The sequence below is a fragment of the Fulmarus glacialis genome, unplaced genomic scaffold (assembly GCF_000690835.1).
Source record: "Fulmarus glacialis isolate BGI_N327 unplaced genomic scaffold, ASM69083v1 scaffold15521, whole genome shotgun sequence".
NCBI classification, from domain to species: domain Eukaryota; kingdom Metazoa; phylum Chordata; class Aves; order Procellariiformes; family Procellariidae; genus Fulmarus; species Fulmarus glacialis.
This window is the reverse complement of record NW_009191009.1, coordinates 1744-73832: the sequence shown is the minus strand read 5'-3', so window position 1 is coordinate 73832 and position 72089 is coordinate 1744. Positions and strand designations below refer to the sequence as shown.

At 40.0% G+C, this 72089-nt stretch overlaps 1 protein-coding gene across 1 annotated transcript; it reads right to left on the bottom strand.

Annotated features, from left to right (window-relative positions):
* Nucleotides 1–25351: 25351 nt before the first annotated feature.
* Nucleotides 25352–58094, bottom strand: FNIP2 (folliculin interacting protein 2). The gene is made up of 18 exons (XM_009586531.1): nucleotides 57910–58094; nucleotides 51069–51195; nucleotides 47451–47585; nucleotides 46242–46342; nucleotides 46085–46156; nucleotides 45304–45404; nucleotides 45079–45168; nucleotides 43901–43972; nucleotides 43154–43283; nucleotides 39534–39735; nucleotides 38863–38951; nucleotides 37872–38018; nucleotides 37576–37745; nucleotides 32832–34152; nucleotides 31869–32025; nucleotides 30492–30692; nucleotides 26677–26792; nucleotides 25352–25430 (listed from the first exon to the last, which is right to left on the bottom strand). Exons 1-18 carry the CDS (start codon nucleotides 58092–58094, stop codon nucleotides 25352–25354), a joined length of 3495 nt encoding a protein of 1164 aa, XP_009584826.1.
* Between the last annotated feature and the right edge of the window lie 13995 nt (nucleotides 58095–72089).

Here is a 72089-nt window from a genome sequence, read left to right as displayed (position 1 = left end):
TGCTCCCAGGGCCGCAGAAACACGTCCTGCCCCTGCTCAGCAGACGTAACTGCATCTCTGCATTGCCTCAGATGCGGCGAGCAGCACGGTGCTGCGGGAGGGCAAGGTCACACAGACAGACCCACGGACACGGCTCTGCTCAGCCTCTTCCTCCCTCCCCTTTGTTCCCACCTGCGTGGGCTGCAAACAGGAGCTGCTGCCCTCAGGACGCTGCTTCCCTGCACAGTGCCCCAGAGTACAAGGAGCTCTCGTGGCATGTTAGGCGGTTTCTTTTTTTCCCTTGCCTGTTGGTACGACCTGGAGCAGCAGCGGTGCTGCCACAGCTGCCAGGGGCTCAGCTGGGTGCCATAGATACACCCAGGAAACGCCTGAGCAGCTCCTCCAAGCTGAACTCCACGTTGCTGGTAGTAGCAACAGTACTGGGAACAGATGGGCCAGCTGGTCTTCAAAAGCTGTAATCACTCTCTAAACTACGGCACGGGTACGCTTCCTAGTGTGCCGGGAGTAGGAAGTCATTATCAACTCACTGCTTATTTTGGTTATTACAGCAGCGTGTTGTTGAGACTCTTGTAGCCTGGTGACAAGCTACAACATAAAAATTGCTTCCACAAAATCTGTGATCCCATGGTGTCTTCAGTCCATTGCTGGGAGGCAGCCAGCGCCGTCAGGCAGCATGGCAGCTTTGTCAATTTTGTAAAGCATTCATAAAACACACACCTCACTAAGCACTTGGAAAGTAATCTTAGTTTAAATTGATTGTTGAACAAAGAAGCAGCAATTTGCTGTTGGGGAATGTTTTATTTGCTTTTCACCATAGGAAGGTGGATAGGAAAACAAAGTCACCCAAGTTGGAATTAAATAAATTAAATGCATTCAATTAGCTAATGGAGTGTCTCACAAAAGGTTGCACTATTAGAAAATTAAATTAGTTCTTCCTAATATGCTGAGATTCTTTAAGTCATTAACACCTTTTTTTTTTTTAGAAACTGCCTGAAATATTCAGGGGATTATTTTTCGCCATAGGCTTTTTGCTTTCCCTGTCATACCTTTCAGTCCTGATTCGCTTCAGTCTTATAATCAGTGCTAATTTGCGAAAAGCATTTCTAAGCTAAATAACTTCGGTGCAATTCATGAGTACAAGGAACATATTTCAGATTTTTCTAACAGAACATGGTGTTCTCATAGATCAGTTTCACAAGCTATTATATGATTTAGTATCACTGGTTACAAAAAGACTCAACTCAGGCATGTTCACGGTGGCTTCTTATGCCTTTTTACAGCAAAACAACTGAAAATGGAAGATGGAAGTATTTTGAATTTGCGGTCCTGCCCTCGCAATGTTATTCTGGATCAGCTCCATCCAACTTACATTAGGTTAATTAACAGCAGCATGGCGTTTGCTGGGAACAGCTACAGAGTGGCCAGACGTACCTCCCTGGTGCACTCCCACAGTGGTGTGCTCTGCGTGGTGTGGTGGCAGAGACCTCCCGTTCCCCTCACGCCGTCCCGGTTGGGATGCTGCAGGGTCTGTGGGAGGAAATGCAGTGCACAATCAGTCACATCTTTATAGCTCCATCTAGTCCTTGCTGAAGAGACGGGGGGAGAAAGGACAAGGACATTTCCTGCGAGTACATACCTATTCAGTATGCGCATTTTCAGAGCTTGCTCCTTCCTCTTTGCAAGCCTATCTGATCTCACCCAAATCACGAGGTGGTGGGTCCGAGCTGCCCCCCAGCTAAGCTAGAGAGGAGGCTGGAGGAAGGACCGGTGCTCAGCGCTGCCTCTCGTTCTTGGTGGAGAGGAACCGATCTGTCCCATGGAAAAACCCAAAGATCTGCATTAAAGATAACTTGACAGCAGGAAACACAGGCAAAGGTCCTGGGGCAGGGGGGTCAGGGCTGAAAAAGAGCTAGCTAGGGACATAAAGGCACTTTTCACCAAGAGCGTTTCTTTCCTAGGCAAGCAAAACAGTCAGGTATATATGGAGATCCATTATCTTAGTACTCATGTGCTTAAAACCAAGCACTTTGCTGGATGAGATCTGGCATGCCCTTATGTAAGCAAATTATTTTTATCTGCTTCTAGCCTAATAGAGACTTGAATATTTTGAGAACTCATAGGTCTCATTGCTATGGAAACTAACTCTGTATCTTTAGGTCAGCCTTCCTACCTCTGATTTGCAGAGTCCGCATCTAGTCTTAAAAAAAAGAAAAAAAAAAAAAGAAAAAAAGCACCTAGCTGTATTTGCTGTTTCAGTCCCACTCCCCACTACCCTCTGTCTCACTTCTGTAGCCAAAAGCAGAGTCCAACAGCTTTTACACAGAAAAGAGGTTGTGACAAAAGCAGTCCAACACCAGGTTACTGGTTTCAATGCCAACGAGAAGTGAGGGGATTTACGCTAATAGTATGGACAATTGACATAAGAGCATCAGCAGGCAAACCGAACACATCCAGAGGTAGACATCCCCGAAGGGAAACCCGGCCTCATACAACTGTGCTCTCCTTGTTTCTCTCTTGCTTGGGTGAGCAAGCCAAAACGCTCACCCATGCTCTGAAATGCTAAACAACTTTTTCCAATCCATAGCTTGCTAGTGGGAGGATTTACCACGGCGTGAACAAAGAGGACTGCTGCCACAGGAGTGATTGAGCTGGGACCACCTCAGTAAAACAGATTGGCCCCATCTTGTGCCGGGATATCTGCCTTATTGTGAAATTTGGGGTTTTCCCTCTCCCTCCCGACCTTTCTTCTTCTGCACAACTTCAGCCAGCCTCATCTTACAGTTTACCCAAACTTGGACCAGCGACATTCCCGGGATGATAGAAGAGAGGTAAACATCCCTGTGGGGAAACTGGTACTTGATACACCTCGGTTTCTTTATAGCACTTGGACCAGCGACATTCCCGGGATGATACAAGAGAGGTAAACATCCCTATGGGGAAACTGGTACTTGACACACCTCGGTTTCTTTATAGTACTGATGGAGCTATAAGGTGCTTGCATTTCTTTAGTTTGCTTTTTCTCAGTCACTTTGTATATTGGAAGAGAAAAATGTGACTTTTTCAGGGGCAGTTCAAGGACAAATGTATGTCTGTATTTCATGACCTCCAAAGACTTTTCTCCATAATTCAAAGTCACGGAGAATTCACATCCAGAACTTTTTAAAGTTGCTGGGATTTTACTGTTCTAGTAACAGGAAAAGTTTTTCTTTGGTAGGAAAAGTTTTTCTTTGGTTTTCTTATTCTAACAAAAAAGTTGACTCTTCACCAATAGAAAGGAAGGTTGTTTCCACAGGAAAAAAGGATTATTTCAGTTGTGATATGCCCCCACTTTTGCTCAGAAGTGGGATGTATTGTAAATTCTGCTGTAAAAAAAATTCCTTTTTTGGCAAAAATGGTAAATCTACCAAGAAGGCAGTGCTTGTCAGTAAAAATGAAGTATTTTTCTCCAAACTGCAAACACATATACCTGCTTAATACACTACTTTCTATTTTAGCGCATATAATCTCTATACCTTAGTACAGGACAAATATACCTTAGTGCCTTGTCTGGGTGGCCTCAGCATCCATGGCTATAGGGGGAGTTCTGTCCACATTCTTCTTCGCTATTGTTTGCTGTTTTCAGTTTTAAGTCATTTATTGATTTTCTTTCCCCTTTGGAGAACAAGGCTAATCTCTTCTATTGGCCTAAAGATGTTTTGTTTGTTTGTTTGTTTGTTTTCCAGAAAATTAAGCTTGTATTCCTATTAAACCGGTGCAGCTCCTTTTTCTGATTTTTTTCCCCAGTATGAGTGAAATCACTATCTCACCATGCTCCCTTTTTATCCAAGCCAAATATTAAATATATAAGATCATAGGCAAGCACTCAGACTTTTGGAGAATCAGGGTTATGCAATGGTGGAAAATGAGAAGAAAGCGTTTTTTAAAGGTTGAAGGGAATTCAGCTTCAACAGACAGGGAAAATCCCACAAGTTTAATTCTTGTAACGGATGGCAGTGACACACGCTCTGCTTTCTGGGATGAGTATTATTCCATGAAGGAATGCAACATGAACCAGTAGTTAAACTAGGACAGATGTTGCTGGAAATATTTAAAAGATGTTTACTTTATATTATTAGTGATCAAATATGCAATGTTCTTGGGTATGTCATCCTCACGACTTCCCACAAGACATAATATTTTCCTTGTTGGAGAAAGCAAATAACTAAGTTGTAGGCAGCTTTTAGTAACAAAGATATTTTGGACTGGTGATGTAGCTGCTTAAATATCCACCAGCACCACCATCCCCCAGCCCAACTGCTTCCCTGGGCTTGCTCCCCTTATTCCCTCCATACATTAAATATTCTTCCCCCATCTCCCAGCCACCCTCTCCCAGCCCAGCACTGGTACTTTCCCCGGTAGGTTTCCAGGGAGGAACTTCCACCCTCAACTCCCTGGAGCAAGCTGTCCCTTCCCCCCGCAACCACCCCTGAGAATAACCTGATTCTTCCTGTCATTCACTGCGTGAATCTCTCTGGGCTTGACTTAAGAAGTGAGAAGGGATTTTTCTGACTGGGATGTGAAACCAGCAAATGTGGGGTTTTCCTTCACAAAGCTCGCAAAGGTTTCGGCTATTGCAGTAAAACTGCTGCAATCTGCTCTGAGGACATGCTTGTAGTGACTTCAAAAAAAAAAAAAAAATCACTGCAGTTATTATGCGCTTGAGAAGTTAAAGCTGATTTAAGACTGCCTACACTCAAAGTTGCCTTAATATAATCCCCTCTAACTAATCAGGTGCGCGTTGTGTGTGGAATGTACCCAAACCCTCTGTTATAGATGAAAAAAGATTGATCAGCTGCAAAGAAAGGGAGGTGTGAACTCTGCCTTCTTTTTTTCTCTCTCTCGAGCCTCCCACTCCTTCAGAACCAAAGCAGACCCTATCGCACTAAAGCAGGGACAGCACAGAAGAGAAAACATTTCTTCATGATCTCCTCACTGCTTCCCCCCGCTGCCCGCCCTGTCCTTCATCACCTGCCTGACAGAAGCATCGTCCTGGTTGCCCCCAGCAGCCTGGGGCTTCCGCGCCCTCCCTCCCCTCTTCCCCTGAATAACTGCAGCCACGTCACCCCGGGGAGGCCAGATCAAATCCCTTTTTTCAGGAATAATGACCCATATCACATTCTTGAAGCCAAAAAAGCAACACTGTTCTCTTTCCCGTTTCATCCTTATTATGCACCCCCATGTTGTTGAACTCCTCTTTGGCTTCTTAGCTTCCATCCACCCTCCTTTTTCGGTTCCCTGCCCATTGCTCAACCACCCCCAGCCGCCGGGGCCGGCATGGGGGAGTGGAGGGGGTGTGCGGGGGAGGTCACCGCGCAGGGCTGCGGCTGCAGGGAGGGGAAGGTCACGGGCCGTGGCTGTGCCTCCTGCTCCGAGCTTGCCGTACCAGGGGCTTACCCTCCGCTACAGCAACAGGTTTTGTCCCCTCAGTTCCTCAGCCTCCTTCCTCTTTTTCCTCCGGCTTTTGGTCTGCCTTCCCGCACTAAGCGTGAAACTGGAGTAGCCAGAAAGACGACTGCTGCCATTTTCCAACTACCTCTCCTACACATCCATCTTTTATGGGGATCAAACATTTTTGCCTTATTGTGCACTTTTTTGGCCCATCGGAGGTGGCCGGTGAAGGCGGCTTGCTTCTAGAAGAGCTGAAGTTCTGTGCTGATGTGGAAAGGCAAAATATTGGGGAGAGCTCTCTATACCGGCCAAACAGCAAGCCTTCCTCAGGCTCCTACTTTTTAAATGCTCGTCTGCTAAATATGTTGCTTTTATACCATTTACAGAATGTTTCCCTGCCCTGAGGCCTTTTCTATATGTGTTTGCTACCGTATGGTCATATATTATTTTTCTAATCAGCCTGAGGGCACAGAAATTGATACAGCTCTTATACCACTGCAATCCCATTGACTTCAGGGGAATTACTTCCCATTAGAGCAAGCGAAATCAGAATGAATAAATACGCCATTTTTCTGCTATTCACCATGAATGCTGTAAAGCCCACTGGAGTAATCAGAGAAAGCTGGAGACTGACTCTTGCTTTACTCTTGTTCAGTGCTGTTCCTGACTGTACGACAGGATAAACTACTTGTTCAGGTACACCTACAGAGTGAGGTAAGAAGATAAACTCTTACACATATACCACTTTCTGTCTCCGTTCTCACTGGCACGCAGGTCAGCACGTGCCTGTCTCGCCGTGCAGCCCCCCCCCCGCCAGCAGCGGGATGGGTAGCGCAGGGCATCCTCTTTCTCACTGAGAACCAGAACTGCTCTGACAGAACGGAGAAGAGCCAGTGACAGAGTAATTATCTGCTATCTATTTTAACTACCAATCTGGAAATTCTTTTTTTATTTTCTCCAGGTCTTTCTGTTGGGAATCAAAGCACCCAAGCCATTCAGTCACCCACAGAGGGCTTTCATCCTCATCTTATAAATGGGAAAACCCTGAGACCCAGAGATCTTAAATTATTTGTCCTTGGCCATAGATGTGGTGGAGCCAGAAATAGTTCCCAGTTCCAGATTGCCACTTGAATACATTTAACCACAAGACCATCCTTCTTCTTCATTACTCCTTAGCTTTTCATTTAGACGCAAACATAAGAAGGCAACAAAACAAAAGAAAGAAAACCTCAGGCCCAGATCCACCGTGAGTCAGACACACAAAGCTGCCAGACTGCATCCAGCCATCACATGGGTGCTGTAGGAAATGCTGGCTGTTGCCTCCCTATGCAGAGATCAGTTACAATTGCATACCATGGAGATACTCCCCGGATGGGCTGTGAGTTATTCTGGAAGAGGAAGAGAAAGGATCTGTCAAAGCCAGACATGTTCTGAAGACATCCTCATAATAAACAGACACAGGAACCGCCAACCCAAGCTATGTCCTAAGTGGATCTCAAGTCACAAACGCCTTGGGGAGCCCCTACTGGGTCTGTCTGGCCTTCAGGTTCCCTCCACGTGTATTAATGGAATAGTCTATCCCAATTTTTTAATCCAGAAGTTACTAATGACAGTCTTTCTCTTCCCAGTGTTAATGCATTTTTCCTGGTATTTTCCTTTTAAACAAAAAGGAATAATGAATATCTCAATAATTAACATCTCACAGTTCTTTGTAATGAAGAGGTCATGTACTTTCTCAGCAGCTTCTATCTCCATGGATGCAACGAAGGCTAGTGATAAGGCTATGGTGGTGTTCTTCTGAGCTTTGCCTATGTACTTAGCTGTATCTATTGTAGTGAGCAGTAGCAAAATGGTTCAAAACATGGACATGTTCAGAGATGAAGGCGGTAGTTCCAGCTCATAGCTGTCACGTCTTGCTGTACACAGCGTTGCTTCCAACGGAGAAGTTAGTTTTCCTACCTTCACACTGCCAGCTGCACACTGATTCAAATCCTGAAGGCTTTCTTTATGTACGAGAGCTAGAATATACTTCTGTTTTAAGCAATGAACTACAAAAATTGTTTTCTTGTCTGTGCCCTCTGCTGATACATTCTCAGCGACGAACTTATCTCCCATTTTTCTCTAAAATAAATAGATTTCCTCTACCCTCCTCACTCCCCTCCTCCAAGTTAGAAATGTCAGGAATTACAATTGCTGACGCTGTGCTTGCTGCAGGACTACTGAGAAGTGGGGCTTTAGTATAAGCAGAAATTTGACCTGCCATTTTTAAAGAGGATGTTGTCTCTTGCATAAAGGGGTTTCACAAAGAACTCATATAACCTGTTCTCAGCCACTGCTGGTTTATAGTTTGAGTCAAAATTGCAAGCAAACGAACAAGGATTTACTTGGCTTGACTAAATGCTTCTACTTCAAAAAAAAAAAAAAAATCATGAAAACATTGCAGCTCAAGTTTCTCTCATTTCTCATGTCACTAACTCATGACTTCAGGCTACACAGTAGCAAAACTGTGGAAGTTGAGATCTAATATTTGCAGCAACTGATTTGCACGGGCTACCACAAATCCTTCTGCAGATTTGCAGGAGAGAATAAAGAGTCAAAACCAGCTCAGTCCCTTTGTTCCTGCTGTAGTTTTCACGGTAGCAAAAGGCAGTTCAATTTCATATAATCACAACAACAAGCAGCTATAACAGAATACATTAAAAACACATTTGTTCAATAAAAGAATGCCATTTCACAAAAGGTCATGCTTTCAGTTTTGTGGAGGCTGCTAGTGACAAGCAAAATGCCAATATATCATATCACAAAGCATTGATTTGTCTATTCCCTAGCCGCCTTAGCTACAAAAATGAGACAAATAGTATTTACCTACCTTCTCAGATGCTGAAATATTTGGTCATAAATTAAAAATACATACTACTGTATATTTAAAATGAGGCACATGTGAAGTAAGACATACAGTTCCATAAAGTGGATAACATGGGAAATGCACTGTTAAGAGCAAAACCAATAATCTTGGAAAAAACAGTAACTGTTTTAGCAGTTTACCTAATTGTGCACAACATTCCACAGCATTTATTTAGAAGACAGCTACTTGATACTAAACTTCAAATATTTAAGACAAACTGCCATTTCAGGGAGTTCCTCCTCTCCACAGCCATAGCAGTCTGTTTCCAGCGACAGTGTAAAGGACACTGCCATAGATACACACCACTCCCGCATTATCTCATCCATAGCTCTAAGGTGCTATTTCCTATCATTTTAGCCTGCATCCTGTAAAGTTTCCAACATCTTTGAAAGGTGATTTTTATGCTAGAAGAAAATTCACTTTTAACCCAGGAGTAAATTTATTGCATCATTTAATCTGCAACCTCCTCTTGAATAGAAGAGCTTAGCTCTTTGTCCATTTGTCTCTTGGGCACTTAGTTAATGAAGGAGGAGAGTTTTGCTGATTGCATTGGCTAAATTTTTGTCTTTTTAAAATGTTGTCAAAGCAAAAAGATGAATACTCATCAGTCCAGATAGATGGGGAGAAATATAGTACTGCTTATGATATTCATTCTTCTCTTTTTTTGTCCTAAGTGATATTTTAAAGTCAGTCAGGTTTCTGTATGTCAAGTATTAGAGGCAGCAGCACCTGTAATTATGATTCCTTTTTAAGAAACTCCTTTTTGGTGACTCATATCTTTTCCAAAGAAACCATTCAATTAAAATGGTTGATGGTGGATGGGCAGTCTCATTTTTTTAAAAGATTCAGCTATAATGGATCACCTTTATCTCAGAATTTGGGGAATGGAAAAGTACATTGCTTTCCCCTCATTATAAAAAACAAGTAAAAGGAATGGGTTTTGTCAGCTCTCACACCTAGCAACTCCAGAAAGCACACTTGAAATTCCTCAAGTTTGCCGTCATGACGAGGTTGTGCTTTTGCAGTTTCCACCTGACCAAGCCCTACAGCTCGGGGCAAGCAGTTCTTCATTCTCAGACGCAGTCTATAAGAATTTGCCACCTAAGTTCAGTGAATATCCCCAGTACCCCATGCGCTCTATGTCCTTTGAACAGGGAAAAGACAGAACAGGTCCAAAGATGAGAAGGTATGAAAACAACGTGAAGTGAGATAAGGTGGCTGTGAAGATGGAAAAAGATGAGAACAGAAGAGCCCAAAACCAACAGCAGGAGCAGACAATGGGGGAAAAGGCTGCAAGCCAGGAGGAGACAAAGGCAGAAGCTGGAGAGGTAGAGGTGGGAAGTGAGGAGGTCTTTAATCAGTCCTTTCTCACGCTTTGTTTCAGAATTTGACAATGAACAGACAGCTCTAGAGCCCCAACATACCTCTGCTGTCTAGCAAACAGCTACAAAACCCCATGGGGAAAAACATGCTTTCTCATTCCCCTCATGTCCTACCTTTAAATGTTGCCTTCTGCAACCTTAATTTTATTTTAATTTCTTTTTTTCAATATAATCAAAAATCCCTACTGTAGCAGCATTAAGATTTGTAGCAGCAGATCAGATTTGACTGTTGGGCAAAGCACAGGAGGAATGCAAATGATCAACAAAGAATTGACAACCGAGAAATTCTGGTACCCTTACAGAATAACTGCTGTGTGGATACAAATTCTTCCTCCGATCAGTTACATACAGGCTTTTTTGCCTACGTACATCTTAAACATCAATTATCCATGCAACTTCGAAAGAAAATAATCATAATTGATGCTCTCTTACTCAAGGCAAGTTTTGAGAGAAAATTAGTGCTCTAAATGGCAAAATATTCAAACAAAAGCACTGATTATAACCCTGTAATTGGTATGAGCTTTTAAATGGTATATGACACATCCAGATTGGTTCAGTGAGAAAACAGGTTTAGGGTTGGATAGTAGCTGAGATTTTTTTGTTGGTTTTATGGCTAAGGATAGCCAGATGGATAAGGATTTTATTATAGATATTGGCAAGTTAATGCTGCTGAAAGCCTGACACATGACGCATTGACTCAAAGTTGGAACATCAGATTTTCATCAAAATTAAATTCAAGCAATTTTTCTGAAACTGTAGCCTGGATGTGCCACCACAGTTTGCGTATTACCTACCTCAAAAGAAGAAAAACCACAAGCATGGGGAATTATTCGGTCTGAAGTGAAAAAGATGAGCGAAGAGCATTCACCGCAAGAGAAGAGCCAGAATTCTTGAGAACTTGTGCGTGCAAACACGTACGCTAAGCTCTGCCCACCCGCACACCCGCTCGCAGGCAGGTCACCGTGCCCGCTGCCCTCTTCACGTCACCCGGCCTGGAAAACTGGAGTTCACCGTCGGTCGTCTTCTGCCTTCCAGTCCAGCCTCCAGACCGGGAGAAGCACTCCAGTAATCCTCGAACCTTGTACTGTGGATGAACCCCTAATACGTATGTGATTTGTTGAAAATACATGCATCATATTCATCAGTTAAATCCCCGATTTCCTAATCCAGGTATGAAAACGGTGTTGGCTTGGAATGCCTGAACCAAAGCAATCTGGCTGGACTTCAGTAGTCTCCAAAGGAGTCACCCATGGGTGACATTTATCTTTGTTTCTTCATTTGTAGCATAGACAAAGGGAGCTATTTACATTCCTGAAAGATCTTGTCTCAGCAGTTTCCCTTTTGAGATTAAAGAGCTAACGAATCTATTTGTGGCCTTCAAATTCTACACCAGAAACTTTACAAGCATGGACAGGTGCCTGCCTGGGAAAGCTGGTCATCTAATTTTAGATATGCCAAGATGAACAGGAGGAAAAAATATGATAGAGAGAGTAGGGTTAGCAAAGAAAGAATTCTAGCCAGTAAAAGAACAGAGTAACTCCATCAGTGCACATCCACGCAGCATGACATTTTGTTATTAACACAAAGGATAAAAAACTTTACCGTTAATATCACTTGATCTGCAGCGATTAAACATCTCCCTGCAGTTTCTCCTCTCATCAGAACAGGAATTCTTCCTAAATTTGGCCCCTATCTCTTAGCCAGCCTCACACCAGACCTTCTCCAATAGTATAGATTTCAATTGCCATAGTGGCCGCCGACTACCGAGTCACCCCAGGAAGGTTACCTGTGGAAGGAACGGAGCCAACTGCAGCAATCAGCAAGGGGGGGCTCAGAAAAATGAACAGAAAGCTGCTGCATTTGAGCTGTAGCAGAGAAGGCCAACGTTTTCCTGACTAACCAGGGATTTGGGTCAGGAGACATTGGAAATAAGGTAGGTTTTGGATGCTGCTTCCAGCGAAACGGGGATCTGCTTGGCTCGCGGTGCCTCCCAGCACTCAGGAGGCCAGCTGGAAGCCATAAGCAGCTATCAGCTCGGGCGCATGACATCAACTGTGGCACCGAGCACATTTTTCACATACTAAGACAGCACAGATACAGGCTGTTAGCCGAGGGAGTTTATTAAAGAGCCAAACTGCCGGCTGCAGACGCTTCATTTCCGCAGGTTAAGCTTTTTGTTTTGTTGGAGTGATCGCATTTTTCAGCTGCAAAGTTTATTAAAAAAAAATCTTCGACGTTAGCATCGGTTAAGCTTGCGTGTCGGAACACCTAAAAACTGATTTTGGAAACGCACACAATGCCTTGCAACTCTTCTTTGGCTTTCTAAAGGGGCCAAGGTTTCTGGTTGTAAATTTTACTCACCAGTAACTCAACCGTCTTGTGAAACGTGCAGAAATCGCAGAAAGCAGTTTGATAAAGGAAGGCACATATTTAACTTCAGCAAGGCCAGCCCCTGGGAATAACAGAGTGTTGTACCGCAGCGCAGGCAGCCTTGTGAAAGAGAAATGAATCAGCCACGTACTCTGCCCTGTAGCCTCATGGAAGCTATGCTGAACCACAGGCTGGGGGGCCAGCTTTTCACCTTATTATACCTTTGGGAAAGAGGAATTACTATTGTTGCGGAATTTTGCAGTGTGCTAAGAGGTTTCACAATCCCAGGGCAGTCGGAGATGGTGAAAGAGCCTAGATCTGTCAAGTTAAAGGACTAAGTCTTTGCTTCGGTTGCGTGCCTCTGGCAGCCACCAGTTGGGTTGCCTTTTTCTGTGCTAAGGGAGCGCAGCGTCGCCAATGGAAGAGAGGAGGATTCATCTGGGGGCTCAGGTGCGGGAAACGAACACGTGCACCCTTACAACAAACCACGCTGCCGGTAGCCCACGGTCTGGTTTTAGACCTGAGGGAGAAAGGCCAAGCCTAAGCCCGGAGCTCTGCTGCAGCCCTGAAGACACGGAGACAACACACGGGAGAAAACTGTACCCTGACGCAGAGGCTGTGGTTGGGCATCCACTCCTCATGAGAGTTGATTTACAAGAGTCCCAACTTTTGATTTCAGAGCCTGTGAAGTCTTGCTCATGACCTCTAGAGTGAGAAATGCATAGAGAAGTAGTCTTAAAGGTCTGCTTAAGTCTACTCTGTTTTGGCCGGGTAGAAGTCAGCTGCTCAGCAAAACAGACTTCTGCCGGGTCCTTTAGGTCCGAGTGATTTCTGAAGACGGCACGGTATCAGAGCTACACTAACAAAATGCTTTTAATTCAAAGTTTTAGTGTTTCAAAGTTCAGATGTGCAGCTGGTCACATTTACATGTAATTTCAAATCGAATTTTTACTGTGCCAGGAAGCGTTGGGTGCCAGCAAGAGTGAAATACAGGAGGCAGCTTTATTTCGGTGGCTGGTTTTAAGGCAAGGTTTTAATAGCTTCCAGTTAGCTTGGGCAAAGGAAGCTAGCTGCAAAGTAAATTACAGAAACTTAAGATTTGCTACACTTAATGTATAGCTGAAATAATACACTGCAAAAGGTACAAATAGCATTATAGTGGTCACAAGACCTGAAGTGGAGGGACACGTGACCAAAATAACTGAGGACAACTTACACTGAAGGACAAGTTTGAAAAACAATTTGAAAGTTCATATTGTTAATACGATTTTTCCTAAACTAACAAGATGACTGAGTCCCAGTTCCAGTGGGACTCCCATGTCCTGAACACAGCACAGCTTGAGTGGTCACTAATACTTTGGGGTTCCCTGCTGATTTTTTTATAGGATGGCTAGCGTGAAGCCTCAATCTCACATCAGCAAAAAGCTTTGAGAGAGGAAGACAACATTTTCTTATTCTCTGTTGGCGGCATACAGCCACTTTTCCACACACTAGACAGGAGTTTAAAAAGAGGTGTGGTCTCTTGTCTTCTATCAAGTCATGACTGTTAGGGTCTGATTTAAGATGTCTGAACTCCAGAGTGTATTCTTAGCTATTAAGGCATGATTTGATCCTGATTTCCAAGCAGCCACTGCTCAAAGCCTTTGCATTCTTCTTCGAATTGTTCCACCTCTTTATGGATTTTTCCAGCTGACCCTTTTGATCCTATTTGAAGAAGCTGAGTGGGGGCAGTTCATTGCATGGAAGAATATTAGGCCTGAAGAACAACAGCTGTAACTCAAGCAGAAGTTAGAAAAACTTTTATATGGCGCTGTCTTCCTTATAATTCCTACAAAGCTGTCTTCTGAGCACAAAATATGCTTAGCAGTTCATCTTAATTCTCTGATGACTTTGCCTTTCCCCAGCCAGCAGGACAGCAATTTTGCAGCTGCTGCTACTGCACCTAATTTATCAGCAGCTCACTTTGCCAATGCTCGGAGCACCGACAATCGTGGTCATAACTCACGCAGAACCGGGACTCCACTCCTGAAGGAAACAAGAGCTGCACGATGCCCTTCTACAGCTTTCACAGCTGTGGGAGATGCTCGGCTGGATTGCTGAGTCCCGCTCCTGCTGACGCCCACCCCCAGCCCCACGTCCCTGTTGATGCTCTGTAACGGTCAGGAAGCAGAGTCACAAACTGGAAACAGAATTAACATATTCTGCACTTTTCCAGGAGTTACTCTTCTTGTTAGAGTGTTATTAAGGTCAGAAATAACGACAGTACCCTCACAGGGGGCTTTAGTGGTGAGGAAGGGAACAATCAGGATATATTTCAAGAGGTTACCTTAGACAGTCTCCGGTGGAATAACAATCAGGTCCGATATGACGTACCGTGAAGGGTAATAGGTCTGCAAAGTTGGGCTATTTGATGCCAATCTAGAGCTAGGCAAGCAATCTGAAACCAGCTTTTACGCTAACTGCAGCTGGGGAAAAGGAGAATTGAATTGGCCCCGGTCCCACAAAACACGCGTTTTGGTATTATAGCTCCTGTAGCTCTGTTACTTCACCAGTCCTTCAGGGTGCAGTTTTCGTGTTATAGCCAAGCTGAAGTAATGGGCAGGCGATGCTGGAAAGGGGAGTCATGCTTCTCCTCTCACCCTCAACACCTGGCTGTGGATTCTCAAGGCATCAGCAGTAGCTCTCATCTGACCCCTACTGCAAGCAGGTAGGTAAGGGTAGATTTCCATCAGTAGTAGTAGATTCGCTTAACTAATGTGAAACCCACTGCTCAGGATTCCCATTTCACCACTGCTTTAACTGAATTATGCTGAAAGGGGCAGACCTGTCTGTTGTCCTCTTCACCTGCTGTAGCCACTTCCCTTGCACGGGCAGTAGCACCCGCACGCTCGGGTGATGAGCTCAGAGACCTAACCCCATCCGATGAGCACAAAGATCAAAATAATGTGCGTATTTGTTGGACGGGGCTCTGAGCAACCTGATCTAGTTGAAGATGTCCCTGCTCATTGCAGGCGGGTTAGACTAGATGACCTTTAAATGTCGCATCCAACCCAAACTATTCTATGATTCTATAAACAGTATTCCTTCCCACAGCAGGCGCCTAGCCTTCTCTTTCTCTTGCTGTCAAACCTTGCATTTCTTCCACTTGGCATGTGGGAAAAACTCAGGCTCCAACTGCGTTCGGCATTTGCTGTCCTTCAGTGGTGCCTCTCAACCACTCGTTTTTACAAGGAGAGACACTACTTAATCTCAAGCAGCAGAAAGAAATCATTTAATATTCTTTGTTTTGAGACACAGTTTGTATGTTTGTCTAATTATCCAAAAGGCACCTTACCCTCAAGAGGAACCACCAGCTCCAGCTACGCAGCAGCTGGCCAAAATCAGCCAGCTCTCCACCAACAACGGCCAGGATTGCCATGGCAATTTATCCCCTCACAGAATGACAGTCACATCTTGTCTGGTCAAGGTTGCTTTTCATCTTCTGATTCCCACCACATGGATTAAAATAAGCAGCTCCAAGACTGAATCAGGAACTCATAACAGACACTGATACTGAGGAACTCATAACATGACACTGAGTCAAGTGGCATTTATGACCCATAATTTCACTTTTTTGCTCATTCTTCTTATATTTCCTCCTGCCCCTATCCTTTCACATAGTTTAAAGCCATAACACTGGTTACAGTATTTCAGCCTGCAAGCGTACTTCTGAGCAAAACCACATTATATCACTATTTTCTATATTAAAATAGACAGATATAAAGATGCTGCATTGCCACAGCAGAACATTCATTACAAATACCTGCACACCAATGTGTAAAAGCTAGCGCATAAGCTGTTTCTGTGAAGCAGTAAGTTAACATCTTGTACACTCCACATGCTTGCCTGTAACACCTTCCCACTGCCTCAAACAAGAAACTCACTCAGAGACAAGTTTGATCTTTCAATTCTGCCTTTATTTTTCTGAAAACTAGCACTTCTCTTGAGTGGTTACTGACTCCTGCTATTTCTCACTAAGTGTTGCTCAGCAGCTTGTCATGAGTTACTTTTCCCCACATCATTCATGCACCCCAAGCAAAAAATAAAGATGCATAAGAGCAAAGAAGCAGGTGTTTGGAAAACCAAAATACATTTCTTCGGCAGCGTCCATGTAGTAGATAATTTCAGCTAAACTATCCCTATAGGCACAATTGCAATTGTACAAAATAAGCTTTTGAGGCAATATATAAGAATGAGATAACTCCTTTTCTCTTCTTTCTTTCCCAAAAGACAGATGTCTGGATGCCAGACACTATGTCTCTGACTCTTGAAAGCAATCGCCAGGAAGGGAAAAGGGAAATGTATGCATCCCCCCACCCAGCTTGGCCGGTAGGACTGTCCAGTGACGAAGGCATTATTTTAGGACTCAGACGATCAGGCACTGACCTTTGCCGCAGCCTCCCTGCATACCTTTGGCCAATCGCCTCATCCTTCTGTAATGAGCGGCGGTAATTACCAGAATGCTGAGAAAACAAACAGGAGCTGCTTTTATGCTGAGCCACAGACACAGGGTGAAAATTCCTGACCTGCCACCAGCCAAGCTTAACCAAGAATTAGGAATGGTTAATCAGTGCGGTTAGCTCAGCGTGGTACTGAGATTAAGATGCATTACAGAGTGACTAGAGACAGGTTTAGTGAATCCAGAGACAATCTCAGCATTGCCGTGTAGTGCTACACTGCCAAGCTGTGCTATCAGGATGCTCTATGCTATACATCATCACAGAGCACGTAAAACTGTGTTTAACTCGAGCAAGTCCTCCACACCGTAAAGTTCATAGTCAGTAAAGTCTCAACCTCAACTACAACGCAACCCAGCTCAGCGTCACAGCTCTGAGAAAAAGGGCAGTGGTGTGCATGTTGGCAGCCAACCATCGTCAAACCATTGGAAGCGTTACAATTCAAAACATAGTCTGATGCTGCCAGAGACTTCACCCCAGACTGCTAACAAGCTCATCTGTGTGCAAAATTGTAGTTACATGCTTTTTAGAGTAGTACCCTTTTGTTGGTGAAAGAGTGACAAAGAGTGACACTTAGCGATACTCAGCAACCAGCAGCGAGATGACCTGCAGGTGCAGTTTGCCTCTTGGGTTCAGGGGGACAGCGATTTGTAGGGACCCCTGCTCCAAGCGCTTTGCCTCCCGGGATGGGACCACCCAGCTCTTAGCTCTCTGACCAGACCAAGGTTTGAAATCTCCTCAGAACAAATCGCAAAGTCCATACCAGCTATCTCCGGGGCTGGCAGAGCAGTTGCTAGCCACAAAAATAGACATGCAGAAAAAGCTTCATATATTTAGAAGAAAAGCAGAGAATACTAATTTAAAAAGAAGCAAGGGGAGGAGGCGGCGGCAAGTCAGCTTTTCTGCAAAGTTTAGTATGATCCCAGGGATGAACTAGTTAGATTAGGTCCTTAGCAACACTGTAGTTTAAACATCACAAGACTCAGGACAGGAGCCTTCTGCAGATGAGAACAGAGTTCTTGAGTTACCAGCTTCCTCATCTATCAAGAGCATATAGGCACTCACATCTGGGAAGCCACCAGGTCTTCTTCAGAGCTTCTTTAATTCAAGCATATAATAATGCTCAACTACTCCTCCAACCGCTCCCACTAGCCAACAAACTACCTACGACACTCAGAATTTATTTAGCAACATTACAAATGGCCTTTGCATCTCTTGCTTTTGGTGTTTACCCACTGCTGAGCAACAGGAGAGGCTACTGCATTCTTGTGGGAAGAAAATGGCACACGGAAAACCAGAGGCGGCTGTCTACCTCCGGGGTGTAGCCACAGCTAGCTCTAACACAAATGATTTAGATACCAGAGGCCTGACAAATTCACTTGAAACATTAGCGTCTTAGTTACATCCCCAGTTGTACTGCGCTGACGTAGGTCAGTTCATCGCTCACGCTGGGCATGCCGAGGGCCCCGCTCAACAAGCCTTCGGATTCAGTCGCCCTTTCACGTTAGGGACATCAAACCCCGCCAGGAGACAGCCAGAAGTGCAATTGTGGTAAAGAGCGGGGCAAAGGAAAAAAAGTTAGCTCTCTCTCAGCACTAACTCCGTTTTGCTTTGTCTTCCCGCCAGGCAGCCCGCTCCCCATATTCTTGAACAACAAGGCCACCATGCAAGGGCCAGGCTGGCCTGGGACTTGGGCAGCTACAAAGGCCACCTTCACCCACGCAGCAAACGGGCTGCAAAGATTCAGGCATCCCAGGCACCTCAGCTTCCCAAATCAAAAGGTAAGGTATATTTTCTCTATTAGAAACAAACCTGAAGAATTAAAGCGCTTGCTTTAATATAGTGCCCTTACACGAGCCAGTCCCTTACGGAGGGCAGGAGGAGCTGACGGTTTGAAAGCGCGATTTTTAATTTCACATTGCTCGTGGTACGGCCATGTTTCAAGGTCAAAAAAGTTGCATGTTCTAGGGATTCACAAATAGTTCAACAAAAAATGCTCAGTTCAAAACCCCTATATTTTTCAAAGCTAAAGTGAACAATTTTAGGAGACTTGACCACCTTAAGGCTAACAGGGCCTGCGCAGATCTTAAAAAGAAAAAAAAAAAAAAAAGGTGACACAATACCGTAGAAAATGAAAAATAAAAACATGACAGTAATATGCTGAAAAGAGGAGAACCCCCCCCCAGGCTCATTTTGCCTACGGAAAAAGAGATGAGGTAGTAAAATAAACCTAAAATGGAAGTTAAACTTAAGGACCTATTTGAAACAATTTTGTTATATACAGGGTTGGAATTCAATGCAATGGAAGGGAAAACATTTTTGTGAGCCAAATATCCCAGCCCTTGACCCCACAGCACTCTTATCAGACAGCACAACCACTCCCTGGGAAGATCGCAAGCAGACCTAACTATCACTTCATATTTCCACATCCGCAAACGTTTCTCCGCCCGTAGGAGCGGGAGCTTTCTTTCTTGGTGGGAAACTCCTTCCTCAGGGGAGTCTGCTCTCTCCCAAACACCGTTTGATCACAGTGCAATCTCCCTTGTAGCTCCAAACGGAAGAAATCCAGTTTATGAGATTATATTTATTTTTAAATGCGTGACTGTCACTCCTAAGCCCTTCGGATTTCGAGACAAGATGCTACTCGTACTACTTAAACTGTTTTAGCTTTGGGCTCGTGCCAGACAGGCAACTGACTGCAAGTACTGTAAGAGTCATTTTCCAGTATGTGGATTACCAGCATGTGGCCACTTAAGCTAATTTTATACGGGATCAGAAGCCGTATAGGTCAGAGTGTCATGGTTTGTCACTCAGCTGCATGTCCTTTAGGTCCAAAATCCTGTTTCATGTGTTCAGTCATGCTCTCTTCAACTGTATATGTACAGCAAACCAAAGAATATGGTGCATGGATGACTAGCAGAAAGCTTTGTTATGTTATCTGACTTTTTCATTTAGAGAAAAAAGAATGGAGAAAGACTAGCAGAATTTTGGCACAAGACTTAGTTACTTTGTGATATAGTTTACTTACGCCTGCTGTGGCCTTGAACTCCTTGTTACATATGAGCAGAATCTCTTAATCAGTTCTGTGATCCTCGCCATTTATATTAGAGGGAAAATGGTTAAATCAGTTGTTTACCATTAATATTTGTGTTATTTCAAGTCACATCTTTTGACCAAATCACGGAATTTGACTGCAGAGTTTGAGAGTTTTTCAAATCTAGGTATTATTTTCTCTTTTGCAGCTGTCAGTTTTAAAAGCTCCTTGGCAGCGCTCTCAGCCGTACCACTTAACTATTTATTAATACAGTTCTCCACCCTTTCCCAGTGCTTGGCCATTTTATACTGGTCAGCCTGTGCATCTGCCTCTTGCTAACCTGCCACATGTCTCTGAAAGAGATTGGCTAAGCGTCCTTTAGAAAAAAGTTAAACCAGTTTATATGACCAACAGCTTAACTACAATTTTTTTAAAAATAGCAAAGTCAGAGTGGAGGAGCTTCATGGAGTCTTACAAAGGCTGGGTGGAAGCCCAGGTCGCTGCCCCGCACAAACCACTGAGCCAATCCGATGGCCCACAGGTATCAAAGCCATCAGGAGCTGGAGCAGTCTCACTCCTTTTCTCCCTTGTTCCTAGCTGAGAGGTTCCATCTCTCCCTTGCCCTTACACTAGCCAAGTATTATTGGAGCCAAATTCAATTTGTTAACCTAGCAGACAACCATCAGCAGCTTTTTCTCTGCAAACATACTGCACCTGGATATGAGTGATTCAATGAGCAACGGAGCAAGCCACAGCATAAGCAACTTGCAGATGCAGCTAGTATGACAGGAGAAAAGACTGGACAGGGTAATGGGGTCTTCCCTTTGTTAGCTATTAAATTGTTTCAAGCCTTCCCATGAAAGCACGGACCTAGAAAGAAGGAGACAGCTACACAATTTGGCAAGAAGAGAGCTAGAACGAGATTACAGCTCACCACAGCACCATCATTTGATGTACTTTTCACACTAAAAAACTTTCATTCTCATAAACATCAGATCTAGTTAACCTCTGTAACAGGTCACCATTTGTGCAGGAGTACTAACAGGAGCACAAATTACACAGGAGTCCTAGTAGACAATGCAACAGACATTTCTGCTTACTTCAAGTGTGTGCATGCAAGCATTTAGCACCTCTGAGCATGAGAAAATAAGTAGATTTATTTCCAAATGCTCCAGAGTTGATAATTACTGCAGCCGGACCAGAAAGCCAGAAGCTGTGTTCAGAGCACTATGAAAAGTCCTTGATGCCAAAGTTCCTGGGCTTTTGTTTTATTTCTAATCTTTGTTAGCAAACCTCAAACATTTCAGTCTACAAATAAGAAGTGCTTACACCCTACAAATCAGACTATACTTCAGACCTGTTCAAAGATGTTCAGCATAATTACAGTTGATCATCTCTTATCCATTTTTATTTCGTAAATAAGGACTTTTCAGTAAGCTGCAGAATACTAAATAGAAATTAAGGTCATGGAGAGTTTGACACAAATGAAGCCCTCTTTATTTTAAACTAATTAATGTCAAGTCCATCAACCAATTTGTAATCTAGTAGACACAAGGTGTCACTCATTCCTGTTAGGTTGAGTAATTTTTAAAATTGGATATATTATGTAATAGCGACATATTTTTCAGATAGCTCTCTTCATATGCACTTTAGCTACGTGCCAGCCACACAGGTGTGTGGAACCTCTGCACGACCTATTCCAACAGTCAGCGTCTTCACTTTCCATTATTTTTGGCAGTTAGTTTTCACACTATAAGAGCTCTTGTTTACATATATAAGTGGGGTAAAGCTTCCAAAGATGCTAACAGTGTTCAATCAGGTTCCAAATTTTGTGAAGCCTTCCTCTTAGACATTTCTTGCAACATTTACTTACTCCACTAATGTCCACGGATGTCAACACATTATTAGATCTCAGCTACAAACAACAAGAACAGCTATTTCAGAAGTAAGTTTTAAAAAGGAAAATACCAAATACCACTTACGTTCATTTCAGAGAGTTTATTGCACCAAATGCCGCAAAGAAATAGACCAAAATGATAGCGTACATAAACAACTATAAGAAAAAAAAAAACCATGTAGTTTGACATTGGTATTCAGTCATTCCTAAAAAAGCCTATGCTCTCCAAACATGCAATAGCAACACACATTTTTTTCTACTATGGAAAACCTGCTATGTATGTCAAATTAGCCCACCTGACCTCAAAAAAAAAAATGTCTAGAGTATATTCAGCAGTTCAGACTCGATTTTGATTTGGGTCCTTTTAACTGAAGCAGGAGTTACACTTGAGGGATAAGGGATCGTTTTGTGTCAACTTTATATACGAGAGTTTGGTGTGTTTGAAAAGGGTTTTTGACTTTAAGAGTAAAGATGCATATAGTAGGCAGTGGGGAAGATCAATCTATAACTGGAGGATGCCATTAGAAATGTGAATTACAGAATCAGTGTTTATTCATTTCTTTTGGGCAGAAGAAAGTTGTATACATTAATTCAGAGAGTACCTACTTAAATTAAATGTTTAGATCTTGGTATCGTTTGGAATTAAAGAATTAATTTAGATTAAATACTACAATTTAGAGTTCATTCCTCCCCTCTGTGTATGAAGGTTTAGTCTTGCCTGAAAAAAAAGCATACATTCTTTAAATTGCACTGTGTAAACTGCATTTATGTGGGATTTTGGAAAGACTGTGCACTCCCACTTAACCAAGAGAGTATGCATTTAAGTTTACAAAAAACTACATAATACTGATAAAAACAGCTTTGGAATATTTGAAAATTAAGCTGCATTATCAACTTTAAACACATCTGTACATTCATATCACTTTTCATCCTATTAAAATAAAAACAGAAACATGCCCTAAAGATGTCTAACAACACATCTGTAAATACTTACTGCCCTGTCATGCCACACTATTTTACATAAACAGCAAGATGTTTAAAAAAAAAACAAGTTAAAGACTTAGAGTCAAAAAAAGCCCTAGAAGGTGGAATCCTGTCAACTGAGGTAGTACATTTGGTGGAGGGGAAAATATGTATTTAACTTTCTTTAGTCTAAAGCCTTTTAAAGATAATAGCTTTCATTTTGGATTTTCTTTCCCTCAAAACTAAAACTGTGAGCACAAGATAGTTCATCATGTAATTTCTGAAGAGCAGCAAAATGTTAGAGAAAGCAGCAAGAACTATAAAGTTTTAGCCTGGGCTGAAGAAAATCCAAGTGCTTTTGACCATCAGCTTACATGCGACCCCTAGGTTAATTTGATGTCTTGCCAAAAGGCAGATTTTTTTTTTTTTTTTTAATAGTTGATGTAGTAAAATCAGGTGTTACTGATCATGGCATTAGTCTTGAAATCACTGAATGTTGGCTGACCTTTGACTTCCTTAGTACACTCTATGATAACAAAAGCACACATTTCTATGTTAGCACATATTTTTTTGAAGAATTGTCAGAGTCTGTTCAGACAAAAACCCAACTAATACTTCAAGAGAACTGGAACTGACTTTTAATGAACTCAGCTACTATTTAAGAGTGACACGAAATAGAGAAAGTACATGAGGATTTCTATATACACTCAGGGAAGCAGTTTCGTAATCTTACACATGCGCACGCACACATTCTCCATCACAGGGGCGGTTTAAGGAATATGTGACTTGCTCTATGGTTCTTACTTTGTCTTAACCTTGTGGAATAGAGTGATATCTGCTAACAGCTGTATGCAGAGGTAAGTTTCCTTTCCAGAAGGTAGAAGGATTCACAGACCAAAGATATTAAAAGTTTGCGTAACTATAAGCAGTAGGAGAAAACCTGAACCATAAGAAGATTTTAGCCTTTTTAGGCAGAACACTAGGGACAAGCATGAAAATGCGATAAAAGAAACATCTGGAATGTCAGGTCGGAAACCCAGCATGTAAGGAACAGCTTTAGAAGCATTGTATCAGAATATTAAGTATTCCTCCACCTGGAAACAACCTCTCTTCACAGTAGGTCAGTCTACCTATTTCCCTCAAAAAGCAACACAAGGTTAATCAAGACCCCCCATCACATTTAAACAACTCACAATATGCACATATCATTATTTCAAATCATTGAAAGTTTACTGTAGAAAAGTCCAAACATCAAGGTAGTAGGAAATAAAAACACTTTTAATAAAAGTGTGCCCCTTCAGTGTTAAAAATCTGTAATCACCAACAAGGAGAACTCACAACCAGTGACCAGGAGTTTCTTGTTAGAATTCACTATTCCCAAGCAATTGTGTTGCTAGCAATTTGCTTGCAAGCTGACAATTTCAGACACCTCATCCTGCTGGCTCACAACAGAACGGTCCAACATCGAGTTTTCCGTTTCTTTAAGAATGTTTGTTTTGATCCTTTGTTCTTTCCTCAGTCTGGTCCACAGTTTCATATCCAGCTTAACAGTGCTTTATGCAATAAAAGTAATTTTTTGTTTACATTCATGTTATCAACCACATGAAAACAGTAAATACAAAATTTTATTTTGCTTTCTAGAAACAGAGAAGGCCAGTATCAACTAGTGGAGAAGTAGTGGTCTCAGAGTAGTTAACCTATCAAGGAAAGGCACCCGGATGATAGTTCAAGATTTCTGTAGAATCAAAAAGGGTAATTGCAAACATTCATAGTAATATCAAATATTGGGGTGTGCGCCCTACATTTCATTTTACTTCAAACAATGCTCCTCTTTTATTCCTACTTAGTGTGACAACCAGTAGCTGGAAAAAAGTAATACTTTTGACTAAAGGTTTGGTGGGGGGTTGTTTGTTGTCTTCAGTTTGTGCCAATTGCTTGGTGCACGTGTGCACAGACACGCACTAACAGCACTGGTATCATACAGAAGTTTGTCAAATTCATACTCCTCAGAGATAGTAATACTTGATGACACCAAGACACAGGTTTAGTTCCCGGGACTACAGTCATACAGAAACTCAAAAGAGTTACTGAAGTTGCATCAGCAACAAATGTAAACTTGTAGCAGAAATTCCATAAGGCTCTCCCACAAAATCCCTATCTCAGAAGTCCATTCCATTCCACTTCTAGCCATGGGCTCATTTGAATGCCTTCTCATTAAAAAGAAGCAGCCACAGCTTTCTTAACCTCTTGTCCTTTAAGGGAAAAGTCACATCATCTCATGCACACATCCATTCCCACATAACATTTGGCTGCTAATCTAGGTTCCTTGTTCCGAGCTGGTCAGTTCTACTATACAAAATCATGCTTATGCTCTGCAAGAAAATGATGTCCCATCTAATACACTTGTGTATAGGAAAGCTATATACATAGTTTACAGCTCCTCCTCCTCCCCAGCAAAGAAACATACACCACACCACACTCACAAGCGTAGTATTATGAAATCCATTCTAACCCACTTGTTTTTTTAACTGTTACTTCATGGTTTTGAGCAGCGTTTTGGATGGCAGCGCCTGGTCTGCCACATAGTGTTAACTTTTGTCCTTTGAATAAAAATAAAATGCAAGGATGCAGTCACTTTCTTGATTTAAGTCAGAAGTGAGATTGTAAGAAAAACCTGAATGCCTTTTACATTATGTAAACTGAAGTCCTCCAATAAAACATCCGGTTGAAATCAGAATCAGAAGGTGGTAGAATGTACAGTCATCACCTGCTTTCCTCAGTGCTCCCCTTTACCAGTGTTTGGCACCTCTGTTCTTCATTCAACATTCCCATTTTCTTTATTTTACTTTAAGGGAATGACTATCCTGAGATTTGAATTTATAAGAGTATTTGAGCAACATACGGGGAATGAGTACTTGCTATAGCAGCCAACAAAGGCAAGTCATTGGATTCAATCCTAGAAATTAAAAAAAGAGAGACAGACTTTAAAACATACAGTCACCTTCATAAAAGAAGAGAAACACAAGAGGATGTTTTTCATTCACTTTAAAGAAATTGGAAGTGTCTTGCTATAACTGAGTTCATTGTTTAATCATTACTTATTGCCATTACTCATAACATAGCAGTAAAGGTAGGTAGTAACATTTAAAACCAAGAAGTATGCTACCATTCAAGTCAAAATTAGTATTACGTTTTGTGGTATATAATCTTTTTTGGTTTAAATAAAAACTTTTATTTATTTGCTAAACTATAAGCCTTAGCTTGTAGTCTTACCAGTCAGTAAGCACCAATAAGCCCAGTTTAAGTAAGTACTAAACATTAGCTTATGGAAGACTGTGCATTTCATGTTTTGAATATAACTCAGTTCACCATACACTTTCTTACGAAAAATGACCAAAAGCTAGAATTACTAATTATTATGCAATAACAGTCCCAGGAATGTCTCTCAAATGCAATGCTCAGTTTCCAACCATTTCCAATGTAAAGCTGCTCAGAGGCCAGGACGTATGTATATATATTATACAAATATACACACACTGAGAAAAGTGCTTATTTCAGATTTCACTATTTACAGCTACATTTCTCAGCATGAAATCTTGAACAGTCTGGATAAAGATAAATTAAGTTTTACCTACAGTGCTAAAAACCACCTTCTTGGGAATGTGTATTCACTTCTTCCCCCTTCCCCCTATTCTGCTGTCAGCAGGTGCATCCCTAAACATTGTGTGCCAATCAAGTACTATTATTAGAAGACAGCTGCCAAACAGGATGCCTGTCTATTTTCCTACATCTGCTTTTTGAGAACCCCCTCTTCCCTCAAGATACAAGTGCACCACCTAACCTTCCAAAAATTCTCAAGTATTTGCTGGGATGGAGTTTTCATTAAGGAGATCGAGACAGAAAGAATGCGTATGAATACGTGGATAACCTCCTAATGACCAAAATCCAAACTTTCTTCACTCTTAAGATTTAAGAATGACAAGTGATTTGTTCTTGCAGTCGAACTGTGTCTCCTCCTGGTTTCCAGATGGCTCAGTAGAACCCATTTTTACACTTTATTAGGCACATGAAAGAGGAGAGTGCTAAATACGAAGTAAGAAGCAAGCGCCCATGGGAACAAGATGTCAACATTCAGAAACTGAAAAGGAAAATAACTGCCTCAAGTTTTGCCATTGGTTAAGATCGATATCTGCAATACTCACCCCAATACAATTCCTAGTTCTTTTACATGCACTCTTGTATGTCCTCGCAGATATTCTGAAAGCATTTTGCTTTTGAGATACATCTCTTGCAGTCTATCCTCAAGATGCATTATGCACTGTAAACACAGACCAAAAACCTCAGAATGGCTTTAGCAACCGCATGCAAATTTTACAGAAATGTAAGCATATCATTTTAGCTTCTATCTTAGCTAGAACATCTTTCAAACTACATCTCCACTCCAAAATCCAGAAGAGGCAATTGGTTTTGTTACAGATCTGCGAGCAACATTAAAAAGTTGGATAACTTTTGGATAGTCTCCTCAAAGGGGAACCCCCTCAATGAATTGGGGAATTCCAGCTTTCTTGGGCAGCGCGTTTGTTGCACAAACTGCACATCCATTTCCCACTCAAGTCAGCCACAGTGTTTCTGCTGACTTAAATAGTTTTAACCAGGTTCGAAGACACTCAAGATGTCTTACTAAGAATCAAACTAGAATACTTGGATCAAGATGTCTTTGTTATAAGTCAGTACTATTTTTTCTGAAAGACTCAGTCTAGATAATAGTTCCTAAAATTAGCACTTTTTAGCTCTAGGGATCTGCCACTCAAGAAACTAAGACTCAAGAAGTGGAAGACACCATTACCTTCTTTGTCATAAAATTGTAGCTCTTTTGCTCAGTACTTTACTGGAGAAGCTAGGTTACGAATCCTTTTTAGGCATTTGTTTTTATTAGTCCTAGGTACTTCTAGTTTTAAATTGCTTAAATATCTGATGTTGTTTCCCAAAAGGTTCAAGTTGAAATACCAATTTAATCACTCCCCTTTTCTTTCAGCAGTGGCATGCTAGAAATGTGTATTATTTTTAAATACAGTCATGTGATGCATGGTTTCTCATACACCAACTGCAAGAGAGCAGATGAACCTTAGCTTCAAAGAGGGAGAGGGGTTTTTTTTAGTACGACAAGGTCAGTAGGTAGGATGTCTTATCAGGTATTTTGTTCTGGGACAAAAGGTATATTCAATTTGTTATATTCCTTCTTTCCACAGGGATGACCACTTCAAAAAAGTTAAATTAGTTCAGCTCTCCAAACTCCCGGAGATGAAAGCAGGAAGTGCATGCAGAACCTCACATTATCAAGTATATAATCATCCAGCAGGCGTAGAGAGCAATTAGAAACAGTAGCAGCAAATAGCTTTAGGCCATCATCCAATGTACTTTTCAAGTTGAATGAAAACCATAAGTACTAGAAATGAGATCCTGTGAAATCAGTTTTGCTAATTAAAAAATAATGAGCAAAGAAAAAGACTCGTGCTTGTAGGTAGCCTACCATGTATTTTTCTGATGGTCTGAAGCAAGATTTTTAATGATTCTCTGAGCTTATATCAGGTCTTAATCATGGAAGATAAAGAGGCATTTTAAAAAAAAAGTGTTACATAGTCATAGAATAAGCTAACTGCCACCAGTGGAGGAAAGGCAAAAGCTTTTTGAGAGTAGTTTGATCTATTTGATTCAAGCAAGTTTCCACTCAAGTCATTATAATCATAACACTTCTGATTCTAGCCAAAAGGGAAACATTCTTATCTTTTCCATTACAGGTAACTCTAATGCAAAAACCCTATGAGCACTTCCTCAGTGGTTCAGGGGAGCATACAGCTGATTCACGAAGTAGCTGTTCAATATATTTCAATTCCAGTACTCATGCGAAAGGATTATGGACTTTTTTTTTTTTTAAGTTGTGAGGGAGCAAGTAAGGAAGAATCCCACATTATTCTAAGAGAGATTCTTTACATAAGATTAGCTGCTCCTCCTGAATACCAGCAAAGAATCCAAAGACATTTTCCTCATAAGCTCAGTACACAGAATCCATTTTGTTCAAAATGACCACATTAAGCGAGGTACTAAAGTCTGTTGTTTTTTTTTTTTTTTCATATTAGCTTCCTCTGCAGCTTTTCTCATTGACTAAACAGAAAAAAAAAAAAGTCAAGTCACTTCTAAAATTAGAAAAGTAGCTTAAAATTAGTTTAAAGATGCAGGTAAAACTTTTGACATATTGTTGACATGCAGCAGCTGCAACCATCACTTCCCTCTCACCCTGGCATACTGCAAAGCTCTCTGCAGTATGGTTACTAGTCTGAAGTGCCACAACAAAGGTACCACCACTTGCCTTTCATCTGTCTCAAGCTGGGTTTTGTTTTTTGTTGTACCACAAAAAACCAAAAAGCTTATTCATCTGAACAGTAACTGCATGTAAAGAAATATACACTCATAAAGGAAACTTCAAACATACTGCATTATGCTCATCTCTGATCCGTATTAGTACATATGTTTTTGTTAAAATTTAAATCAATAGAATCACTACAATAAAAAAGTCACACTTCTCCCCCTAGAGTTTAGTGAAACACTTGACTTCCATGCACCCACGTTTCTGTTTTAGCAAAGAGCTGTAAAATCCACCAACAGAAGAATCAAAGTATCTCTAACATGGATTATAGAGAATTTACAAACTACTAGCACTGTCACTTCACTGTTCCTTTTTGTAAGAAAAAGAAAATAAAAAAAACCCAGAAAAACATTCTACCTCCAAAACCCGCCACACCACTCAAAGAATACAGACATTGCATATACAAACCCCAAGGCAACACTGGAAAGAACACTTCAGTTGCAGAATCAACTATTCAGTTTAGAAATGCCAGAATTCAAGGTGTTACTGTGCAAGTGTTAGGATATAATTTTAATCAAAGTTGCATATTTTTCAATGCCCAGAAGAATCCAGAGACAACATTGACAATGTACCCACATATTTTGCCTAGCACTTGACTTCAAGAACTTAGCGTAATCAATACCACTAATTTTATCCAAAACAGTGTCGACTAATACTATTTACAGCTGTTAGTGTTTAGCTCTATCCTCCTCTTCCATCTGCTAGCATAGTCATTACACAGGCTTCCTACAAAGTTTCTCAAGGCTATCTGCAGAAGAACAAATCAATTCTGTTTATTGAAAAAGGAGTGACTACTGAAAAAAACACCCCATCTTCCCTAATCTACAATTGTGCATTAAAAATTGTATTATAATTATAATTGCCAGACTTGTAGGTAATTTTGTTGTAATCAGCAAAACCAGCATTACTGATTTGCTCTGATGAACTCCACTACTAATGAGGACAGGAGAGGATGCTGTGGGATAGGGAGTATGCAATATGACAAAATAACATCCCCTGCTGCAACCCACCCACCCCCAGGTGTTTTCAGGTTTCAGTTGCCTCCCAGCAATCCTATGGAGACATTGGCAAGGCTACCTGACTCAGCACTTGCTGACAGGGTTGGCTGAAATATGCCTAGAACAGAAGGGTCAAGTAAACACACACAGACACAATTATTTGGGGAGAAGAGAGAAGAGGCATCCACTGCATGGGGTTGGATAGAAAGCCCAAGAATATGAAGTTGTATGCTAGAAACAGGCTTGGGTAGATAGAAGCTTCAACAACATAGAAGTGTGGAAATTATACAAACAAAAAAATAAAAGCCAAATCATAAACACATGAGGACCATACTAAAACTGCCTAAACAACTTGAGTTTTGGCATATGTATTTTGGAGTAGTTAACTTTAATCTGATCTATTGGATGTAAATTACAGATGAAACAGTATCTGTTACTGGACTGTAGCATGCATTCTTTTAAATATGTTGTACCAACTCTGCATTATTTCAGGTATTAGTTCACTGGTATACCAATGCAGTGTACAAAACTCTGCATTTGCTATCTAAGATAAGCAATTTTCATTAGCTTCAGTCTTCAGTAAAGAAATACTTACAAAGTCAGCTGGGACGTTGAGTTTGTAAAGCTGTAAAATAGACTGCAATAAACTGGACACTTGACTCGAAACCAAAACATCCTTGCCTAACTTCATATTGTCCATCATCTTTCTCTGGCTTGTAGCTACTTGCACGTTCCATTTATCTGTGTCTGCAATAATGCAGACAGCTTCTGCTATGGGCTCATCTAGCACTGGATGCTGCAACAGATACAAAATACAAACATTATGTGACACTTCCACATACATTTCCACAACTTAGTTTGAGGTTCTACTTTTATTCACACTGAGGCAGGGAATAAGAAAGTGATACAATGAATGTTTTTGTCCAGTAGGAAACCAAAGGCATCTCAAAAATGATAAGGAATACCAACTTCAGTGACAGAGTTTACATTCAGCAACACCGGGTCAGGTAAGTCTTAAGTGCCAATTTGATCAAGGCATTTAATTTTGTTTAATTGGTGCTTCAAAATCACTACTCCATTATAATTTCCTTCAAGTATTCCACCATCTTCCTTGAAAAGATAATTTTCTTTCAAAATGAAAAGAGAAATAATTATACTGATCCAGTGATGGTGAAAGTATATTTAATGTTTCAGAGATATGTGAGAGATTTCACTGTGCACAATCAAGGCAAGGTATGTATGAAGAGACATTGTCGTATTAGACGAATTTGATGTTGTTTAAAATAGTTACATACACACACATCACTGTTTCGGATAGTACATGAACTCATTCCAGCAGGATGATTCTTAATTGCTATAGAGAGAAGCTGTTGACAATTACTAGATAAACATTTAAAATTGCATTACAAGATCACAGCTACTTTAGTGAAAAGTTAGTTATAAATTAATTATATAATTTAGGAGTACCTAAAGTAGAGTAAGAACACGGCAAAGTTCTTACCTACGGACAACAACGATTTTTTGTAGTCAGTCATTTCTGCTACAGTCTAGTATAACACAGACCTCCACAAGACTTTATCTCCCTTGCAACATATGCCACAAAGTGGAAAAATAATGTTTCAACTTGCATATAATTTTTATGAAATATAGATAATTCTGTCTGCTATTGTGACTGAAAAGAAGTAGTTTGACTTTTTTTTCATTGTTTGTAACTTGAAGTTGCAAACAATTTTCCTTGTGTTTATCTTTGAAGAGAAGACTTGAGAGAGTATAAAGGAAAGCAAATGTGATTCTTGTGTGAACAGGCTTTGCACACAATGAATTAAGGGCTTATATCTTTCAAGAAGACAGACATGTCAGGTGTGGCTGTTCAGAACAGGGAAGTAGAAAGAAACAGGACCTATTCAGAAGACCTGCTTCTGTAGGTCTCAGTAATATCACAACTCCTACTCAGAACAGCACTTTAACTCACATGCATTGCATGAAGTAGGTCTGCTAGTAGACACTGCTTGAGTTTTTCATCATTATTTATTCCATGTAGCACTAGATCAGGTATGTACGTATGACAGTAACCACCCAGAAGTGATCTTCCAAAATTTTTCACGCATTGACTGCTGATTGTATTTGACCTGAAATACAGAATTACAAAGCAGGTAAGATTCTTGCTTGACAGACTGCATTCAGATTTTGAATGAATGCTATGTTTGGTTTATCACCCCTGCTTCTATTGTAAATATTAATCAACAAATGTACTCAAAATACAGTAAAGCAATTACTGGTGCTCTTTGAAACAAGGATTTTAAAAGCTGAACTTTAACAATGTATTGATTCCTTCAAATTTGTGAAAAGGCAAATCTAAATGTATTAGAGCTTGTGGTATGTATGAGCTCCCTGTTCTGCAGCTAACAGGTTTGCTAAATTTGCGTTTTCTCTAACTCAGTCCAAGAGGCAAACTCTTTCTAGCTACCTACCTTAAGCATCAGCAAGCTCCACGCACATCTGTAAAGCTCAAAAGTTTTCAAATAGGACGCCCTTATTTATTTCAAATCTGTCTTTGATTTGTCAAATATGTCAAATCTAAACAATTATCAGTTGGAGCAAAACTGACGTTTTGCTTGTCCTCAGGCGTTCTGTCTACAAGTCTACATCAAATGTTTCAGGCAGTTTACATAAAAAAGTTTGATCACTTTTTATTAGACATTCAAAGAACACCTTTGTCAGAAAACTTCAATATCTAAACCTGCTCGGTCTTGCTTTTCTTTTTGCCAAGTCTGTTTACAAGAATCCTAACCACATCAACAGTGCCTGTTATGGATTTGTTTGCAAGGAACTTAGTCAAGATCCCAGAGGATTTCAGACGTGAAACCCTGAACATCTCTAAAATAGCAACAGCTTTTGACTCCATTTAGTTCTAAATTAATTTAAACTTCTTTACCTTGGTAAAGGAAGTTCCACTTCTGCAAACTCTTCGAGTCTTCTGCTGACATTATCATGATGCACTTCATCAGGGATACAACAATCACCTTCTTCATCACTGGCTCCAAGAGCACTGTCTGAACTCTCGTTCCTTGGAATGTCCCCTTCAACTCTGAAGGGGATTTTCCTTCCAGCATCCCCATAGGGGACATCTTTAGCACCTACTTTAGGGGAATCCTGTTTGACAGCAGAACCTACTTCTACGCAGCCAGGGGAATAGTTCTCCAGATTGCGAGAGCATAAAGTTCTAGTTTCTTTCAGACTTGGCAATTTTACAGTTTCTATGTTATCTGTGGGCAAAAGTGGTTCACTAGATACTGTGTTCACTAAATTAATTTCAGTTCCTTTACTTTCCATATGTTGGTTATTAAGTATACTCTCCTTCCCCTCACAAGGTGGGATTTGTGCATAACAAACATTATGTTTACTGAAGGATATAAAGGCAGCTTCACAACTTTCTTTTTGATTCTGGGAAGCATCCACAGTCAGATTTGTGGAACTTGAGGCACAATGTATCACCTCTGGATTTTTTCTGAATGCCTTCAGATTTTCTTCCATTTCTCTTCTACGAGTTTCTAAGTCTGACTCTGGTGACGCAGAACTTCCAATCTGAAAGGTGACCTTTTCTAAGTGTGAACTCCTGTGGCCAGACCTTTCAGGACAAGGTAAGGCAGATGACCTACTAGACAATTGCTTTTCCATTTTTCTCTCATTCTGGTTCTTGTTGTTCTTCATATCCATTAAATCCTCCAACTTAGATGGCTCTTCAAAGTGGCAGGATACAATTCCTGTATCAGTGACAGTTCTTTTCCTACCATCAGCTGCTCCTTTATGGAAACTTCTAGTTAGACAGTCAACAGATGCTTCAGAGTTCTCACTGGCCTTTCCTATTGCTTCTCTCTTTTCTTTTGAAGAGACTGGGACAGCATGAGTGCTTTCTGGGTCATGTACCCACTCTGCAATACCATTGCTCTTACTTCCATCATTCTTTGGAGGTAGGATTGGAGGCACAAGAGCAGGTTCATTTTTAACAGTGACAACCACATAATCCGACTCCTCTACCTCTCCCTTTTCTAGTGCAGTTGTGATCTTGTTTCCATTTAGCACTTGCTCCCCTTCTGCAGCCTTCTCACTCCATGTCAGCTGATTTTCCTGCAGCTCAGAGCACCGAATGAAATAAGTTAGAACATAGAGCAAGCGCTGCACCAACTCCTTGCGTTTTCCAACAATAACAGTTCGAGTCAATCTAACTGGAGAGCCTATGGCACCGTAGAGATCACCTATACAGGAGAACAAAAATTTCACATGCTTATGTTTGGTTGTAATACAAGCTATATAGTTTAAATTCAACACATTTTGAAACAGCATTTACTATGGACAGAAATCAGATAGTTAATTTATTTCACAGTAAGTTCATAAAAGTTTAAAACAAAGAATAACAAAAGTCATCCTCTAGCACTTCTTATACCTGGCTTGTGTCCAGAAGGGTTTTGGTGTTTTTGTGAAGGATTAGCTGCTATTACGCAGTTTCTTTCTGTTCAAAGCCACTGAGGTTTTTATTTACATGATGCTTACAAGATATTATCACTTGGAAATTGACACAACAGAGAGTGAAGAGGAATATAGATCCAGCTAAACTCTGAAGCCAGCTATACTATTTTCCTACTCATTTTCTTTCACATCAAAGTTACTCTCTTTTATTGCAGTCACTTTTCCTGCTAAACATAGGAATTTTCATACAGACAAAATCTAAACTATATTTCTGAGGACTAAGATAGCAAAAAAGCAAAAAGGATTCAATATTAGCTTAATAGATAAGGTTCTGAAAAAAGAGGCATGTAACTACCTTACTGGGCAAGGTACATGCACTTCTATATACTTGGAGTCAACCTCACTAATACGAGCATTTGTCTTTGGCAGGGTGTGGCAGAGAACAAGAAAATATATTCACTACTTAAAATACAACTGTAATATGAAAGGTAGGTAGTACAATGTAATCTGAGTCCCCCCAAGAATTGCTTATTTGCTAGCTCATTTATCCTGAAGAACTGCTTTTATAACAGAACTAAGGTCATACATATCCTACTTTCAACATATTTGTTCAGGAGAGTGGTAACTATCTTCCAGCTGCCTATAATCCTCTATCAGCTGAAGGGTTTCTACTCCAAAGTTCTGGGAGAAGTAAACATAGATAGCCAATAAGGGAACATTCACATGCTCTATCAGACAAAGATGGGTTAACATAAGAAATGTCTATTACCAGATTGAGTTAACCCAGTTGCCTTCACCTGACACCCATTAGAGAACAGCCACTAAATTGTCTTTGCCTAACCAAACTGTGGCTGACATCGTCAGCAGATGGGAGACAACCACCAAAAGCTCAATTTTCTTTAGCCATGTAAGTGCTCATCTTGAAAGCAGGCTTCTCTGGCTTGAGGCTTTATCAGCTACCTGCTAATCTACTAGATTGTTTTAGATGCTAAGCCCTTGCGTAGGGCTGCTCAAATGTTCTGGACAGAGCTTGTCACCAAGATTTTGTACGAGACCTCAAGAAGCAACATTAAATGAAAGGTGTAATAAAAACCTTCAGGAAGGTTTCTACCAAGGGCAAGGGAACCTCTAGTTTCAAAATGAGGAGACTAAAACAGCAAAAAAAAAAACCCCAAAATCCCAAGCAAACAACACTTTTATGCCCAGCCTCCTATTCACCATACAGAACATAAAACAAATAAGGCTCCTGACTCCATTCCTGCAAAACAAGGATCAATGAGACAGTAATTCCACTGCTCTCACTTACTGTCTCCCCTGCCAAGATCTGCCTTTTCCCATGATGCCAGCGATGCACTGGAGAGGCTGCTGTGTGGTGGCATCAGTGTGCTGACTTCTCCCAGTTCAGAACACCCTTGCACCTAGCCCCGTAGCCTAACAGGCCAGCAAATTCATTCCTCAGTAATGGAAAGTGGGCTTCAGCATACTCAGCTGGAATTAACCTCAATGCCTGGCGGGCCACAAGCACTAGCAATTTGGAAAGGAAATGGGAAGATATCTTTTTACTTTCGAGTTGAGCACAGTTGCTATGGAAATCAGATTCAGGCTTCATGTTCATTAGCACAATTGACTTTTATATAAAACCATTACTAATAAGACTACAAAAAGTCAAAATTGTGGTCTTCAAAACATACTAATGCCTACTATTAAGACCATTAGATTGAAGCTGATCTTTAAGAGACAGTATTATGTCTTCCTAACAGTGGTACTTACAGTTGTGTCAGTAAGTAATTGTAATTGATATGTAATATGTAATGAAAAGATAGGTCTGAAGGTGGAAAGACAGGGACATCAAAATCCTTTCCTTAACAGAAAGTCATTTCCATTTTAAAGCACTAAGCCCCATGATTTTTTATTTTTCCCTCCCTCTTTCTAAAGAAGGAGACCAGCAGAGGGCAACATTTTACTTTCAGTATCAGTTACTGCAACCACCAAATAATGGCTTTTGGGCTTTATTAAGAACGAAACAAAACCAGACAGCATTTTGAGTTCAGGCACGGAGAACTTGGCTAGGCCAATGCTGGTAGCAACATACAGCCTGGGAAGGCAGGAAGAGAAACAGAATTTTGACTAGTCACCAGTGGTAGCTCCTGGGAGTGACCACAAGAGCTACTGCCGATCTTACGCCTCCAGTCCAGCTGGTTTTTATAACCCCAGGCCTGGCTACATCCTCAACATCCTGAGCAAGCTTCTACTTTCCCCTCCAAGTCTAATCCATTACTCCTCTGCATAACGTTTTAAAGACATCCTAAACCAGGAAACACTTCTACTACAACTACATGGCCAAGGTCGCAATTCTCAGTTTCATAAAGATTGCTGAGAATAACAAACATAACTGAGACAATTAGCAAGAAACACAACCAGTAGCACAGTGTAAAAGTCACATTATTGCTTTAGTGTGCATGTGTGTTATTTTACATGGCAATATAGTATATCAGTTAAAGTTAAGGCCCATCTGATGTCAGACTCACAGCTGCTGCCAAGAAGAGGAGGAATTTTCAAGGATTTACCACTGGCAGTGTTATTCTCTCAGCTCTCACTCACCTACTCATTTGACAGCAGTTATTTAACCCCCTGTATCGAGACAACTTATAAGCTATAAAATATTTGTCAGAGAACAGCCTAAGGAGCTGGGCATAGAAAGAAAACCTTGGCCCAAGCCCACTGACGTAACTGTGAATGAATGGATGTACTGCCAGTTGCCAGACTTCTACTCTGTTGTCTTGGTGTTCATCCTAGCTCTGTGAGAAAGATATAAAAGGAGGTAGCCAGGGCAGTTTCAACTACAAAGGGCCTCCAAGGCCCAGAGAACTCCTCTCAATCCAGTCTGTTCCCTCTTGTTCTTCCCAAACTGCTCAGATCGTTCACAGCACTTGCACCGTCTTAATACTTCTATACCAATTTACTTAACCAGGCAGTGTAACAGAGGATGACAACAAGGGACCAAGGAAAAAAGCAGAGCACTCAGGCTATGCAAAGAGGCCTCCAAATGCTCTGTTAACCAGGCAGGAGACATCTGTTGGTAGCTCTGCCCAGCTTACAGCAAGGCAAATCAGCAAATGTGATCTGGATCACAAGTAGCTCTTAGAGAAGAGGAGTGGATGCAGGAAGGTGCTAGTTACAGAGAAGTCTGAAGCTTTCCATTTCCTACTGACCAAGCTGTGCCCAGAGAGGGTTATATGGATGCGATTTTGCCAGCATGTTCACAGACTGTGATGTGCGCTTCTCAGAGAAGGCCTTTACGGGAGGATGGTCAACCGGCATTACTGTTGGGACCCAAGCCAGATGATATGTCAGCACCGCGGTTAACAAAGCAGCAAAGAACCTAGGAAAAAGAAAATGACCAAAGTAACACCAGCAAAAGAATATCCCATTAAGTGCTTTAACATATCCACATGCACTGGGAAGCACACAAGCTTTTTTTAAGAAAAAGGGGGTGGGGGAAGCTTACTGATTTTTGTTGATCTGTTCTATCAGAAATGTAAATTCTTTAAGAAAACGCTGGCATAGCTGATTCTTTTCCAAGGTGCTGGACATCATATTAAGCCATACAGGCTCTGCAATCCTTGGAACAGAATATAGGTTCCAGATGGTAACTCTGCTCAAAGAAAATTCCCAAAAAGTAAGTGTTAACATGCACGTTCCAATCTTGCAAATACAAGTAGCCCCTTTCCTCTTCTATTGTCCATTGATTTTTATTTGTTTATTTTTTGTAAGATCTAGGAGACTAAACAAACTGGAAGAGTTTTTCAGACTAATTACCAGTGTCCCAGAACACTAGTCTGTTTAATTCGGTGTACCAGTGACTTAGTGTCTTCATATGAATTATATATTTGTCTTCCCTTTCTTGCATTCCCCTGTGTATTTGTGTTCAGAGAAACGATTCAGAAATCATTTTGAGGGGGGATAGAACCCATTCTATTCATTGCAGTGATTTGATTCCACATTCCAGACATTACAGAAACCAAAGCCTTGTCTCTCTCTCCTGGGCTGCCTTTCTTGGCCTCTGGCCATTCCTTCCTCTCTTCGGTACCAAAAAAAGCCTTTGATAGCAACATTCTTGTCCGTAACACTGTTCAGTATCTATGGCTAGGAGGAGACAACTCATCTACCTGAATACAACAATCAATCCACTTGTCTGCACAGGCATCAGCAGAAGTCAACTCTTGATGAGTTCTTCAAGACTTTAGCTGACAGTCCCAGGTACAGGTGAGTGTAACTGAACTACTTTTACTCTCATTCTGAAAATGGCTGAGCTGGTTTTGCTAAAGTTTTCTAAAAACATTTACCCAATACCCAACACAGAAAAGTCATTCACACTAACATCAAGACTGGCTAAATTACAAGACCCTGCATTCAGTTGCTTATAACTGGAAGTGACAAATATCTTTAGAGGGGCATGAGAAGAGCTCTCCTTGTAATTCAGAATTCCATCAACTCACCTGAATTCTCCCAGGGCATCCATGACACGGCTGATATAAACCTGCACTCTTTGGCTGGATTCTGCTATTTTTCTACATGAGATCATGGCCTTTATTAAAAGTTAAAGACACAAAACAGCTTCTTAAAGGATTCACATTCTTTATGTTTTTAAGCTTCATTAACATGTCAAAATAATTAAGATCTAGCCCCAGTGCTATACAGCCACTCAGGACAGCAATAGCTGCCAACCTCCCTCCACCTCATGAGACACCAACCCCTAAGACTCGACATGGGGAGAGAAGAGAACATTTCTGAGAGAGTAAGGGGAAGACAGCAACAAAACATTTTGTGTCTCTCTCTTAGTGACTGCATAAAAGCGTAGAATACCATCATTTCCACAGTCTCCAGGGAGTCAAGAAAACCTCATAGTGAAATATGGTGAGAAGGAAAGAAAAAGAAAAAACACCCATAGCATAAAACTCTCCATTCTCATTCTGACTAGAAAAGAAACTGCACCTTTTCAGCAAATGCTGAATTCCTACATTGGGCTCCGGCTTAAGACTACATGTGTAAGGAAAGAGAGAAGCTTGAAACCACGCACTTTCTCCCACTCTTCATCTATCAGATTCTAGAATACTTCATTCTGTTTGACACTTATTTTTCCACATTAAGCCAAACTAGTATTCTGTACCTTTTCTATTGCATATTTCAGCTTGTTCATGTGAGATTCAAAAAGAGGAAAGTGAGAGAAAAAGAAATCCTGGAAGTTTCTCTGTGCTTCTTCTTTTTCAGGCAGAGAAAAGATTATGCTGATTGCAATTTTTTTCCTCCGAACCATTGCAGGATTGGAGCTGCAGCTTTCATCAGCCATACTAAACATTTCTTCAGTGGACCTGTAAGACAGATTTATTAGGACAGTTACCCGTGTACTGAGAGATAATTCATCTTCTATCCATATCTCCCTATACAGTAGAAGGTAATTAATTCTTAGGTGTCCTTTGACTTACTACATAAGACTTTGCTGTCACCTGTCTCTGAACAGAGGATACCCAACATTTTGACGGATAAGACCTATGTTTGCTCAGACAGGAGGAAGGCAATGCCCAAAGACGCTAGCTCCTAAAGCGGCATGAACACTTTGCTCTGAAACAGAGCTACTACAAAATCCCTTCTTCTGGATTTATCTTTAAGGGAGATTAAGAAAAGGGAATGGAGACACAACACACAAAATCATTAGCAAAAAAGGCTAAAGGTAATTTCAGAGCTGTGAACTGCATCCAGCACTCAAGCTCCCGCTTAGGTGCTCAGCAGTATGTCCATGATGCTCTTGAATCTGTACTGCTGCTCATTAGGGAAGTTGGGAAACATGCTACCTATACTGTTCCAGCATCTTAAGTTGGATGTTTTAAGGCACTTAACCATGCAAAATAAAACTTGTAAAAAAATTTTAACTGAAGACGAAATGTCACCATTTAGTAATTACTGTGAAAACACAACCTTAATGCCTACAAATACACGTGTGCCTAGCTCAAAGTTGGAAATACTTCAGTTTAAAATGCTTTGTTTTCTGCTAAGAAAAAAACAAAAAAAACAAATCGTGGCTATTTTACAACCATTATTCTTTCCCCAAGTTCTATTTATTCACTTGATAGTTCTGTCACATTTCTTTTAACAGTTATGCCACTTTTCAATATTACACATGGGTTGATACTGGGATCAATACTGCTCAGTATCTTCATTATCAGCCTGGCCTGTGGATCAAAACACTTCTTCAGTGCATTTGCAGATGATGCCAAATGGGGGGAAAATTGTCAATACACCAGAGGGCACTGTCCAGAGAGGCTGTGGAATCCCCATTCTTGGAGATTTTCAAGACTCGATTAGACAAGTTCCACAGCAACCTGATCTAAATTCCAAGCTAGTCCTTTGCACAAGCAACTGATTTGGATGATATCCACAAGTCTCAGCCCAGCATAAGTTTTTCCTGTGATTATACAAAAGGATGGCAATCTCCTCACCCTGTTCCTCCATAAATACTTGTATTGCAGTGCTAGATATCAATGTTGCTGGATTTTCAGAACTATTATTTTTTCTTGCTTAAAGTTTCTTGATCAATTTCACTGAAAAAACATCTTTAAAAAGTATATACATAAATGAGTAAAAGAGTATGGTCAAAATGTCTTTTGGAAGGAACTTTAATTGAATAATGGCTTTTAATCTACTGAGAAATTATAGGGGTAGAAGGGTAAGAACAGACAAGAAAGCCATTTGAACACAACTGGAGACATTCAGAGCAGCAGCTCATATGGAAATAGCTTGGATTTGGAGTTTCTTCGTGAGTTAAGACTGCAATATCAGTGAGAGGTAATTAAAAGCTTGAAGGCTTTTCATATCAGAATTATCTGAAATGGAGCCTGTGGCATTTATAGACCACTATGAAGCAATTAACAAGAGGAAAGCCTAAATGCTAAGCATTCATTCTAAGTTCATTCTAAAAATAAGTGGTTTACAGTTTAATTGGTTTGACAAAGTTAAATATACAAAAGTTTCTCATCATAGAGGTATGAGTCCAGGAATACAAGAAAAAACACACAATAAAACCCCAGCAAAAAACAGCTCGTGGGAAACCAGAATTCAAGACAAAAACATAACCTCATTTGAACTTCAGGAACTTGCATGCAGAGACAGAAATTCCCAAGGAAGTTGGGAAAGGATGGTCAGTCAGCATCTAAGAAACATCACAAGCTTTTGTACTGCTTCCCAGGAACAGAAATTGAAGAATTTAGGTCTGAGAGAGAAGCCTTTTCAACAAAGCTGCTAATCTAGCTTGCCTGCCAATTGACTACATGGAGTTCCAGCTAGACATCTCATTTTCTTTGAGCTATTGGCCTAAAACATCAGTCACAGAGACTGTAGAATCTTGGCTGTACAAACTGAAGTGCAAACTCTGCTGTCACTGAAATATTCAACCAGAAGCCTACTGTTTCTCTAGCAAGTAATCAGAAAACAAGTATCTGAAGAGGCTTTTTAGCTTAGAAAGAACCCCAATTCAAGAGCAGTTCTAGATAGTGGAAATAATAGTGTCCTGTTTCCAATACCTTTCCCCAGCATAGATTCTCCAACATGGAAGAAATTAAACATACTCCTTACAGTGAACAAGCAGCCCAAAAAGGCTACTTTCCTTTAAACAATTTGTTACTTTCGTAACACTTCGAGGAAATTTCTATTTGTGAAACTTTGGCTACTTCTTAAACTGGGCTGAAATTATCTTATTTACCCTATATGTTTTAGCGTTTTTGCATGTACTGCTCTCAGCCTTATTTCTTTAGGAAACTAGACTAAAAAGTACTTCAATTTACTGAAAGCAAAATGTTTACTAGCTTATTCTCAGCTGCAAGCACGATTTAGAAAGCACGACTGCTACATTAGCACCACTGCACGATTCTTCATGTTAAAAATGATTTGGTAAGAATATCCAGGAAAAAGCTTCAAGTATTGACACTATGGAAAGAAGTATTTTCAAAAAGGTTTTGGTTTTGTTTTTTTATTGACCACATATTTCAACTGGCAGCTTTTAAGCTTCTCTTAACTGGAAACAGTGAAGAGGGAGAGAGGCCAAACAGTAGGAATTTCTTGTAACTCTCCACTAATTCCATGCTGCCTCTGGGTGCAGGCGGATGAGTACATACGAGTAGATAATCAAGAACCATTTGCTATATTGCAACTGACAAGGGAAGAATTTGCTTATTAGCTATGAAACGTCTGCTGCATTCCATGCTTTGTTATGCCACTGAGCTACAAAAGCTAATAAAATTCCCAAACAGAAGCCAAGCTTTTTGATCACAGCTCTTTTTTTCTTCCTGTTTTGGCACAAGTCACACCAGGCACATCCTGTACCAGCCAAAAGAGTCATCATGGGCTATTACTCCAAAATTTCAGTAACTGCTCACTAGTCAGACTTCATCATAGTATAATGTAGTTACGGCAGCAGTGCTGTTACAGTCCCTTTTATCTCAACAGGATGCTCTGCTCCTTCAGAAACAGTTTAATTTGCTTTTCAGAATTTGGCTTCAGACACAGCCTGTATGTTCAATAAATATAAGTATATTTCAAATCGGGCCTTGCAGTTCATATTCAGCCAAAACTTGGTCTTTCTTCATATTGGCAATCTTATGTAGCATGCACAGAAGTTAGACTGAATCGAGAGCATTTAATAACAGGATTTGTCCTTTTAAAGAAAAGAGGCTTAAGCTCCAGTTAGCTTAAATTACTGCCAAACAGCTGCTGTAAGAAGAAAGGTGTTGCACTCACCACCTTGGAATAATACCATTCTCTAAACTGGTTGTCTGACTTCGGAGCCAGCGACGTTGGTAGCTGCTAGAAGATGATGATGAAGAGCTTGGAGATGGAAAAGGAGTGACCAGAAGACTGCTCAGAGATGCTATCAAGAAAGCAAGAAATCCCACATATACTGAATTACAAAGAGTGCTAGTTAAATATTTTTCTTCATACTCTAACTGGGAACAAATTCCCACAAATATTGCTCTTGCTGGCTGATCTTTTTCACTAACTCACTTGCAACAGGAGAGACAATTATTTTAAATAAACCTTGCTGCCTGAGGACATTCTTTTCTTATAAAGTCAGAGATCTTCCCTACTAGAACATACTAAAAGTCTTCTTATTCTCATTAAAAGCATTCTGTCCTAAAAGGTGTTGCCCTCCTATTATAATAGACAGATCTCCTGGTCTCCTGGCCTCCTTTTCCTATTCAGTGCAAAAACATCTTCTCTTCCCTTGCTTTAGTAAAGGCTCCAGCCAGTTCTTTCTCCAAATTATAAATTGGTTAAGAACCCAGAAAATGATGGCTGTAAACAAAGAATATCATTACAAATATTCTTGCATTAAGGCTTGGGGCAAAAGCAGAAGGAAAACCACTTAGCAGATCCAAAAAATTTTGGATTTGCAGGTCATAAGGTGCCTGTATTTCAGGTGAATCACAGCACCAAAGAATTGTAACATAATTACAAAAGCAGGCAAACAAAACAGACAGCAGATACCTGACCGAGCAATGCCGCTGTCTCTGTCCTCATTTTGTCCTCTGCTAGGCATATCAACAGGCGTGCTGTGTGCTAAAACAAGCAGATCAGATCAACAGAAAATATTACATAACTCGTTATACTATTTGTCAGCATTTTAAAAAAATGTTTAAGTTTAAAGGTCATAAAACAGCAAAGTTACATCCTGTACTGTTACTCCAAATAAGCAGTATGGTGTGAGCAGAGGTGGCAGCAAACAGTATTCCCATACTGAGTATCATGTTACTAGAGGAAGTTGGTTATTTGCCCCACTCTAAAAACATCTCTAAGAAGCTTAAGAATGTAAATACGTTACCAGAAATCAGATATGCTTTGAAAATGAGGGCTGGTGGTACCCCCATCTGTCATTCTTGACATTTTTTTGTGTGTGCAAGATTGTCATTTTACACAGGTTAACATCATAATGAAATAGTCAAATACAAGGTCCATTAAGCTTCTGGTTCACTCCCCAAGCACAGATTTACTATCCATAAAGCCTATGTCGTATTACATTGAAGTGTTAGTAGTGCAGAGTCACTCAAATTGTAGAGCATGCAAGATTTGCGAAGGCTGTGAAGAAACTGCATTGGTATTCCAGTTCGCATTTTTGCAATTAACAGAACTAATTAGGCCTAAGATCTACCCACCTGCATGGGTCATCAGTATGCCTGTAAAAGGAGACTTTATATAGTTTAAAGTTTTGAAAATTAAAGAAATTGATATTGTTAAAGAAAAAACCTTAAAGCCTCCCAGACTTAGCTCAGGAATTAATTTTGAATGTCTGCCATCAAATTAAAAAAAAGTAGCAAGAGGTAAGAGAAGAAAAAGCTGTACACCAGCAAGACACCTGCACACTAGCAAGAAACCAGGAAACATAAGTTCTCTAAGAAACATAAGGGCTCATTTATTAAAAACACTGCATAAAAATACCTTTAAAATTAAACACAGGAATTAGAAAAGAAATATGAACAAAAAGAAATTCATTTAGCTATTTTTTTGGAAGAAAGATTTTTAAGTATAAGCCAGATACATCTGTTGTCACTATTTTAGCCCTTTCTGTTTCTAGAGAGTAATTATGTATGTCCTGCAAGAATTCAGAAGGAGCTGGATTTGTGTGTGCGTATGGATGAGTCACACTGTGGCTGGCATTCCACACAAACCTGCAAAGAAAGAAGCACTGCGGATGAGCCGGAGGGGACCTCCTTCAGACACACCCTGCAGCAGTTTGCTGCTACACAGCTGTAACACACCTAGGAAACAAAAGCAACGTAGAGAAAATGCAATGCAAAAAAGTTAAAAAAAAAAAGTGATGCACAGGAAAAAACCAAACTGAACTACAGAGGGCCTCAAGTTGTCAGAAAGACATAGAACCTGGAAATATTTACCTAAATTACTTCCACTGCGACAGGTTCCCAAACCATTCTGATTCGAGCTCAGCTTTCCCAGGCTGGGATCTTGGTTGATGTATTCAAAGCTATCTTGTAAGCTAAAAAAAGGGGAAAAAGCCAGTGTTCCTCAAGAATGTGATCAATAGGCACTAATATTAGCTTGAGAATTAGGCTCATTTTATGGAATAAAGAAGGCTGAAGATTAACTTTACAATCAAACTCAAGGGCCAGTAGGTTTTCTGAAACTATAAGGAAATAGGCATTTATTTTCTATATAGGTTCCCTCTTTGAATTATTCTGAGTTTCTGTATGTCACATTTGGGATTCAGTTTATTCACATTCGGCAATTTTTGGGACAATGAAAAAGGGAACAGATGAGAAACAGTATATATTCCGTCATTGTTGAAGGAAACAGAAGTGGGGTGCAAGGACACAAAGCTTTCTCAACCTATACCCCTTCTTCACCCTTCTGGCAGCAGGAAGAGATAGAGGCTTTGATTGTCCAAAGCACCTAACCTCTGAAGTCTATTACATGCCCTGGACAAATTAAGCAGCAGAAACTCAGAAAGATTTTATCTTTTAAACTTGGGTGGCCTGGCTGGGATCTATCAAGAGAATCCTTCTCCACAGCCACCATTTCTGATTTTCTACTAGACTTTTCCACTTCAGCTAAGTCAAATTTAGAAGCAGTGACAGAAGAACTACAAAAGGAGAAAGAAGGAAAGACAACTGCACTGGATGGGGAAGAAAAAAATAAAAGTAAAGGAAGTGTTCTTACTTATTGTTGCTTCCACTGAAGCTTCCTACCCTGGCTGAGAAGACTTTACTTATCATCAGCTGTGGGGGAGAGCTGAAAGGATAAACAGTCATTTCAGTGAGTCATCAATTCCAAGTGCTTGACAACAAGAGAGTGCATCACAGAAAAGGACACTCACCGTATATAGTGAATTTTCAAGGTGGAGCCTTTGTAACTCATTGCCACTGAGCCAAACATCATTTCTCCCAGCATGTTGACATCAGAGGCTGGTCTGGTATACTACACAGACAAGAAGATGGGAAAGGCAAAGTCAATAATAACTTAACATACTATTTCAATTTAATATAGTGCCGTAGTGCTACATTTTGAATGGAGATTACAAATAAGTTCTGCTTTTCCATGCAGACTAAGATCCTGTGTGGTTCTAACACACTGAGTGCAAGTACAAGCAAGTACAGCTGGAAGACGTACTTTGTTTTGCTCACTAGATGGGCATTGTTACCCTTGTTCCAGGGGGATCTCCAAAGGCAAGAAAGAGGAAAAAAGATCTACTGCATTTCCAAAAAAATAGCTGTGTCCAGCAACACTCCCATGTAACAGAGAGTTTGACGAAACCTGTAGGTGTTCACAGGACTTAGATACTGTGGCCTGGATACCCAAGCATTAAACTGTCTTCCTTATTCAAATGAGTAAGTTCTCCTTCCCTGCACTTATAGAAAGATTCTTGGAAACATTTCTGATTGGAAAATAATTTGTGAAGACTGTATTTCTAAGTATAATCAGACCGATTTCTTATTTTGTTTCAAAGACTGATCATCAATAGCAAATACGGAGAGAAGTTTGTTAATTCTGAAGGAAATCACTTACCTTCTAGTTAAATATAATTTTTTTTCTACCTTAATCTCTACATGCTTCACATTACATTTTTCTAGATGAAATGTTTATGCTTTTACTGAGAAACAGCCAGAGTACCTAAAAAATAGTTCTCTTAAAAATTTCATGTTATAGTAAGACAGACTAAAGGGACTCTTAATATACCATGTTCAACAGCTTCTTCAGAACTGATCTGAAGCATGGGTAAACATCTTTCAAAACAAGAACAGAGAACGGTATAGTGCTTTTTATCACCTTCATAAATAATAATGCTATTAAATATCTTCCGTAACTCTTTCAAAGACAAGACCAAGATAGACCAAAAGGTTAAGATGAACCCACATGTTCTTACCCTGCAACACTTTAAAGATAGGGTAGATATCTCAAGGTTCAGATTAACTTGTAATACACTAGAAGTATAACTAGTCGTTCAATGCATGTAAGTTAAGGCTTTTATATACAAAATTCTTCAGTAAAATGGATAAATACAAGCAAGAAAAGTAATCAACAATACCTGATACTTCGGTATTTGTTCTTTGATATTTTGCACACAGCTTATTGAGGGACTATGGGAAGATATATTGTTGTTCCCATTGCTTGCCTGGCAGTTCTTGGCAGAAGTCTTTACAGAAGCTTCCTCTGCCATTTTCTGTGTCAAAACAGAACAATTAAACAATTAAAGCAAACATGAGAGCTCCCATCCGTAAACATAGCATGGCAAGATTTTTCTTAAACTACAGGTAACAAACAGAAATAAAAGATACTCATATTTGGTTCAAAAAACATGTATAAGTTTTAAAAGATTTTTAAAAAGGCCAGCATCAGAGAAAGTGCAGAACTACTCTCACATTTATATTGTTAGACAAGTTTTCATAGTATCACAAATAGTCAGAGTAATTAGTCAAAGTTCCACTGGAACATCATTCCCAATTGTTATGAATTGCTCTGTGTAACATTTGCCAAAGTTTATGTAAACAAAATCTCAGCTTATGGGTTGCTTACAAGCCAATTTCTGTAATCATTTGCATAATTAATCACTCAAATTGCATATAACTTTTGCTCCCCAACTGATTAACAGATTTCTTAAAGAGAAGAACAGCCAGCAAAAACAAGGAGTGAATGAAGCATCATTTGGTAGAATTACCAGGTTATAAAATCTATTTGTTAAACCTGTAAAGGAGTTAAAAGGGGGGGGGGGGGGCGGGAGGGGGGGAGGTAAGCAAATGGGATTAAAGGGGGGGGGGGGGAGGCGGGAGGGGAGGAGGTAAGCAAATGAATGCTTAAATCCAGACAACTGTTTAATTCAAAGTTTACTCTAAAGTCACCATATTTTAACATCTTACAACTGATCAGAACAGTGTAAAGGAAATCTCGGAAAGATACCGATTCTATTAATGCTATTCGTACATGTTTCATAAGACAAGCTGTATTTAATTCATTGGGATTTGCTTAATACAGTTTTCTTGAACAAAAAACAATAAGTTTCTTGTTTTCTTTAACGGCTGGTTTTTTTCCCTCCAGTTTGAATATCCATTAGATGTCAGTTAAAAGGGCCACATTATTTCAAACATACTTCTCACATGCACTTGAAGTGATTTATATGAAGGGAGCAAAACTGTAACCTTGCAGCAATGAAAACTGCTTAGAAAGTCTTAGAAAGCTTATCTCACACTTTTAAACTACTTATACATTTAAGAAATTAAAAATCCCTTAATGAACATATATTTAATGTGTATATTAATGTAAACATTCATTCATTTGGTGCCCATCGGATTGAAGTGTATTTTTATAAGTCTCATTTTGTACCAGCTTGGTTTACCTCATTGGGAGCATGCATTGGCAGAGATCAACTAAATTCTTTTAAAATGTCAACAAGGTACATATAGATAGTTTACAGAAAAAACAAGCAAGCAGGCAAAAGGAAATAGTAATAACCTAGATGCTAGTAAAAAGCAGCCATAGCCAAACTTACATCACATATTTTGGGCTCAGCAAGACGAGAAAGGAACGATAACAGGAAATTAAATGGAAAAAAAAGTAGAACCCAATATTCCACATGACCGATTTTTAAGATGAGCATTTTGAATACTACAGTGCTGTAACTGTAGTAAGTTTTAGAATACTCAAGTCACGATGACAAGATGATGAAATGGGCAAAAGGAAAGATGCAGAAGAAAAAGAGGAAGAGCAAGCCAAGAAAAGTGGCGTAGATCTGTCATTTTTTTAAAAGTTGAGTTTAAACTACAGTGATAGCACAGCTCCTTTACCGATTTAAAAATAAGCCTACTAGCATATTAAAAAAAGTAAAATCCTGGACTTCTATATTTGCACTCCTTTTGTGCAGTTTTTCCTGGCATAGTATTTACGTGCTATTTCTTATCTAATCCCAATGTGACTGTCATTAGCGGTTTAGAAATGCACCCGTGTCAGCAGTCACGTGTTTAATGAGCTATTGACAAAAAATGCCTAATAAAATGGTCTGATATATACCATCTGCAGAAAGAACTGGAGATTAGATTAAGAACACTGAAAAGAAATGCAGTATATTAAACAAGCATATGGTTAAATGGAATACAGACCTGCTAGATCCCCCAGGTAAGTTTATTGCATACTTTAAAGACAAACAATGTATTTGAATATTCAATGTGAATAAGCTTTACTGTATTTCAGGAACATGGATAAATGCACAGTATACACACACACTTTCTTGACTTTAGTTTAAACAGAACTGAGTTTGAGAGTAATTTTGCCTTAACTTTAAATGAATCAAGTTTTAGGCTCGCTGTTTGATAACATACCAACCAACCAAACATACATTCAAGATCACTTTTAACATCTATGTGTTTGCATGCCATTCAAAGTGCTTTGGCTGTTTTAAAAGGGTACCTAGATTAGTGTCTGGCTAGAAAACAGAATATAGCCCGTATCATGTGTTATAAGGGAGGTTATAATCTGTTTTATATCAGTGTTGCATAGAGTTTTCTGATAGGACATTTTGTAGTTAATTTTTAGTTTAAAGTATTCAAACAAGTGGAATAATTTGAGTATTTAAATGAAGTCAGAAATATATTTCTTCCTCACATGCTGTGTGTTTTAAACGAACTTTAAGATACATAGTAACGACCTTAATTTGGGGGGGAGGAGGAGAGGGGAGCAAGATTAACAGACCGGTCTGACCCATTTACTCTCTTAAGTAGATGATCAGTCATCAGCTGATGATGCTCATCAGTCTTACTGATTGAGCACAATGGCGTACTTGCAGTGTGACTGAAATAGAGATTGCTGGTTTTTAAGCATCTTCGTAAGTAATTTCTACAAGTCACAACTATTCGTATATAGCTAGTGATTCTACAATAAACCATGCTAGTCTGACAGGCTGAAGCTGTTGGTTGTAACAAAGGCTTGAAAACAAACAAAAAATTGAAATAATTCAATGTAGAAGAGAAACACAGAGCTAGTAGGAAAAAAACCAAAACTCCCACAAAACAGAAAAAACCTATTTTTTTACTTGTCTTAAAATCACCTAAGTTTGCTGGAAGCATTACTCCACAATTTGTGTGCCTGGAGAGCAGCACAAAGAATTTGCATCTTGACAGCATCTACTTTTGCTTCTATGTGTGTCACCAAAACTTACGTGGCCATATATTGCCACGTGTCAGTCTTACACATTACAGCATGGTTAGCCAAAGTGGAGTTGTTTTAATTCACATAAAGCCAACAGCTTTACTAATCCAAACACCAAAGGAAGACAAGCACATTTGGAGACATGCTAGACATCACTGGAACAATGGGACTGCACAACCAGGGCTAACAACAAAAAGCAATCCCAGACACCATTAAAAAGGCGAAGGAAATACTCAGTTTAAAGGGGTATAGATTGCTTTGCTTGAAAGCAAATCAGGTCTAAGTTGTTGAGTTTAAATATCATATTTATATTGTAAATGCCAAACACCAGATATGTATTCATAGGCTTCTTGGACTCTAACACACCCTTGTTGCAGCTATCACAGAATCGAGATCAAGTGGAAGATCACAAGTAAGATTGAGAAGTTGACACTGTCATATTAAATTCCTGCTTTTGGGAAGGGAAACAGAAGAGCAGTAGGACAAAAGCAAAATTAGCATTTCATACCTGAACCACAGCTTCATCAATTTTGCGGACTGCTTTGGAATCAAATAAGACCTGTCTGCCTCTCCTCTCACAGTCTTGGTAAACTATCAGGCGGATTTCATTCAAGTCAAACTCTGAAGAGGACCAGCTGCAGATTATAAACACAAGATGTTAAAATAGTGTGCTTACTTTGCAGGCTTACTTAAGTGAAGAAACAGGTATTCAGCACACACATCTTTTACTCAGCATTTACAAGAATCAGGCTGTAATCACAGAACTCCAACCAAAAAGGAACTCAAAGGAGCATCTAAGCCCAGTGTCACTGATACACAGGCAGGCACAACCAGACCAATTTTCATCGACCCTTTCTTCAAAATTTTCCAGAAAGGGAACACAAAACTTTTCCTCAGCTATCTGCTCCAGGGCTTAACTACTTCTAAATTTACTCCCTTCTCCATACACGGTCTGGCTCATCCTCATTGCATGGTAGGTGTACTCTTTTGTGCAATTCTCTCATTGGCAATAAAGAACAATGGATTATCATGCTCTTTACTATCGCCTTTCACAAGCTCAAGACTTACACCCTCCCTCATCCTTCTCTCCTCTATACAACACAAACCCAATTTCTTTTGACCTATTCCTGTCAATATAAGTTACGATTTTTCCAAAGTTTAATTCTTGTAACTGAAAGACAAGGTTTATGTTGTTCCATTATTTTTCCCCTTTCTTTTCTGAGATGTTTCAGGGTTTAAAGAGCAATCATAGATTACTGAGGCTTGATCTCCAACTACGATGAAACTCATTTAGCAGATGAAACTAAGATACCACTGAGATTCAACCTGAAGCAAAACAACTCTCTCAAGCCAGAATCTGCCCATTCCTCAGAGATACACCATAGCACACGACTTGCCTCCTTGCACTACCGCAGGAGGCTGAGGAGCACAACTGATCATGGCTGCAATGGCAAGGGACTTCATTTCCTAATTCCAAAGGGAGTTGGTCTGCACGTCAGAGCGTGGAGGTTTGCTTGGCCTCAGGTTCAGCTACAGAAAATGCTTTTCATGTTATGTAGCTGACAAGCTGGAATTAATGATAAAAACCTACTACTGCATAGAGCAGTGCCACACAGCACTGGTGCTCAGTCACATTGCCTCATCCCTGACCCAGATGGACCGCATCTAGGGGGTAAGAGTACAACTGTTATTAATAGTTGTTGATTTAACAAATTGCATAACAGAATTCAGTCAAGGCCACACTGATCTCCCACCCAAAAGGATGTTTCATTTAGGAATTTTCCCAAACTATGGCCTACAGAGAAGGAAGGCAGAGAATTGAGGGAAGAGCACAAAAACTCTATACAGCTGAAAAACAAGAATTTCTGAAGCTATTTCTTTTATTCCATGCTCTGTTAACAGCCGTAAATCAATAGTGAGGTAAACACCACCAACCCCTGCCAGAGTCAGTAAGGTAACCATGGGCAACTGCTTTAGGAGCATACTCAGAGACTTGCAAATTTAAAATCACTGTAAGTCAAGCCAGCTTAATTTCTTCTTTGTGCTTCATCTTGCATTTCAGAGATCAACTCCCCTTTCTATCTAGCTAGAAAGAAAAATAAGCCTAAATAAGCACCTTTTTCAAAGCTGAAAGACCTCATCAATCTGGAAGGTTTTATTCTATTTTTAAATACCTTGGGACAGAATAAGCCAGATACCTATTTCCACTGTAAGGTACTCAGATACAAGTATACTCTATGTACATAATATACAAGGGTCCAGAACACATCAAAGCCAGATCATGGAACGATGCTAAAAGCTGTTTTGCCATCAACAGTGAGGAAGCTTGTTGATGTGTTTGTAACATGTTGCCTCCAAAATGCTAGGAGTGCCAGGTAGTTTTCTTTTCAAGTCTTCCCTTCCAGAGGGAGTCACAGCATTAAGTTAGCCTGCATGAGACCAGACCTGATACCATTGTTGATAGTTGCCCAACAAAGATCCTACACACCTCACATATACAGAGAGCTGCAACTACACCATCTGTTTTAAAAGTCTGTTACTAGTTTCTCAGCCCACTGCCTGTGCAATGCTATTACAAAATCCAGTTATACAGAATGCAAGAGAAGTCAGAGCCATCAACAGACGTCATTCTAGTCTGCCGCACGACTCTGATGCTCTTCAGTATCAGATACTCTGATACCTCTTCAGTTATACAGCTACCGTATTTACTTACACACTTTCTGCAACAGACAATACCTGAAGTAACTATGCTGCTTTCTTAAAGAGGCCACAGATCTTCCCTCCTTTTAACAACAAAGAAAAGGTACATCTCTATGGCCTTAATTTAAATTGTATGCAAGAGCAAAGCCTTATTTATCTCCAGGACTGGCACAGCAGGATCCGTAGTTCAGACTACAGATTCATTTCAGGCACAGATTGAGCCAATCCAGCCCTGCATCTGCCCACCGATGCTAAAAGCATGCTCAATACTTGTGTTGCATGAATTTAGGTTTCCTTATAAACAGGTGGACTCCCACATTCTGCAGTAAAGGAAACTTCATGTTGTTTGTGCAGAGCCAAGTTCTGTGTAAGACATGAACTGGGTTTTAAAACACACGCTGAAGTAGAAGCCAATTTAACAGCCTGCTGAAGTGCCTTTTCCACACAGCATGCTAGAATTAAAGATTGCTGCAATCTTTCAGAACTTCAGATTCTAGTACCAGACAGCAACAAGCTAAGAAGTTACATAAAATCTATCATACAGAGCTTTATGTGACTAATAGACCAAGTCTAGGAAAGTAACTTCAGATAATGCTTCTTACAATACCAAGCTAATATCAAACTTATGTTTTAATGAAGTCTTTGCTTTCAGGCTTTGAATTACCCAGGACACAGTTGCAGTTCCTGCAGCCGTCCGACCCATTACAGAAGAGATCCATCCTACTAAAACCTCATTTGATAAGATCAAGCATATCTATAGGCAAGTTGTACAGGCATATAAACCCATAGCCTCATTACTTTGACGTGGAATCTAGCACCAGGCCCAAGACTAGTCAGATGACCAGGATGTTTTTCCCCCATCACAAAAGCTGACGAGCAGACTGCTTACAGTACTTCCACCCTTTATTGTTTAAGCCAGCTTATATAACATACAGCCCCCAAAACAGGGACAGTGGGAGTATTCAGTCATTTCCTAAAAACAGTGTTGAAGAATACAGACAGTACACAGACTCATTGGTCAGCTCCGTTTTCACATGCGTAAAAACCAAAACCCCAAACCATTACTTACTTATCTTTATATCAGCTTCTTGCTTATTTAGCAATGCTGAAAGGCATGTGCTTCTTTTTGTTTCTTCTTCACATATAGTTTTTGAAAAAGAGATAAGATTCTCTTACACAAAATACCAGTTCATGGAAAAAAAAACACCAAACTACCACACTTCTGCATTGTATAGCTTAACATTCCTTTAGATATTAGAAAGTAATAGGTTAAGGGTTTGACTAAGAAGAAAAAAAAAAAACCTCTCTCTTCCATCAGTTGTTTCTAAAAAGTAAGACAAAAATACCTGAAATAAGCAACAGAAATATTTTAGCCTGTTTTTTTTCTAAGGAAAAAAGGCTCCTATGCTCACAGGCAACCTATATGCATACAGGTTCACCTTGCCCAATTATTTGTTAAGTCACTAATCAATTTCAACCACCAAGTTTGACCAAGGGATATATATTTCTATCCTCCAAAAATAAATAGTGAAGTAGATAACAGACTCTTTTTCCCTCCCCCTCCAAGGCCACAATATGAACTAATGTTAACTTTAAGGCAACAAAAAAATCCTCACGATGCATTTGTGGTAGAGGATGGGGAAAGAGAAGATTCTGAAAGTGTTATGTGAAAAGCTTGCACCAGAATTTGCACATTATTAGACTGAATTTTCTATTTTTCGTTGACAATTCTGTAGCAAAATTATTAATTTGTCCACTTTTGGACTAGAAAGCAAACCCTCAACACGCGTACAAAAAGCCCTTTATTTTCCAGCTGTACCACATTGTGAGATTCTAACGGTCTACTCCATGTCCAATTATAACAAATATCAATGTTTATTCATATCAAAAGTGCCCTTTTAGCTCTCCACCACCACTCCTGACACTCTCCTACTTCATGTCTCAGGACTCAAGTTGTTTTTCTTATACTCATTTGGTAAAATCTAAACTGGCACACTGTTGACTGTTTCCTTTTCCTCTGTTTCTATCTAAAACAGCTTACCCAACCATACATAAATACTGAATGAAGCTATGTGAGATTTATATAATACAAGTAGTTTTGTGTGTGTGTGTTAACTCTATCCCAGACGAAACCAGGACATGTGTGTACCTACTACTGAAAGTGTTACTTCTGATAACAAAACTACGTAATCCCCAGGGTAAGCTTCATATTTCTTATGAATGTTTAGCAAGAATAAATGTGCTACAGTCACTACTTTTGGATAATAACTGTTGTTTTTTTCAGTCAACTTAAAAAAAGCCTTCAAAAATAAGTTTCTCTAAACACTAACTGAAACATAATTTGCCTTAGCCCTGTTTATATAGAAATTTTCTCATTCTGCTTATACAAGAAAGACCTTACAGGTTCAACTCCTGTTTAAGAACTACTTAATAAACAGAATGACAAAAGATCTGTGCTGAAGGAATACATATCGCTAAGTCAATTATAAGACAAATGTTACAAATAAAATGAATAAAATTATAGTAGAGGTTTTTTTAAGCCACCTGAGTGTCAATGTACTGCAAAATGACAAAACAGGCTTCTGATAACATTACACCCTAGAAAGGTAAGGAAGTGAAGAGATTGACAGCTAACTGAAATGTTTCACTTTGGCTTAAAAACAATGCATTATGCCAGGTCCTGCATATTCTTAAAAATTAGCTGATTTAATATGAGCTTGTGCAGATGTTCATATTTCAGGTTAAATGTGGCTATTTTGACCAAACATAATGTTCTCGTATTTGACCACAAAAATAAAAGCTCCACATACCCTTTTTCTACTTTTTATAACTTCATGACCCTTCCTATCACTCATGTCTGCTCTGGTAATTGCTGGACCTTTCTGTAAACTAACCGAATTCTCTGCAGCAGCAGCAGCCTGTCCCAGGAAATGGATCAGAAACACAGCTGGAAAAAGGAAGGAAGAAGCAGGAGGCAATGGAACCTCCACCTCTTGGTGGCAGCACGAGTTATACTAACCCACTTCATCCATGGAGCTATATACCTTTAGGAAAGGGCACAAAAAAAACATTCCCTATACACTTCAAATAAGTATTGAGGCTAGTTAGAATGTTAATTGGGTTTTCTTGTTCCCAAGTCAGTTTTCTGCCTGCTTAGTGAGCTGAACTGACTCCCTAAGGGGAGCCAGTTCCAGAAGGATTAGAAAGGCCAAGGCCACACAAGGGGAAAAGGGACAAGAGCATGATGCCAGAAAGCAAAGGAAGAAGAGGCAATGTGATTACTCCCTTCAGCATCAGCAGTGTGTTTGAACAGCTCAATTTATCTAGCATCACCTTCAGAGCAGATCTTTCCTGCATCTGGAAGATGCTAGAACTAATAAACATCATCTTCAAGTCAAAATAAATAAATAAAATAAAACTGTCTACATTCATACAACAGGAAAACCAGGTCTACCAAAGATACTAAAATACTATGGATTTTTTTTTTTTTTTTTGAAAGAAAGCCGCAAGTTTGGAACAGCTTACAGATATCCTGGCAAGTTTTCCCCCCAGATTCCATATTAAGCTTAAGTTTGCTTGATTTTCTCTTACGTTGGCATATAAGCTACTTTCCTTTGGGGCTTGTTCAACATTTCTTCCAAAGATATGAGACATGGAGGCAAGGAGATCTCTCTTACTTAGGGAAAAGCAGAATCATTTGTTTCTGGAAAAAAGCCCCCCAAAGTTTGCCCCATTCTACCCTGAATCAGTATTTTCAGTTAATATAGGTCTCCAAACCCTGATCTTTACAAAGAAAGATTTGGTTCACCTTTATAATAATCAGCATGCATGCATGCAGTAACTGAAGAGTGACCTATTTATTTATATTTAAAAACTCTTCAGCTGACCTTAAAACATTTTTGAAAGTGACTAACCACTCACTACTTCAGTGCAACACTTACTGGCTAGAGAAATAAAAAGGCTGAAACATACCTATATACCTATATATCTATCTATATTTTTCTGCTTCTTGGGTCAGCAATCCTGAATGTAGAATATTTATTCTAACACCCTTGGGTGTTAGAATTTGGAAAAAGCTGCCCTGAACCATATTTTCAACACAGTTATGTAGCAGTAGAGACTCAGACATTGGAGACATGCTGGCACACACCTGAAAAAGACACCACAAAGAAGTCAAAGAAACACTATTCGTACTCCAGATTACTTTGATGTAATGCTTGATCTAGAGGTCATTTACAAGTAAAGCAGAGGGTTCCCCTCTCCATTCTTCCCCCACTTCACAGCATTCTCTCCTGCCTGCTCTGCAAACTATTACTACTTGACCCACTAACACAGGAGGTGGCAAAAAAAATAAAAGAGGGGAAACTAATTAGAAAACTAGAAAGAGAAGGTAAGATTATTTAACCTTAACTGAAAAGAAAGACGATTATCCTTCATGCCTCAGTTTGCATATACATAAATCTTACATCAGAGTCAAGAATGTAGATTCAGTTTCAAACAACAGAAGACTTTCTGGAGTGTAAGTCACCATCATCAGCAAGAATAAGCTTCTAAAATACCCTTTCGGGCACTAGATTATAAATCTAGTATCAACTAAAAATGTCCATTCTGTTAAAAAATCATATATATCAAAAAAGTTACATGCGTACCTGTTTTGCAGCAGTCTAGTCACTTTGCTCACACAGCTGACACTTTGGTCTCTCAAGGATTTTCTAATCCTTTCATCCAGTTTGGTACAAGAGAGATTATTTCCAAGTGGTACATCGTTGTTGTTTCTTGCTCTTTCTATTTGTCCCCCTGTGCCATTTGTAGCTTTTGGTGTACCCCCACACATTTTCTTTTGCTACAAATCCTCTTGTAAAGCTCCCTCAAAGAAACTAAATACCCACAGAAGAGATACAGCCTCAAGCAGATTTCTTTACTATAGATCAACCATTAACGATGGTAATTCACCATCAGCTTTCTTCCCTATACAGGAACACAGTCTGCTGAATTTCCTGTCAGGGGAAAAAAAGGCAAAGAGATCTTCATATATTCTATAAGCCATTAATGCAGAAAGACAGCTGTAGCTAATGTACTGCTGCAATTATTCCAGACAGAGGAGTAGACGTGACTTTCAAGTTTCAGAAGCCATCGTAGACTTGCTCTTGCTGCTGGTAGATTTTTTTTTTTTCCTACCAAGCCTGGTGAGAAGCTGTAGCAGATACAACAGCTAATATTGACTTTAACTATGTTTGTTTCCTGGTATGTGATTAGGTAGCTGGCAATTATGTAGTCACAAGACTGAACCATATGGCCTCCTAAAAAAAAAAAAAGCATGGTTGCTTTTGCAGTGACTCGCCCTTAGTTGCAAGGTTGTTCTAACACTGGCTACAACACCCTGTTAATGGCTCTCATGTGAGCAAGTGTCATCTGACAACCCTTAGCAACCTCATATAGCTTAGGAGCAAATAAGAATCTGTCATCATTGCCATATGGTTATCACTCAAAAAAATGATCCACACCAAGAAACACACTAGATATTCTGCACTGTAATGCTTTTACTTTTAAGGACAAATAGTATTTACACTTGGCCAAGAATCTGAAACTACTATTTTGAAAAGCTTTTTAAAAAAGTAGAAGGGAAAACAACAACCAAAAAAAGTTTGTCACAGACATCAGGTTGGTTGATAAGAATTTATAGTCATGTGCCTATTAAAAAAATTTAATGGCAGTACTGATGACAAAAATATATAATAAAATACTTCTGACCAAGAAAACTTAAGTTTTTAAACAGAACGAAGGAATCTGACGTTTTGTTCAGGCTCAGGTAATTCCACTGCAGAACAAAGCCCTCTTCCCCATCTCTGCTTTAAAAAAGTTATCCATATCTGCTCTTACATAGCTTTCCCCCCAATCAGTAAAGTTTTAGACTTTATGGTTAACAGCCATAGGGCTAGTCCCCTCCCAGATTAAAAAGAGAAAATAACTTTGCTAATGGTCACTGAGAAATACAGCAGTAGAATTGGAAAACACAGTAAGATTTCAAAACCCAGTGCTACGTGCTACCTGCTAAATAGCACAGCACCCTTCTTAAAAGGATTTTGTAATCTCAGTAAACCCCAACCTCTGAACACTGGACAAAAGTCAAGCGGAAAACTAGAGCAAGGTTAGGTTCAACAACTTGCTCATTGCAGAGGGAAGCCTATAGCAATAAAAAAAAAAAAAGCTCAGTTTCAATTCTCAGAGTAGTGACAAGTTCTAGATCACAATTACTCCTCCTCCCAAGTGAGGGAAACAAGTGAAAAGCTTTGGCCTGTTCTCAAGTCACTCAAACGATCTAGGAGAGGGCAACTCCTAGCCCTCACCTCATTGAGGAGGACTACTTTAAACATCAGTGTTCCTAGTCACCTTTGAAGTGCAAATGAAACAAGCAACTGTTGGCCAGGTTCCTACACTTACACTAAGATCGGCAACTGATAGCATTCACTTCTATCCTAGCTTTTTCCCCAAACAAAACCCAAAACAAAACCCTGAAACATTCAGTTAAATGATCACAGTATTGGATTCACATCGGAGACTAGAAATAGGAATTCCTATAAGCTCACTAAATAGATGTGCTTCACAACACTACCTCACCTGCAGATGAAGTCATCTGTAGAATATTATAAATCACAAAATACCTGGGGAATTACCACCGAAAACCCACAGAACAGCTTCTGAAAGAAAAGCAAACCCACACATGGAAAACACCCTGAGTCCAAGGAGTAGATAATACAGAAAATGGAAGAAAGTGTCCTGCTCTCCAGATATAATCTTCTGGGAAGCAGAGTCTAATCACTCTTTTTCTAGGCTATGTGACAGCATGTCACCTGCTCTGTTTGTAGGTCATTTCCTGTCCTTCATCTCCACTGCAAGACAATTGCCTAAATGATTTCAACTCAAGCTAATACTTTAGCAAGAAAATTTGGGGTGGGGGAAAGAGGACATATATACGACGGAGTTATCTAATTAAGAATAATTTTCTGTAGAAGTTACAGCTGTCCACTAAAACTTAAGCACTGTTTGCAAATCTAACAGAATATTTGCAAAGCCCCCCGTAAAGTTTTATTTTCCAAACAGCTTTTAGAAGCAGGCTAGAGAAGTGTAGGAAAACAGAAAGTTTGAATCATACCTGCTGTTTCAGTGAGCGTTTGTTTTTGCAAAACATACACTTAGCAAAATTGATACACAAAAAATGCCTACGACCCAGACATTTAGGATGAGTGCTAAAACACATGTTTAAAGGTGAAGTGGAATCTATTTTGGATTGCTTAATGATGAATTTCCCTCTTTTAGTCTGTTGAATAGCTTATGTAGAAGATGTGGGTTCCCTTCCTCCCTCCCAATTTGAAGCATTTACCCTGCATTGCTCCTCCTCTTTTTAAAACCTTGGATATGGAAGAGTTGTGCTGATGCCACACCACATTCTTTTTCCACAGTGATTTAAAGTAGTCCTAATATGGTAAAGCACTATTAACCTCAGATGAACCACCTTGTTCAAGCATGATACATAGTTACTAGTTTCACACAAGTTAGGCGGGATACATTGCAGATTAGTCATGCAACAAGTGAAGGAACATGTTATTTGCAGCACTTCTCTCTCTCTCTCTGTTCAGGTTTTCCTGCAGAAAGAGTTCTGGTGGAGAAAAATAAAGTTCTCAGTATCAGGTCACTCCACAGAAAGGTTACTGGGTTGTTTTTTTTTTTAAAGGTAATTCTGTATGTTACTGTATTAAAAGCAAAACAACATTGGATGTATTTGTTCACTGAAAAGTTAGAATTCCACAGACTCCCTGCTTAGGGGAGGAGAATATAATGGATTTTTGCAAGGTTGAAAGCATTTTTCATCATCTTTGTTGCTAGAAAGCAATACCATCACACACACATACACACAAAATGACCACAAAACCCACACACACCTGATAGAGGCTAACAAACAGATCTATACAAGTTAAAGTCACCATAAATTGCACACATCAGCTTTCCACAAACACCAAGAACAGCCTATTAAACCAGTGTTTCACAACTCAGCCAACTTTCGTAAGTTTGGATTCACTGTTCATTGGCTTATCTACAAGTCAGAAGTTTGCAAGCTAGGTTTCATACAGCGTCTCAGTGATAATGTAAAAAAAAAAAACCAACCAACCAAACAACAACCCTAAACCAGCCAAACAAAAAACCCAACAAGAACAATGTGTTTGAAGTAGCACCATAAACAGCACAGAGACAGTGCTCTCAGTTGCCAGACCCAGAAATGGAATTCCTCATTAGCAAAGAGAGGAGCTCAATACTTGTAATTGCATGAAAAAGTGCATATATTTAATTGTGTTTTACCATTAAGAAAAGTGTGTTTATTTTTGTTAAACTAATTCTTTAAACAAAGAAAGGTAAAGTATGCAATAAGGTTAAGACCCTAGATCCATCACCTGATCCTTTCCTCAGTACAGAAAGTCTTGCTTAGTCTTAATCAACTTTCCCACTTCCATCCCACTTTGCCCCCAACCCCCATAGCTTCTAACAGCTAGGAGAGCTCAGTTGATCTAAATTAAGTCAAACAGTTTGCAGCAGTTGTTTCATAGTAATAATCTTTATAATTTCAAAGAACTGATGGTTTATTTGTTAATTTAACTTTCTTTAGGGTTTTTTTCCCCTCCTATCTGTTTAAAGGCACCTCCAGCAACCAACCCCCAGCTTTCACTGGAGCCAAACAGGTTGAGCCAAACGGCAGCAGCCGGACGGGAGCAAGCGGTGCTCGGTCCAGCGTCTCTGCCGAGCGCCGGGACGCAGGCCACCCGGCCGGCAGTGCTGCCCCACCTCCTCCGGCACGCAGCACCGGGTCTCAGCTAATGCATCATTCCCATGTCACTTGTTCCAGCGGCGCCATGTGACTGGGCCGGCGTCCAGGAACACAGCTACTAAATACAGACACTGCCAAGGCACGTCTGAGAACTGCCTCTGCCAGAAAATGAGATGAATAGAAATCTCTTATCCTACCAGCTTTACTGCCTCTGCTTTTCCCCACCTTCTCTTGAACAGAAGGAAGAACTATACATTGCACATCTGAAGGGGAATTTTGAGCAATAACGCAAGGCAGAATCTGGTATTTATAACACTGTACCAGCTCTTGTTCCATTTCAACGCTGTACGAAAGTGCTGACGGATCTCAGACCTTAGTATCTCCTACGTAAATGAGCAGGCCAGCACAGACATCACCACCACACCTCAGGGGCGGTATCCTGAGGCATGGGTTTGGTTGCCTGCTCTTTCCTGTTCCTTCTCCCTCTTCTGTAAAGCCCTATTTCTTAAATTTTTTTTATTTCATAAGAAAAAGTCTGTATGCATCTTCCAAGCCTCTGTTCAAAGGAGCAGTTTTAGAATATGAAAATAAAAAAAAATGACTAAGAAACAATATTATTTGACACAAGTAATACATCTTAATGCCAACTGATACAAATGAACAACATTGTTTGGTGTTCAACACCTTTCCCCACCTCCCTATTTTTTCTAGTTAGCTGGAAAATACTCCCTTTGCTAAAAGACACACAAACACCTTCACTCAAAGCAACTAAAAACACCCGCATATTAAAAGAAACAGTTTCATTACAAGTTTCCTCCACTTCTGCTATGAAAAGGCTACATTCGCAAGAAGGCTTTGTAAACTTCAGAGGACATTCTCTCACAAACTTTACAGCCGAAAGGTGTACTTTAGGGTACTCTCTCCAGGTGTGCGGAAAGCATGGCAAATCCCCTTTCTCATCCCTGTTCCAAACACAGACTCCCACCGTACAAGAGAATGCCCTCAAGCAGGGCTAGAGGCAAGTGCTACCCAGGGACCCCATGCCCTTCTTCCAAGGGAAACTGATTCAGAAGGGGTCAGTTTCAACCAACCCAAAAGTGCATATTCAGCAGTATGATTTCACTAAAAAAAAAAAAAAAAAAAAAAAATTAAAAGTTACCTGGTTCTAGGTGCATCCTCCCAAATTCATAATATATGAAATCAAAGATATCAGATGTGGCTCTCTAGTAGTGCTGAGAGCTGAAGCAGCCCAGTTTTTTTCATCAGCTAACATAATATTGGTGAGCCCTCTGTAAATGGTTAGGTTAAACTGTTGCAAGAGCAAGACAGTTTTTGATTCTTTTAAAATAGAGATTGTAACTGAAAAGTTCTGCAATAATCAGAAAGGGAATGAAGAAAAACTATGTATGTTGAATACTTATGAAAATTTACCCATTTACCCAACTGGCAAGGATATGGAAAAGAACACATACACAAGAAGCCATGCTTGATCACCCAAAAGTTCCTACAGCATGAACAGCAAAGTCCATCGCCTCTGTCTAGATGAATGCCAGGAAATCCTGACTTAGATTGAATGAAGTGATAACACAGAGGGATAACACGTCAGTTCCGGCATTTTTCACTAGTTATAGCCAAAAATATGTTTTGCTCCTCTTGTTGTTGTTATGATAATTTGTCTATTCCACCCAAAACACTTTCTTTAACCCTCTCTTGTAGACAGTGTTGAAGGTAGCTTTCCAGTAACTAGCACTGAATCTTGAAGGCTTACATACATTTATTTTCAAGTTTTACTGGAAAGGGAAGGAGGAGCCACATCTTAGGACCCTGTACAGAAGATCAGGGTAGTTAAATCACTCATACCATAATACCTTCTCAATGAAAAAGACTACACACAAAACCAAATAAACAAACCACAGTCCTGCAGCTGACTGGCGTGGGCAAACCTAAACTTACTGCAAGACACTAAGCAAGGGAGTTACGTTCTGTTTACCACCAATTGCGTAGGACTTTGAATGTATAAATAGTCATTAAGTTATGAAATAGCCTCTTGCTTAAAGCAGGCCAACTGCTCTAACTACTTACATAGGATTCTAAACATTTTCTCAAAAATACTGGCATTATATTAGACTTAAAAGTTTATACAGCCAGCCTGATAAATAATTTTGGTTGACTACACCCAGTAACATGCTAACATTTGGCTGGCAAGTAGCAGTCTGTCAATCCTTAAATATCTGGACAAAAAAATAAAAATTACAAAAAAGAGCAAAGTGCAACCTTTTCATGCAATAGGAAAATGCTTCACACATTGAAGAGTCAGTGATAAAAACAAACCATAATTTCTAAAATGTCAGTCAGCAAGCTTATGCAGTAATTACTTATCTAGACAAATTAGAAACCTTTCTCTTCATGAGAAGGTAAGAACTGGTCAAGCTCCTTCAGTGTTCCCCAGTAAAACTTCGTACAAGACAGTCCTTTATAATGGACCTGACTTTCTTCTGAGATGAAGTCTACCAGAGCAGACTCACTAGGAGCCTTCTTAACAATTACAGATTCAGGACAACTTCATTAAAAAACAAACAAAACCCTCTCACTTTCTTTTCTAGTCAAAACAGGGCCCAAGGATACAACTCTAGGTCTACACTCTGAAGTCTATACTCTAGCCAACTTTTAGTGCTTCAGTAATGCAAATGAAAAGCCACTGTTTCAATCAGATTTCTAGTTCACATGACACCACATTTCAATACAAACATACAACTATTTCTTTAAGCAGTAAACAAACTTTAATTCAGAGGTTCAAGTCATCTTTGACATTCCACTCAGGTGTTTTTTGCTTAAAAACAGAGAAATCGGGGAGATGTAGTGCCATACTATACACAGGTTCATTGAGTTGAGTGAGTGTTTCGAAAAACCCATGTCTACTACAAAATACAGTGTTCTGTTCTCATTTACCTCTCCATTCAATACCTACCCCTGGACTCATTATCCAGTCCATCTATAGATAGGCATTTTACAGTCACCAAGTGCCACCATAAAGTGACAAACAGAAAAAGCTAGTTTTCAAATACGCATTATTTTCCCAGTTCCATTCAAAAGCATTCCCAAACATATTCCTGTCTTAAGACTGCACACAGGAACTTCTGAACACAAGACATTTAGTACCTGAATTGTCCCTAAACTAAACGGTACTCTGATCTAGTCCACAGTGGATAACTGACTTACATCCTCGAGTCTCCCAAATACTGAAGTCATCAGGTGTTACTCACTCACTCTAGAACTTGGAATAATATGTGAAATGGTTTTAGCGCTTAGTAAGCATGCTGTATATCCACAGCCAGATGTCATAAATATCTTTATAATCAGAGAGGGTTAATTTTTCCAACTCTTTAAAGTTAAAGAGTTGTTATTTAGATGTTATTTAGAAACTCTTTCAGCAGTTGGTAAGGCAGAGTTTGGCGCTCCTGAAGATGTTTCTACTGGCTACCATGTGTGAGCAACTTTCCTCCAGGCTAAAAGCCAAGATCAAGTAAGAGCTCAGATGCATGTCACTACAGTTGTCTGCCAAGTGAACTGAAGTGGTTACCAATTCCCAGCTTTTTATTCCAGCCCTCTCAACACAGCTGAGAACTAGAACATATGAGCCCTCCATAACCATTTCTGCATGGTCTGACAGCTTAACACAAACTACTGCAAGAGATGGTTATATCACTGACCTTTACACAGACATGACTGAGGAGGGCTCCAACACTCTCTATGAACGCTACCGTGGAGGTGACAAATGTCCAGCAAATAATCAATTTCAGCACAGCATGGGAGAAGGCAATAGCATCTTGCACCACTGCAGCCATTTGCCAGGACCAGAGCCCTAACACACGTGGACTAACCCCACTGCTGTATAGCCGGACAAAGTGGTTTCTGCACCTAACTCACTTCTTCCTTGTGCCTGCACCACAGGTCACCAACCTTCCTTTCTGGCAGCTTAATGCATCTCCGCCCAGCTTGTTTAAACCAGTCATGTTAAACAAGCCAGGATTTCAGAAACAAAAGGCCCATTACCTTTCCTAGAGTAGGTTTTGTCTTAAAAAGCACAACACATTTTAGAGTGCAAGTTAGAGAGCAGAATGTTAAACATGAAGATTTTAGAAGGTCATTTTGTGGGAAGGTGAAAGGAAAAGCAAGGAAAGATGACGGACACAAGCGCTCAGCTGTTCAGCAATAGTTAGATGAGTTCATGTGTCCACACATAGAAACACAGAAGACAGACACAAAAATCTCTCTTAAGATAAGCTAATTCCTTTGAGTTACAGGTTTTAAAAAACTTTCATAACTGTCTTTTCCAGACCAGAGTGTGCTTTAACATTACAACATTATATTAAATTCTGTAAAGTGATCCCCATTCAGTGAAAGAATAACAATTTAAGAACTATGCTTAGAACTATGTATTCAACAGTTTGTAGGTCATTCTTTCTGAGGTTCCTTCAAAAACATCATCTAATATACTCTACTGAGATTTGTACCCCTGACACTGTGCATTCACATACCCAGGCCCAAAAATTGAGCAATTTCAGGTGTTGGATAATATCCGGACTCAGAATTCAGCGCAAAAGCGCTGCATAGAAATCCAGAGCACCGAGTTCATTCCAGCCACTGTTTTCTTTCATAAAAGTCAGTAAACTTAATAATGATAAAAGCTAAGAGTTATTATTTTAAGAAACTTCCTGACTTCATTATAAAATATAAAGTACTAAAGTGTTCAGATTTCTAATTTGGAAGTGCTAATACCAAATTCAGCCTGTTAGCACCTCTATTAGAAAAGTAAATAAATATTGTCAGATTGTTTACTTAATACAGCTGATTTCATTAGCACATGTGAAACTCCACTGAGCACCTTGGAGGAGAAAAGTTGAAGTGTATTGCATTGAGGTGAGAATATGCTGCAGAGAAAGCTCCATACTGATTCAGTAATTACATCACACGCAACTCAAGCTTCACTTCAGCACAGTCTATGGAAGGAAAATCATGAGTCAGTTTTAACAGCAGCAAGCGTGATGTAAAACCCTCATGCCCATTTATCAGTACAATTCTAAGAACCTCACCAATATCCAGGAAGCGTGCTGACTGACAAAACAGAGATATTTTGGCTGTTGGTCATGTAAAAGCACCCATACTTGCCCTAATTGAAGTGGGGAAGGCACAGGCACTATAACTGAAACTCCTAAGCTAGTCCTCTCGGTGCTTCAGAAGAATGCTTTGCCTTGCAGTCTGTGCCGAAGTTTGTCTTGTGACCTCAATCTTGTATATAAAAACATGACGTTGCTACAGTATTCAAGTGACAAATGCATACAAATAGGGTAAAGTGGAGTGAGGCAAGAAAGGCAGCAAGCACTGTTAAGATAAGGAGAAAGCAGAATGGAGAAGAACCTGAGCCTGAAGATTAAGAAGTGGAGGCAGAGCACACACAGGACATGATTCATGACAGGCAAAGGTGAACAACCACGTCCATGCCTGTTAGATCAGTAGTAATCTGACCCTATCAGAGGAAGTGCATGCAAAGGTACAGACACTTGCTGCCTTCACACAAGAAGTACCCAATTCAAAGTCCTCCTTTTCTCGCTTATTCTCTCTAGCAAGTCTGTTAACCACCATCCTACAGAACCTACAGAATTGCATTCCTCATCTTTTGCCTAAGAAGTGTACCCATGGAAACCTTCACATAGCAAATACTGATAATTAGGGTAGCAGAAGAACATTCTTCTCACAACAGTTTGTCTCAGTGGCATGCAAGACCATGCCACTGTGTGGTGTGCTCTTAATCAAGGGTGTACTTAGTAGAAACAACTGTTGGCAAATATATAACACAACACATGGGTCTAAAACTGAGTCTTCTCCTCAGAAGCCATCCCTGAACATCATTAAGGTGCAAAGTAGATTACAGATGAAAGCACGTGATCATTAGTGTCAGAAGGAATACCTACAGGAACAGGTATGTCACCAAGGTTTGTAGCACACGTAGTCAGTATTAATCCAAAGAATTCTCTTTGCAAAAGAAGTCCTCAGCAGCTTCAATATTAATGAAATGCCAGAAGAAATAAATTGCTTTTATGAAAACAATTACTCCATTTTCTGGCCTCTCTGACCCCAGCTATTTTGTCACACCTACTCTCTCTGGGCTTTTGGTCTGTTGTTACTCACTGTTCAGACCAAAGCTACAGCAAAAGGCCACTACCATGCACTGGAACACCTACATCCCACAATGTCACAGTGGGGTGACATAATGACTAATGATTACAACAATTTTGTCAAACTTCTTCCATCGTCCTTTCCTCTCAAGTTTTACTAAAGCTATTCTGCTACTTCAACTAAGTTTACATAAGAAAAGTTACAAAGTTTACGTAAGTTTACATGAAGCCAGCCTCTACTGGCAATGAAGCTCTGCACTAGCTTTTAAAAAGTTTCTCTATGAATTCAGCTTTTATGAATGAATATCCACATTTTTCAGCCCCAAGCAGCTCTATTTTCTCACTCACATCAATCCATTTACGTCAGACAAGTATTCCCCTACAGCATTAGCATCATCGCTTTAGATTGTAGTGTATTCTGCTTTAACTTGTGCTACCGACATGGGAAGGTAGCTCCAAGGCTTTCTGTTGCTACTATTCCCCAAATCACTTTCTACTGAGCATAGTTTGTGGCAGAGTACCCACCTACCCAGTTTTGGACATGGAAACAGCAAAAGTACCCTAAGAATAAGGAATCAAGCACCTACTATCCAACTGCGCATCAGTTTAAGAGTCAGGTGTGTAGGAAATGCACTACTAGCTGGTTATGCCACATGGATAAGTTATTTGTAAATCAGAAATAAGATAACCCACTGGCAAAACCAATTTGATCAGTCAGGCAAGAACGCATCTTTTCATGGAATTAAATTAAATAACCAAGGCAGATCCATCCCTCTCAGAACGTCCGTAGCTTATGCATTTCCACACAGTTTTTTAGCCACTTGTGGCAAAACAGAAAAAAGAAATAAGAAGGGGGTGTCTTCTTGCAACTTTAAGAGAGAATGAGAGCAAAGCTAGAGGAAACCAAGAGGTTTTTCAGTGACAGAAGTGTGTAGGGGAGGGGAAATCAAAACAGCTTAAGAGGGAGAATGGCCTTGGTTCCTGCAAAGTTCAAAAGCCAAGGACTTGGGGTTTGTTTGTTTTCCTTCAAAACAGCCCCAGGCTGGAAGTGTGGTTTCCACGTCAAAAGACCATACTTTCAATCACTTCCTCTCTAAGCTGTTTTCTTGAGTGAGACTGTAATAAATCTCTTTCTGCAGAACTTACTCTAGCTCTCATTACTGAGGAAAGGCTAATGCCAGAGCAGAAGTACAATACTGCACCTTAAGGCTCACCTTCAGCTGTCAGTGAAGAGGTACGTGGCTTAGATTTTCTGCTTAACCTTCCCTGCCCCCATGCTCAGATCTGGCCCTGGGCTGCATCGCCCTTCGTACAGCATATAAAATAATTATTTTCTTCCAAATGCTTTTTGAAGGGTTTACAACAGATGTTTAATGATATTTCCATGTATAAAGATGTACATGGGTGCTCAGTACCATTATTGCTGTGTGGATGTCTACAAAGCTGCAAGAAGCTCAAGAGAAACCCAATTAGGCTACAAGATTTTACTGAGGAGTGTTTCATTTTAACAAAGATATAACAAACTGACATGTAAGCAGACTTAAAACTCACTGCCGCTTTCTTTCCTTTTTCAGAAGGTGGAACATTGCCAGGCTGGTAATAAGTGCTGTGAAATAATGCTTAGCGAGTAGGATCTCACCAAGCATTTCAGCACTATGACCAAAGGAATTACTAGTATCAGCTGCCAAACAAATGATCTCATATACCAAAGCTAACACACTGTTACCAGATAGATATCCTGCAGTTACAACATGACATCCGCTCCATTATAGACACCAGAAGGAGCAGCTGATACTTAAAGCTGAAGAAACAGCCCGTTTCCAAGTTTCAGACACAGCTGAAATAACACAATCTTTTTTTTATAGAATCCACATAAAATGAAATTATTCCCTGTTTTACAACATTCCTTCACTAAACATACCAATATCAAAGAAATTTCACCAGAGGCTGCAATGCAGAAATTACACATTCAGCAGTGAAAGCACAGTTTTCCAAAAACTCCAAGGCATTTCTTTTTGTTCTTATACCCCTGGATATAGGCGCTTCACTGAAAAAAAAAAAAAACAAACCAACCACTAACAAAGACTGAAACTAGTGTGAAACCTTAGCCCTCAGTTTAAGGATAATATCAATCTTTCATGCTGAAAGGTACAGAAAAGCACTGATGTGAAATCTCATTCCAGAATCAGGTAAACACAATTACAGAGGAACTGCTAAAAGTTTAAGTACAATCAAATTATCTGCAACCCATATCCATTTCCTTAGTGGAATCCATCCCCCAATACCTTACTCAAATATATGCTGAGCACTTGAGACTTTCGAGTCTTGAGATACTATGTGCTTATAAAATACTCTACTTAATCCCTAAAGTTTAAAATTCATGGGGAGTAGGACGCTTTGTTTTTGCAGTAATAGCTACCATTCTGTTGAGCACATGACCCTAGTAGCACTCCAAAAGTCTGTACAAACTACTCTAAATCAATCTTGTAAGGGAAGTAACATTTGATAAGGAAATAAGAAATATTAGGGGAATTTAGCCACATAAATACATATTTCTCGCACACAAAGTAATTGGGATTTCCTCAGAGTGTTAGAGGCTAAAAAGAAATATATTGAACTACAGTGACTCAAATGTCTCTGTCGAAAGGGGGTGTGTGTATGTGTATAGATGTATATTTTAATGTATGCATTATATGCATATACACACATGCACACATATAGATATTTTTAGTTAAGGGAAGCAAAAAGCGGTAGTAATAGAAACCAGAAGCTGAAGGTCTGTGTACAAAACTGCTTAGAACAAATACAGTATCATGTCGCTAATACCCATCTGTTCTCCAGCTGGTTTGTAATTTCTCTTTTTAAAAAGAATTAAGATATTCTACAATTCTAACTACTACCCTTCTACCACTTCATACTTCCATTAATTTGAAGGGAGGTGCAGGCCAGTAGAAAGTCCTACTACCCTAATAGCTCTATATTAACATCTACACCTCATATTTACTTTCTCCTCACCCAGCAAGTAAGGGTTGTGTTTAGATGAACATGTAGTGCAGCCCAACAGGACTAGATCCACAGAGTGAGTTAATTGGCGCTAAGGACCTGACACCCACACTGTACGTGTTCTGGGGTTTTACTTTTGGCCAGCTGTAGTCTGGTCCAGGGACTGAATGCCCATTAGTGGTTGGAGCACACTTTCTAATTTCATTCAATCCAACAGGAATCCAGTTTACGCACCGAAGCCACTTTGCTACGTGAGCCAAAGTGCAGTAAGTGGAGACAATTGAGAGGTTTTCCTTAAAAGAGCATTCCTGATCCAAATTAAGATGTTAATGCTCCTGCACCCAAGAAACCATTTCCTGTGGCTCCACATTCAGCTACAGGCACCATGTCTCTTCTTCTCTCTGAGGCTGTGCCAGTTCATCCTGGTAAGCAGCATGGACCTTGTAGCTTGCTGTTCTCTTCAGAGTCAAAGAGAGGAAGCAGCACCGGCATTTGGTCAAGGTTTAGCTCCCATTAAAGGGGAGAGGGGCAACAGAACAAGCACACGCAGTACTCGTTACAGGCAAATCTCAAGCCTGGTTGATGGCCTTCTGCAACAGAACTTCTCCTGGTATTCCTGGGAAGACTAGAAAAATACAAAGCTTCCTAATGACGTATTTGAAAAAAGTTGTCAAATTAAGTTAATCTGAGGAGGTATTATCTACTAAAGAGATTTTTGGAGATATTGCTTTGGGTGAGGAGGGTGTGTGAAGACACTCAGGCTTTCAAGACACTCATAACAATTCAAGGTCCAGGGATACAGATCGTTATTGGGCTCACAGGGCTGCTTAAG

Excerpts from the sequence above, each read along its gene's own strand:
- FNIP2 (XM_009586531.1), bottom strand. The coding sequence starts at position 58,094 with ATGTGTGGGGGTACACCAAAAGCTACAAATGGCACAGGGGGACAAATA. Across the intron at positions 51,196-57,909 it reads ACTAGACTGCTGCAAAACAG|CTGGTCCTCTTCAGAGTTTG; the intron begins GTACGCATGTAA and ends TATAATCTGCAG. Across the intron at positions 30,693-31,868 it reads ACCTACTTCATGCAATGCAT|CATCCAGTGCTAGATGAGCC; the intron begins GTGAGTTAAAGT and ends TATCTGTTGCAG.